Below are 68,926 nucleotides of genomic sequence, written 5' to 3' on the forward strand. Positions count from 1 at the left end.
ACGGTACAATCGATAGTCATTTTTCATGGAGTTCCTCACATACCAAGCATTGCCACCTAAGAGAATTACAGTCCCATTTATTTTTTAATCCTCACTGGATATTTTTTCATTTTTTGTTTAAAGTGGGAGGGAGAGAGAGAAAGAGAAACATCGGCGTGAAAGGGACACATCGAGTGGCTGCCACCCACACGACCAACCAGGGCCGGGGACAAACTGCAACCAAGGTACGCGCCCTTAGTGGGAATTGAACCTGGGTCTCTCTGGACCGCAGACTGGCACTAACCGCTGAGCAAAACTGGCCAGGGCTACACTCCCATTTAATAGAGGAGAAAATGGAGGTCCAGAAAGACACATCACTTGTTTCTGAAATTAGTGACCACCACCCCTGGCCAATTTCTTTATATTTTTTATTGATGAGAGATTGATTTGTTTCAGTTATTTATGCATTCATTGGTTGATTCTTTTTCTTTTAACTTTTATTTATTAGGAAAGAGGAAGGGAGAAAGAGAAACATCCAGTTGTTATTGCACTTATTTTACGCATCATTGGGTGATTCTTGTATGTTTGCTGACCAGGAATTTAACCGGAAATCTTGGCATATTGGGAGGATGCTCTAACCAACTGAGTTATCTGGCCATAGCCTCCCTGGCAGATTTCTGATGGCCCAAGCTCCTGCCCGCCCCAGCTCCAGGGACCCTAGAAGGAAGGGGAAACCTTCCCTCCCATGAGTGTCCTGGAGGCATCTTGTAGAGGCCCTTGGGCCCCTCTCCCCGTCCAGTCACCCCCAAATCATCCTTGTCCGCCCACAGCAAAACGTATCAGGATGCCCAGGTCAGGCTGGTCGCTTCAAACCTCAATGTCAACTGCGCAAACATTCCCGCAGGTGGTGGAAGCATGGGTGGGACAGCTCAAATGGAACCCCTGCCTATGAAGTCAGGCGGGGGGGGGGGGGGGGGAGGCGTGAGGTCCCAGCGCTGTGACCCCGGTGACCGCCGCGGAGCTGGGTGGGGATGCGGAGAGAGCGTGTCGATTGAGGAACATGCTGAATCACGGGGCTGTGCCTGCACAATGCCGGGTGGGGAGCACTTGCCCTGTTGTCCAGGAACCTATCCCTCAGGACGCAGCTCCGGGTGCAAGAGTCACGGCCCTGCCCGCGACCCTTAGGAGAACCCCACCCCACGTGGGTGTAGGAGCCGCATACACACCTGCAGGAAGTGGGTGTAGAGTGCCCAGCCGAGGGGGTGCAGTAGCCCGGGGCTGGCAGGTCAGACCACGCGGGAGTAGGAGGCACAGAAAGGTAAACTGACGCCTTGACAGGGCACGGGCTGCTGGGACCGCAAATGTCGGGGTCGACCCTACACCGTCCCCTCCCCCATTGACGAAAAAGATGAATGGGAAGAGGCGGTCCCGGAAACCCACAGGGATGGAAACGTGGTTTCCAGGGCAACAGGCCGCGGAAACGGGTCTGACGCCTCGGTGCAGCGGACGCCACGCCCGCCTCCTACCGCGCGTCGGCGGCCCAGGCCCCACCTACCACCGGGGATGCCTCATTGGTGACTGCCTCGTTGGCTCCTCTGCACACACCAATAGTGGCGCGTGGATGTCTTCCCCAGGCAGGACTGTGTTGTGGCTAGGCTGAGTGCGCACGCGTGGCGCGGAGGTGTTAGGGCCCCTCCCTTTGGACCCAGTTTTGAAGCCGGCGGATACCTCGGGACCGAAGAGGGGGCATGTCCGTGGGCGCTGCACGTGCCCCGCCCTCCCCCGCACCGGTGCGCTAGCATTCTCCCTTCCACGACAGGTATTGCCTGCTGCCCCCTCCCCCACGGCCCCGTGTGCCCGACCCCGGGCCGGAGGAGTACTGCAGCCCTCCAGCTAGAGAAGCGTCGGAGACCCAACTGGAGGAGAGCACTTTGGATGAGGCTTTGCCCATGGAATAGGAGTTTGCCAAATAGAGGAAGAGGGAATGGGTGCCCCAGGTAAGGGGCACGGCGTGTGCAAAAAGACGAGGAGACGCAAAAGCAGGTGCATTTGCGGGGCAGCGGGGAAATCAGGTTGTGGGAGAAATAAAAGGCCAAGAACTCGAAAGGGTGATTCTCCAAGTCTGTGGTTTGGGGAATGAGATGGCCACCAGGAAGGAGGAGCAGGTGGAGGGAGCAGAAGCCAAAGCATCCAGGACCGACTTGGCTGGACTCTGGGCCTGGGCTTAGAGGAGAGGCCTGAGGAGGGTCAGATGGGGCATTGTCTGAGGGGGCCTCTTGTTCACATCTAGGTAATTGGCAAGGGGGCTACAGGGAGCTAGGAGATTGGAAGAAGGTTCCCCTGTGAGCCCCTGGCACCTGGCCAGCCTCCAGGCAGATGGTTGAGGATCCAAGAGGGAGAGATTAGGGTAGCAGGAAGTCCATGTCGCTCTGCCTGGGTGTGGCTCAGATTGGGCTGTGACTGGGGAGTCGCTCAGAGTAGGCAGCGGTCAGAGTAAACAGGCTAGGTTTTGCCAGCTGGGGAGGATATGAGCCAAACCATTGAACCAGGCAGAGAGCTCAAGACTGAGATGAGGGTCAAGGATGGTGGTGTGGAGTAGCTGGTGTTGCCACCAAGGTGTGGAGCCTGAGTCCAGATGGTGACTCAGGTGGCTGGTGCTCCTGGAGTGATGAGGCCACTGTGGGTGGGCAAGGGAAGGTCACTGAGTTCACCACTTTCTGCTTGAGGCCAGAGTCCTCTGGGGGTGGCCAAATGGGTCACTGGGGCTTGCTGCACTGTATTGAAATGCCAAAGGCTGCAGTCAGTCAGGGGGTCTTTTTGGGGTGGACATTAGAGAGCCAGGCCCCTGGCCAAGAGCCATCTGATGAGATAGGCCTGGTGGAATCCTCCCTTCTCTCCAGGCTCATAGGGAATGGGAGTTACCAAACAAAGGGCACTGAGGCCCAACCCAGGAGTCTTGACTCCAGTTGTCCCACCCATAGCTGCCTAACACTGGTAGAACAGAGAACCAGTGGCCTCTGGTGTTACTCGAGCCAGTAAAGAGCCCATCTGTAGGTGGGGGCAGGGCCACTGTCACCTGGTGCCCTGCTTCCCAACTGTCCTACCCTGGTCCTGTGTCCTTGGCCAGCTGCCTTCATGTCTGTACCTGGTCTCCATCCTTTTCTGCCTTCCTCTCTTCCCTCTGTCCAGTTCTCTTCCTTTGTCTTTGTCCCCTCTTTGTTTTAAATTTTTTTTTTCTTTATTGATTTTTAGAGGGAAAGGGAGAGACAGAGAGAGAAACATCGATGAGAGAGAACATCATTTGGTCGCCTCCTGCATGCCCCCCACAGGGGATTGGGCCCACAACCTGGGCATATCCAGGATCGAATTGGTGACTTCTTGGTGCATGAGTCGACACTCAACCACTGAACCACACCAGCTAGGCTCTCTTTCTTTTTGCTTTGCTCAGTCTCTCAATCTGTCTCTGTTCCTGTTTAAGTCTCCCTCTATTTTCATCTGGTTTCTATCCCACCAGCCCCTCCACTACTTCCACTCCCTCTCTGGAGGCCTCCTCTCTCACGCTTGGCACATTCTGGTTTCCACTTCCACTTCACCGCCCCTCCCTAGAGCCAGCTACTGCTGCATTGGGTGCCCAGGACCAAGGGAGTGGACTTGAGCCAAAGTTACGGGTCAGGGAGCAAGCAGGAGTGGGAAGGGCACCCCCTAATCCTTCTGGAATGTGGGTGGGGCTGGCCCCACAGAGTGGCAGGGGAAGGTAGTCCCCCCCCCAAAGACTGGCCCTGACTGCATTTCCCCCCCCTACTCCCCAGATACTCCCCATAGGCCCCTGGAGAAGCAATACCATCCCAGACTCCCACACAGGGTCCCTCACAGCCCCAGACAGACTAATCCACCTTCTCCCTGGACACTCACAGGCAGCACCCTCCTCCACAATCCATCAGCTTCCTGCTCTGCAACCCAGAAACCCCAATACACAACACCCCCATATGCCCCTAAACCAGGTCCTCACACTTTGGTCCCACCACAACTTCAGTCAACTGTGTGACCCTCAAATCGAACTGCACTTCCACTCTCAGCCTGGGCCAAGAAGATCTCCCTTAAGAAACCCGAAAAATTGGGCACTCAGGTCTTGGAAGACTTGCTCACCCAAAGCAGTGTCTTCCCCAGACACGCCCAGCAATCAGCTACAGACTCTCCCACACAGGCCCACTGGAGCCCAGCCAGGTGATTCTGGTGGGGACAGGTGCAGGGGAGTGTGGGCACATGTGTGGGCTGCTTGCCCCACAGCTCTTCCCTGAATCCTTGCAGCTGCCAGGGGAGGGGGCACTCTCCATTTGTGTCACTCCTGTGTTGCCATGGAGATGCCACAAGCCCCTTGTGCCTGCAGGGAGCTTGTGTGTGGGTGACAATATCTTGTGTATAGGGCCAAGGTCAAGTGGACAGGGCACTTGTGGAAGTTAGCTCCTCCTGATACATGTCCTATGCCTAAATGCATGTTTTTGGTGTGTGCTTGCCTGTTGTTGCATTTACCACCCTGCCCGTGCCTCAGTTTCCCTCAGCAGAAGGGTACACCATCCAGGTCTCTGGAGCATCATGAAATAGGGAAAGAGTAAATATGTGTGTGATGGGAGAAGCAGGCTTATGATTTCCACAGGCCTTCTGCCCAGGTGCAGGTGGGGGCATATACACAAGGTCTGTGTCTTCTTGTGTCCCCTAAGGTCCTACTCTGCAGCCCATCATGTGTGCATATAGTTTGTGGGGACTGAGGTCACTGCCTGGCCTTTATACTCCTGGGATGGGGGCCTGGGCAGGTGCAAAAGATTCAGCCTCCACAATCCTGGGCTGTGAGTCACAGGCAGCTCTAACAGGTGTCCCCCTGCCCTTCGCATCCTCCTCCACATGGAGACCCTCTCCTAGAAACAGGAGAGACACTAACCTCAGGACTACTAAATCTCCTATGTTCACAGTCTGCAGCCACCTGGGGCCTCCTAGGACCAGAAGCCCCCATCTCCTGCAGGTGGGGACTGGGTGGAGGGCAGTCTAATTCTTCCTTTTTCTGGCTCTGGCCTCCTATGTCTCTCCTATTCCCCATGACGCCCTGGCCACTGCTGATGCATAGTCTGTGTGCCCACCACAGGGACATGAATCATGCCACCAGCCATGGACACACATGCTTTGTGAGTCCCAGCCCATCAGAGTCACGCACACCCAGCCCTGTCCCCATATCCACATCCCATATGCACAAGCTTTGGGGTCTGTGCACAACCCCCTGTATTCTTCCACATAGGGTGCCATGCAAGCATGTTTTCATGTGTGCTCACCCCCCACCTCCACTCCAGTTTGTACACACACACACACACATACACACACGAGTCCCATGCACACACAGCCAAATACATGTGCACACACACACAGTCCCATTTTTGTGTTCACACAAGCATGTATCCCCAGGAATCCTTGTTTCTCTACCCACGAGTCCACTGCCCACGGGCACATGTGCACCACACCTGGTAACTCGAACACATTCAGTTTCTGCCTCCCCCACCCTGGCTCAGGACCCTGCAGATTTGGGGCAGGACCATCCTGCTTCCGCGCGCCACCCCCCCCCCCCCCCAGTGGCCAGCAGGTGCACCGTCCAGTTCCTGCCTGAATGGCTAGGAGCGGGGGTGGGGGTGGGGGGTGGGGGTGGGGGGGTGGTAATTACGCGGCCGGCGCCCGGGTCTCCCTCACACAAGCGTCTTTCATCCCGATCACTCCTGGGCCCCGACCCTCATTACTGCCTCCCGCCTGTTCTTTTGCCTGGGTCGCGGGTAGGACCCACCATCCTGTGGGCGGGGCACTGCGGAGAGGACAGAGGGGGCGGTGTGAGAGTGAGTAGGCCACACCCCCATCTCCGTGGTGACGCCACCGAGTGGAGAGGCGGGGCATCCAGCCGGGGGACCATTGTAGGGGTTTCAGGAGGTGGGCACCCCCACCCCGGAGGCCCTCAAGGGTGGGGCCATTTGTGAATACGCCTACCGGGTCCTTCCGGCCTAATCCCCCATCCCCGCCCGGCAGGCGGCAAGCACCGCGTTCCCGGCCACAAATAGCAGCCTCGCCCCCGCCCGTGGCTATTTTGAGCCTCCTCCTCTCCGGCCACACAACCCTCCGGCGCTCGGGCTGAGGCGTGGGGGGAGACAGGGACCCCCTCCCACGCTGGACAAGAGGCCGGCAGCTGGACTGCCTGGCGGGACCCGGGTCAGGGTGATAGGCCGCAGCGCCCCCTAGTGTCTGCGGGGTGTATGTGACGCAGAGGCTGCGGCCGGGATGAAGGTGATCCCAGCCCCGTGAGAGCACCCCACCGGAGACACAATGTTCTGGTTACAGTTGAGTCAGAGGGACATGCAGACACAGGTTACCACAGAAACAGGTACGGAGACAGGTTACACATCTGTGATACAAGTACACAATCTCCACACAATGCCCGATGCAGGTGCACCTAGTGACAGGTATCCACAGGTATGGGTCCACACCATGGTGGGAAACCAGGACAGATGTGGGTACCCATGCAGTGCGTACTCAGCAACACTATCATAGTAAACACTTAATAACTGTGTGCTGGTGGAATGGGTGAATGAACAGAGCATTTCCCAAAATTAGAAACCAGGACAACTTGGAACACAGAAGGTGGGTCAGGGTGGGCTGGGGGAGGGGGACAGAGGGTGATCAGGGTTCGGTGACTGCAGGGAACCCTTGGCCTGGGCTGGGGCAAGTAGCCTAGCAGCCAACCTGATTTTTCTGGGGAAGCAGATCAGAAAGGGTGGGCGGGAATTGCTCCTGGGCTAGGGAGCCCGGGCCCCAGATCCCCTATGGGCAGCCAGGAGGCAAGGGAGCTTAGTGTTGATACATTTCTCTGCTCCTTTTAATAACCACCCTGTGTGAGTGACTGATACAGCAGAGGGATGCTGAGAATTGTATAGAGGGGCTGTGATGTGGGGGAACAAGATGCAGAGGGGACTGCGGTGAGTCTTAGGTTGGTGCCTGGGAGAGGGCTTCCCAACGACTTTGTCACAGGAGGCATCATCAGTGCCCAGGCATGTCCTTGCTGCATCAGCTAGATTCACCTGAGGGGTCTAGAGTGGGGCTGAAACTTCTCTGGGGTGGTCTTCTCTGAAGACTTTCTACTCAGGGATGAAGCTTGCATCTTTGGCCTGGTAGGAAAGGGTCTGCACTAACTCCTATACCCCGTGGAAGGGTACAGGGCCACAGGAGGCTGCATGAGCAGAGGCCTGGGCAGGAGGCAAGTGTTAGCTACAAGAGGGGCTCTCCAAGTCATGAGGATCCCTGCAAAGATAGTTCTCCTATTAGAGATCTCGGGATGCCTTTAAAAGACAGGAAAAGCGAAGCAAGAGAGGAGCAGAGTGGCGCTGGTTCCCCATGGGTAGTGAGTGGGTCCTGGGTGTACTGGGGCATGGATGCTGGAGCATCTGGTGGAGGGGAAGACAGGGCTGAGCTGCGTGTAGAGGTACAGAGGGTGACTAGAGGACTGGGCCCAGTTGTGGGCTTGGGAGGCCATGTCGGAGACAGCTTGCTAGAGCTGGGATGCACAAAAGTATTTGGCCTGGAAAGTGTTCGCGTGTGGGTGAGGGTTGGAGGGTTGGATGGGAATTAGATATGAGTATAGGTCGGGGTTTGTAGGCAAACTGGGTTGGGTGAAGTTGGGATGTTCCAAAGTTGGGACGTAGGAAGAATTGGGATCGTAGTGAATATTAGGGTGCACATAAATGAGCTTGTCTCAGTGTTGGGGTTTTGGTGGACTTTGCGGCAGATCGTGTGAAGTGATGATGTATTCGAAGCTTTGAGGTCTTGGTTATTTGGGCAAGTATATCAGGACTGTTGTCGGGGTTCAGATGAACTTGGGGTGTCAGAACTGGGCCTTGGTGTCTATGGGAACCTGGGTGAGGTCGATACGTTGGCGATTCACAGTAAAGGTCAGAGTTCCACCAGAGGCTAGAACCTCTGGCAACAGCGGCCACAGGCCCCTTTGTTCTTCGCCGGGGGAGGGCAGGCGGAAGTGGGTCAGCCCCGCCCCGCCGCGCGCCTGTCCGCCCCCTGCTCTCAGGCTGGCGACCGCGGATTTGAGCGTCCCCGCCAATCACCGCGCCCGTCGCCAGCGCGCGAAGGGGGCGTGGCATAGGCAAGCCCGGCCAACAGCTCATGAATATAAGGCGCGGCTACTGCCAGTGGGGCATGGGATTGGCCAGCGCAGCGCAGGGGGCGGCATCTGGGGGCGGAGCCTGGCGGCGGCGTACATAAGGCCAGGCACCCGGCGACCCCCTCACTCGCGCGTTAGGAGGCTCTGGTCGTTTTGCTCCGTCGTCTTCCCGCCTGCGTCAGGGACCTGCCCTACTCAGTGGTGAGGGTCCTGGCGGCACCGGCTCCAAGGGCCCCGGGCGGCGGGCGGCCTGCGGCCGGCCGGATAAGGCAGGGCGGCGGCAGCACGCCCCTGGGCAGGGGTGGTGCCGGGGCGGGCCCAGGGTGGAGTCCGCCCCGCCGGCGGCGTGGGGCAGCGGTAGACCGGGCCGAACTGCGGCCGGGGGGCGTCCCCTAGGTGGCCTAGGTTTGCCCAAAGCGGGGCGCCGCCGCAAAATGGCGGCCGCGAGCGCGAGGCTGCGCCTAGCGAAATGGCGGGAGCACCGAGGGCCCGGATCGAGTGGCGCAGGGCGCGCGCAGAGCGCATGCGCATGGCGGGGGCGGGCCTGGGGGCGGGGCCGATCCCGGCCCCAGCTTACCGGGTTTCCCGTTGGATTTGCCCGAGGGGAAAGCAGTCCCGTCCCCGTGTCCCACCTCCCAGCACCTCAAGTTGGGTTTTGAGTTGCCCAGTTCCGGGCTTGTTTCCGGAGCCAGGTAGAAGAGGTTCTCCCAGCCCAAAAAGGTCCAAGTCAGTTCGGGCCCCACATGCCCACTCCACGTTGGAATCTCCTGGGTCGGAACAACGCCCCAGTTCCCCACGGAAGTTCAGTCCCGGGCCACCCTCACAGGCGCCCTATAGTGGACCAAGCACTTTGCCACTCCGCACCCCAATGGTCCTGTTAGGAATTAGGTACCTGTTTGCAAAGGGGAGAACCAAGGTGCATTCGGCGGGTGATAAAAGAAGCAGATCTCAACTTGTGTTTAGTGTCCAGTCCTAAATGTCTCCTAAGGGCATCATTTGGGGCACATATCTAGGGCTGCACTGAGTAGTACACAGAACCGGGTTTACTCTCGGAGCCCTGGGTGAGGTCGGGCCCCAGATTGATGAAGGAATTAACACTTAAAAATTGAGTTCTGGATGTGGGCTTCCATGATAAATGGCAGAAAGACAACTTTTCATTGTGTCCCCAGTGAGCATATATTATTTTTATAAAGTGAAATAGGAGGGAGGGATGAGCGATAAAGCCCCTGGAGGATCTCAGTGAGAATTTCATCTATTTGCCACAGGCCACCATGGCATCAGATGAAGGCAAGCTTTTCGTTGGAGGGCTGAGTTTTGACACCAATGAGCAGTCGCTGGAGCAGGTCTTCTCAAAATATGGACAGATTTCTGAAGGTGAGACTAGTGCTGTACTGGCAGCAGCTGAGAACTGCTCTTGGGGCGGTTAGGTGCCAACTGCAGATCTCTCTCCCACAGTGGTGGTCGTGAAAGACAGGGAGACCCAGCGGTCACGAGGCTTTGGGTTTGTCACCTTTGAGAACATCGACGATGCCAAGGATGCCATGATGGCCATGAATGGGAAGGTGAGGGGCAGCTGCTCTGGGGATGCAAAGGGTTGCAGGGCAGGGAGGCTCAGAGGCTGACCTGAGCCAACCTCTTGGTCTCCGCAGTCTGTGCTGACCTGAGCCAACCTCTTGGTCTCCGCAGTCTGTGCTGACCTGAGCCAACCTCTTGGTCTCCACAGTCTGTGGATGGGCGACAGATCCGAGTTGACCAGGCTGGCAAGTCGTCTGATAACCGATCCCGTGGGTACCGAGGTGGCTCTGCTGGGGGCCGGGGATTCTTCCGTGGGGGCCGAGGCCGGGGCCGTGGGTTCTCCAGAGGTGAGTGCCACACTTACGGCCTGAGGTCCTTGAGACCATGGTGGGAGCACTGCTGGAAGGAGCTGGCACTCACTTGTTCTTCCTGTCTGTAGGAGGAGGGGACCGAGGCTATGGGGGGAGCCGGTTCGAGTCCAGGAGTGGGGGCTATGGGGGCTCCAGAGACTACTACAGCAGGTGAGGGCATGGTCCTGCCTGGGTGTGTGGCAGGCTTCTTTTGGAACGTTGACACAGGGTTGGGGTAAGTAGACTAAGGTGCCCTCCAGCACCCACACATATCCTTCCTACAGCCGGAGTCAGGGTGGTGGCTATGGTGACCGGAGCTCTGGAGGGTCATATAGAGACAGCTACGACAGTTATGGTAAGTCACGCTCTGAGGGCCTTTGGTGGGAGCTCAGCAAGCCTTGGCACCCTCTGTGAGCGACGCTCAGACCTTGTCATTGTGCTTGCCTATAAAGGATGAGATTGCCCTCTCAGGTCTCCATGCCAGCAGCCATTTCTACGACAAAACATAAAAGCTAGACCAGACTGACCAAGAAGGAAAGGGAGACGAGGGGCCTGCCAAGCAGGCAGCATAAGTGCATGTGCGGCCGCCCAGCCCCGCCGCCCTTGGCTGTGGGGGGGGTTGGTTGCTCCTGAGGCTGCAGGGCCGAGCCCTCCAGGTCTGGACCCGGGAGTGGAATGCTGCCTCTTGTTGCGTGCTTCAGTGCTTTTACACTGTACCTGCTTCTTGTTCTCAGCTACACACAACGAGTAAAAATCCTTCCTGCTCAAGATCGTCCTTCCAATGGCTGTATATTTAAAGATTTTGGGAGCTTCGCTGAATCGTTAATGTGTAGTGAACACACCTCCTTGTACCCACTTTTGTAGTCTTATCAGTTCTGATCTTGTCAAACACAGCCTGACTGCTTCTGACCCCCCAGATGGCTTCATTACTAGACTACTTTTTAAGGAAGCGCTGTCCGTTTTTAAGGGTTTTAAAAACGTTTTGAAAAGCACTTCAGATTTTACTTTTTTGTTTTTACCATGAGCCATGAGTTTTTTAGAAAATCATTGGGGGTTGTGTGGGTTTTTTTGGTTTTGGTTGTGTTGTCTTTTTTTACTTCCCTTTTTAGTGGGGTTGGCCTGGTGAAGTTGGGTCCCCCGATTTAAGTCTCTTTGGGTGGACTCAGTCCGCTCTTTATTGGAAGCTGAGCGAGCCATGGCTTTTTCCAACTTCATGTACTGTTTCTGAGTATAGCATGGTAGGACCTGCCTTGGGTGGCAGCAGAGGTGCCTGGCCACCTGGGCCCCACCTGTACAGCCCATCTGCTGTGTATGACTTACAGTAGACTTGGAGATGTCCCCAAGAGGTTCTTGAAAATGTTTATTTATATTGTCCTTTTTTACTGGAAGACATGCATATCCCATTGATGTTGTATTTGAAGTGGTTAAGGAATTCTTGTACACAGTTTTTTTGGCTTTACGAAGCCGATTAAAAGACCGTCTGAAATGAACCTTGCTCTGACAATTTCCCTTTCATTGCTCAACACACTCCTGCTTCGAGCTCTTGGCACTCAGACCTCAGCAGAGAGGGCAATTTGAGAAGCAGGTCTTCGAGTCCTGCCTGAGACCCATGGAGAGCTAGACCAGGAAGGCACAGTTAGCTGACGCTGGCGGGCCCCTATGACAGCCGACTGCCACCAGTCCTGGTTAGGTGAGCAGGTGGCTGACGGGAGTGGGTAGGTTGGACTTTGAGGCAGCCCTGGGAGGCTTCTGGCAGTGACAGCCGGAAGGCTCGATGGGGCGGGCACCTGACGACCCCACTACCATAGCTTAGAAGCAGGCCAGAGAGCAGACGGCAAGCAGTGTCCCTGGGCGACTGCAGACTGACTGCTCATTAGCTAGCTCTGCTGTTGCTTCACAAGTTCTGAGAGTTCTCCGCTAGCCTATGGAAGCTGCAGCCCCTCGGAGGACAGAAGTGTTGTGCGCCCAACAGAAACCTCTGAGACGCAAGCTGCTCCCTTGGCTAGCTCATATGTGGAAATAGCCCTGTAATTCGAGGTAACTCCTTTTGCTCGTGTCCACATCCCTCCTCTTGTCAAGAGCTCATTTGAAAGTAAAATTATGTGCCTGGGGAATGTTTCTTTGACTGTTTTTTGCTTTCTCGTTTTCTTTCTTTTTCTAATCAAGCTAGAACTAAAGTCAGACCCCGGCCATTGAGCCCTTCCCCGCCTGCAGCCAGGCGAACAGTCCAGGAAGTTGCACCTCACGAGTAGGTTTGATCCTTAGCAGGATTGGAGAGCACTGAACATCCTGCCTTCAGATTTTTTTGTTCGTCAGTTGACAGTCTTTTCCAGACCTCCTTAAGTCACACTCCTCTAACTGTAGCTCTGATGTCTGCCTGTTGCCTCCATGAATTTTTTTTTTTTTCCCAGAGCCCTCACCATTCTCTAAGCAACTCCAACCTGTGCGTAGTAGCTGGCTCTGCTTAGGGATGGAACGCTGCCTGGCCAAGGCTCAGGCTTGCCCTGGTCACACCAGCCCGTGACGGGGCCTCTGCCAGGATGGCCCGATGACTAGCTTGAAACCCTCCTAGGAGCTATAGATGGTTTAGGGGGAGGTGGGGTGGGACAGTTGTGAGCATGTCCAAAACCCTGGGGGTAACACTCCTTTGCTTTGGCAGGTTGAAGGGAAGCCAGTGCAACTCGGAAGGGTGGCCCAATAGCAGCAGTGACTTGGGGTCCTGTCCCAAGAGGGACTTCACCTGAGAACAGGAGTCAGAGGTGCAGCTCCCTGTTCTTGAAGCCTGTCACCTGTAAGTGTTTTTGTGGGGGATGACACATGGCAGTGCCTGGTCTTTCCTGTGGGTGTTCTCTGGTTTCCGGTCCCACTCACAGTGTGGGTGGGGGCAGCTTTCTGTGTGTGCCTCCTGCTGAAACCAGCTCTAGTTCTCCCTTCACCCTTTTTTCATTTTTCCAGCAGGTGCTTTATTGGCAAGGTTGGAGTGAGTGCAGGGCTTCAAGTCACTCCGGGAAGACAGGTGTTTGGCAACTTGCACGTGGCCAGTCCTCACCTGCAACAATTTGAGAGGATGTGGAAGTCAGATTTGAATAAAGGACTGGTGTGTCTACCCAGAAATCTGAGTCTGGTTTGGGGTGTGGCTGAGGAGGAGGGTGGGTGGGGAGGATGTGGGGGTCCTCTAGAGAAAGCCTCTTCTGGCTTAGATGCAGGGCACTAGCTGGATCCAAACCAGACAAACTGGCCAGTTACTTGTCTTCTTGGGGTTGGTCTGGCGGCACACAGCCTGAAAGAGGAGGTGGTGGTCCCTGGGCCCCCTGATCAGAGATGTGCACCTGTCTCAGGGCCCCGGTGAAGGTATTGGCACAGAATGACCTTGGGCACCTTCATCTGTGCTGCCCACAGGGTCAAGCTTGCTTCCTAAGCTGGAGACTTCCTGCTCTGGTTTGAGGTGCAGAAAGTTGGGATTGGACCCTGATTCAGAGGCCTTGGGCCTGTCTGCTCAACTAGCAGGGTGGGGAGGATGGTGGCAGCAGACCCAGGGTTGGGTCAGTGCAGTGTGCTCAGGATGGCTGAGGTGCTCACCACCACAGCCAAGGGTGATTTCCAGGCTAGAACAGGCGCAGAAGCATGAGAGCTGGGTGGGGACTGGAACAGCAAGAGTTTCTAGGGTCCCATGGGAGAGGCCCCAAGTGGACAGTGCTGAACTTGGCATGGTGTTTTACCCCTCTGTGTGATTGGGAACCTTTTTCTTGGGAGGGCGCCAGCTCCCCTGTGGCCCATAACCCTCTCTCTGGGCACCCAGCATTTTTTGGTCCCCTGGATGGCTGTAGCTATTGATTGCTCTCTGGGCCAGAAAGGACAGTCTGCTGTGGTGCGCGAGACCTAACTGCGTGAACAGCTGGTGGGGCGCAAAGCACTGTGGGAATCGCCCAGGACAGTGCGAGGGGAAGCCAGGTAGGCGGTCAGTGGGCGGGGCATTTCAAAGGATCAAGCCCCGCCCCCGTAGGTGATTGGTTGGCCCCGCCCCATGCCAGTGAGTGATGGGCTTGCGGGGGCGGGGCATGGCCACCGCTTCCGCAGGGCGATGGGGCTGTGTGTGCTGCTGTCGCTGCTCCTGTCGACGTTGCTGCTGTCACCGCTGCTCTGCGGAGGCCAGGAGGCTACTTCCTCGTTGCCGCACCCTGCGCAGGCTACGCTCTCGCCACGGCAAGTTGTGATGAACGGGAGCCAGTCAGGCGCGTCACACAACCACACACACCCGTTGATGCCGGGCTCCCCGGGCTCGCCGCTGTTGCGCTCTTTCTACGTGCTTACTGGCTTCATTAGCCTGGCAGCGCTCTACTTCCTCATCCGGGCCATTAGGTAAGTCAGACCCTGCCGCCTCCCTGGCACGCCAAATCAGCGTGCGCCTCGCGCCTCACGTGCTTTGGCAGGAGCGTCCCACACCTCCGGAGTGGGTGTGAACGGCGCCTATCGGCAGGGGTCCGGGTGGGTGGTAGTCAGTCATGTGGTGCCTTGGTGCCTTGGTGCCTGGTAACGCTGGGGCTCCGATGTGGGTTTCTCGGTCACAGCAACTCAGGCTGGACATTATGGATGGGGGAGGGCGTGCGCCCGCTATATGTCTCTGCAGTTCCTGTGCCAGGCAACGCCCACCAGCCCAACCTGGGCCTGCAGTCGCCATCTGCCGCACCCTCCCCTTTAAGTTCCCCAGCCTAGAGAGTGGAGAGGAAGGGTCTGCTGGGCAGGGCCCGCCAGAACCAAGTCTTCATTCTCCGGCTCAGCGCCGGGGCTGGCCATAATCAGTTTCTTGGTTCCACTGATATTCCCCCAAGAGAGTTGAACACTCTTTTACCTTCCCCCGTGGTCCAACTGCCCTGTGAAGTTCTGGTTCAGTCCCCTGGCTTCCCTGTTTCACTTCTTGCCCGGGTCTGACCTCCAGAAGGCCTTCGTCACATAGAGCTGACCACGTTGTTCATATGTTTTAAAGGCCCTTTTTATTTTATTTTAATTTTTATATTTTTTCAGATAGAGTGGGAGAGAGAGAGAGAGAGAGAGAGAGAGAGAGAGAGAAACATCGATGTGAAAGGGACACATCGAGTAGTTGCCACCCGCACGACCCAACCAGGGCCCGGGACAAACTGCAACCGAGGTAACCGCCCTTAGCGGGAACCGAACCCGGGCCTCTCTCTACCGCTGATCCAAACCTGCCAGGGCTAAAGGCCCTTTTTGTCCCCCACTGACACTCCTGTGGGTACACAGTGCTCTTGTTCCCTTTGAATACTTGGTCTTGCTGCTTCAGCTGCAGAAGCCCCCCACCCCCCTCCTTTCCCAGGTGGCCTGGTGGTGGGCAGGGGCAGGATTTTGGCCTGAGAAAGGTAGTCTTCAGTTCAGTGTCTCAGTTACACCCTCACCGCTGTCTGAAACTCCCTTTTCTCATCAGTAGAGTGGGATAACAGCATTCCCCTGGAAGGGCCCTGGCCATGTTGCCAGGGGAGGCAGCAACCAATCACAGTGACTTAGGAGGCAAAAGAAACACAATTAGACCAGTAAGCTTCACAGCAAAGCTTTGGGGGTTAGGCAGAGGAGGTGGAGAGCAGAGACAACAGAGAATCATGGGGGAAGGCAGGAAGCGGGATTGGGTGTCATCCGCTCCTGGAGGTGACCTAAGATAGCCACTGATCGTGACTGGGACTGCTTCCAGGTTGAAGAAACCCCAGTGGAGAAGCTACGGCCTCCTGGCCAACACTGAGGACCCCACTGAGATGGCCTCGCTGGACAGTGATGAGGAAACCGTCTTTGAGACCAGGAATCTGAGATGGTATCAAAGTCCTCTCCCACCTCTAGAAGCTCTGGGTGGGTGGGTAGAGCAGGGCTGGAGAGTTAGGAAGACCACTGATTCTTGAGGTCATCCACATGCTGCCAGGCTGTGTGGCCTTGGGCAAGACATGTGCCCCTCCCAGCCTCAGTTTCCCATTTATTTCAGATGAGAAGGGGGCCTGCAGTCTTGAGTCAGTGTTGTGGGCCAACCCTGAAGGCCAAGATCAATGTCAGAGATAGAGAATTAACTGCAGAGGGGATGGTTGGGTGGTCTTTCCATGGCCATAGCCCCAGGAAGAGCATAGCAGGCAAAGTGAATGGCAGGAAGGAAAGAAGGCAAGACTAAGGACCCAGGGGCTGCTGCGTGCAGAGCTGGGACTGGGCTTGAGCAGGAAGTGATGTCTATTCAGCCCAGCTTGTTGGGGGCACAGGTGGGGAGGCCAGGAGACCAGGGGGTGGTTCTGGCTTTCCAAGCCTCCCAGGGGAGGCATTGCTATGATGTGATAGTCCTTTTGGTCTCCTCCACCTCTTCTAGCTAGGGGACCCCTTCTCCCCACAAGGTGTGAAGTTGGGCAGGGCCTGGCAAGGCTGGGGGAGGTGGACCCCAGTGGACCTGGGGGCAGGGGCTAAACAGGTGAGAAGGCTCCTGGTCACTTGGAAGGTGAGCCTCAGGCACAGTTAGGGGGAGTGGATCAGGGTAGGCCCATTGCTCCACATCTCTCACCCCACCCCTCATCTTTCAGATATTCAGGTCAGGTCGGGGAGACAGTGTTCCCAACAGCCCTGGGGGAAGGACAAGAGACAGGGCCCACTCCCAGTGCCTACACACCCGCCAATTCTCCTGCTGGCCTGAGGGCTCAAGTGGGACCTGCCCAGCCTGCCTGAAGTCACCTCAGCCCTCCACCACCACAGGACTACACGGGATGCCAGGTGCAAACCAGAGGGGCCCCCGGCAGCCCCATCCAGGATTCTGAGACCCTCTGGTTGGACTGTGATTTGTGCTGCTGACCTTCCCTGTGGGGACACTGCTGAGGTCTGGCAGGCAGGTGGGCTGAGGGTCCTGTCTGGGATTGCCTTCCCCACTGGCCTGGGGACAATAAAGGCAGCAGTGGTTCTATAGTTGGCACCCAACTCTACACTGGGCCAGACCTGGCATCCTGGCTCACAGACAGGGTGGATGGCAAACAGGGCTTGTTCCGGGCCTCGTTTTTCTTATCTGTGATCACGCTGGGCTTCTTTGGCTTTGTCCCCAGCTGTCCAGAGGGCCCAGGAAGTTCCTTGGGGTAGATGGTGATGGGAGGACCTGCCAGTCATTGCCTCTGGGCCTAGAGAAATCTATTCATCCATCAAAGGCACTATATAGGGGCTCCCTGTTTTGTGCTGCCTTCAGCCTGGGACCTCACAAGGGCCATGTATTCTGGGATCCTTGCTTCACTCTATTCACACCACCAGCACCTTTGGGACTGTAATGTAGAGGGACTGGATCTTCCTGCAGCCTCAGGACCCCTTTGCCCACCATGCCCCTCCCCTGTCAGACTCCCATGGAATTATCGATAAACCTACCCCAGTACCTGACCTCATTCCCTGTGAAGGGCTTGATGGGTTCCTCTTTGGGCTTTGTTTTTCCTTCAAGGTGCTGTGTCTGGGCAGGGTCCAGCTCTGTCACCCCTGTCTTTTGCAGTTCCCAACCATCTCAGGTCTCCCCCCAGGCCATTGGACAGAGCCACCATGACCATGTTGTTATGATGAGCAGCCACTAGGTGGTAGCCTTGTGCTGTCCAGCGTCTGTCCTGCTGGCTTGCCAGGCCCAGGTGTGGCCTGAGCCCAGCCAGTTGTACAGATGGGGAAATAGGTCTAGGTGGAGGCCCTTTTTTTCACGCCTCTTGCTGAGCCTCACCTTGTCCCATGTCCACTGTGGGATGGGCCAACCTGTCTCCTGAGCCTGCCCATCTCAGCCCCACTGACCCTCCTTGCTGGGGCTGAGCCTGGGTCCCTGCCTGTTGCAAGGTGCGGAGGAGCCATCTCTGCCACAGTCAGCTAGCTCATCACTCCTATCTCCATCTCTGGTCTTCTGAGCTGGTCCCTAGGCTGCTTACCTGGGCGTCTGTCTGTGCCCCAACTCTGCTCAATGCTCACACTTGCACTTCCCTCTCCAGTGCCCAGCTGCTACCTCCAAAAAGTCCTTCCTCCTGACTGCTCCCTGCCTGGATTCCCTACCATTCTTTGAGAGGGTCTTGCACTGAGGGACCAGCAAATCCTCCAGGGAAGTTTGAGGAAGTGAGGCCAGAGTCCCCTGGAGGCCCCAGATACTACACCCTCTGCCTCAGGCTCTAGCTGTTCCCTCCCTATGTGCTCCCTCCCTTCTCCACATATCTCTGCATTTCTGTTTTCTCTATTTCTGAACCCCTGCCTGCTTCCCTGTTTGTGTCTTTCCATCTTTCACTTAGTCTCCCTCCGTTTCTGTCTGTCTCCCTCTGCTCTCCATCTCTCTCTCCCTGTCTAACCCACTGGGACATGCTTTTAACAGGTGCAGAGACACCGTGTGGGTTCCCCCACCCTGTGATCTGGGCCCCTCTCCCACAGCTCTGAGTAATTTCTTGAGCTTCAAAAGGCGTGTTAATTACTCTGATGAGGTCAGGAGAGACTCTATATCTGCTATCCTGAGCTGGGAACACACTGCATACCCTCTACCCTGGCTGCCTTCTGCCCACCCCCATGGGGTGGGGAGGGGTGCCCCTTACTTCCAGGTCACTGTACCTGTCAGCCTCACTACATTCCCTGCATTAGTGACAAGTAATTGGCAGCCCCCTCCAAGGTTAATGCAATATAAGCAGAAAGTTTTCAGTGGTTAAAAGCCGGGAGAGGAGCCTGTCAGCATGAGATGAAAGGCCCAGGTCCTGGAGGCTTCAGGGCCCGTGTGTACGTGCATGCATATAAGCACAGGAGGGGCTTCCGGCACCATCCTCCATGACTCACACACACAGGCACAGGACACATACAGCACGTGACACATAAGGGATAGACAGCATGCTCTCCCTCCCTGGAGCATGCCCACATCTTTCTCTTCTTCCCCACAGTCATGAACCTCCTAAACTCTAGGACCCCACAAGACTTGCAACCAGGAGGACAATGGGCAATGGCAGCTCATTCTGGGCTAATCCTCTGTCCCCAGGGCCCCCTTTTCTCTGACTTCTCAGTGAGCCAAAGCAGCTCAGCCTAAGTTTATTTTTTTCTATAACATTTCTGGAGAGCCAAAGTAACCCTGTCTAATCTCTCTCCTGTTGCTTTTTCTGCATAGGCCCTTTCTTGTTTCACTGTCCCCAGCTTTATAAACATTCTTAAAAAATTTTTTTTAAGGGATAGACAGAGGACACACGTGCACGTATACTGCCTGCAACAAATCCAGAGTCTGGGCCAGATCAGGGTGCACAACCCATAGCCCAGCACCCTTTAGGCCTTCCCACCACCTCTATCCCCCCTCTATATGCCCACGGGACATGCAGCAAACCTGTCCCGTCAGCCGTGGGCAGCTGTGGTCTCTTGGTTGACCACTGTGTGGCTTCTCCATCTTGGGAATGGGGTGGGGGGAGCTGGACGCCTCTGGCTCATTAAAGGGGCAGCTTTTGGCTGGCTGCTTCAGGCCAGCAGTGGGTCGTAGTCAAGTTGTCCTCCAGGAGGTGGGGGCTCTTATTTTTTTTTAAATGTGTTTTTATTGAATTTTAGAGAGAGAAGGGGAGAGAAAGAGAGAGAAACATCTGTGTGAGAGAGAAACATTGATCAATTGCTTCTCATATGCATCCTGACTGGGGACTGAACCCACAACCTGGGCATGTACACTGGCTGGGAATTGAACTGGCAACGTTTCAGTGCATGGGACGACAGCCAACTGAGCCACACTGGCCAGAGCAGGAGATAGGGTTTCTTCTGCTGGCTCTGATGTGGGCTCCCTCGAACATGGCCCCAGCACCCAGCAGGTCTGCAATTCTCTCACCTAGGATCAGCAGGTGAGGCAGCTGTGCCGTCCTGGTGTTCCCAGGACCCCAGTCCTCTCTGATCCCCCATCCTCTCTGGTGGTTCAGCACCCCTCATTCTCCTTGGAGGAGCCTGAGTCCTCCCTGCCCCCACCTCTATGATGTCCTGGTCCTGAGCAAGTGTGGCTGTACAGATGCACCCAGAGCTGTGCTATGTAGTACAGTAGCCACATTGACTGTTTACATTTACACTCAAAGTAAGAAATTAAAATTCCTGCTCATCATACTGGCCACATTCCATGTGCCATGTAGCAATGGGGAGCTGGTGGCACTTGCATGGGACAATGAAGATCTGGACCATTTCTGTCCTCAAAAGAAGTCTAGCCCCAGACTTGCAGATGGTCGCCATGGAAGATGGGTCTCTGTCCAGGCCTGGGGCTGGGAGGATGGGAAGGAAGGAGGGAGGAGGAAACTAGTAGGGGTATGGGGCCTGTTCAGTCACAGGCCTTGCAGTTGCAGAAATCTTAGGTCCAGGCTAAGATTTCAAGGGCCTGGCTGGACACAGGTATGGGAACTTAATTTATCAGCAAGAGAAAGGGATATTTTTATTTTATTTTTAAAAAAATATTTTTATTAGCCCTGGCTGGTTTACTCAGTGGTTAGAGTGTCGGCCTGTGGTCCGGAGAGACCAGGGTTTGGTTCCTGCTAAGGGCACGTACCTCGGTTGCAGTTTGTCCCCGGCCCTGGTTGGTTGTGCGGGTGGCAGCCACTCGATGTGTCACTTCACGTCGATGTTTCTCTCTCTCTCCCTTCCTCTCTCTCCCTCCCGCTCTATCTGTACAAAAAATGGAAAAATATCCTCGGGTGAGGATAAAAAATAAAAAAAAAAAAAAAAAAAAAAAAAAATATTTTTATTAGCCCTGGCTGGTTTACTCAGTGGTTAGAGTGTCGGCCTGTGGTCCGGAGAGACCAGGGTTTGGTTCCTGCTAAGGGCATGTACCTTGGTTGCAGTTTGTCCCTGGCCCTGGTTGGGTCGTGCGGGTGGTAGCCACTCGATGTGTCCCTTTCATGTCGATGTTTCTCTCTCTCTTCCCCTTTCTCCCTCCCGCTCTGTCTGAATAGAAAATGGAAAAATGCCCTCGAGTGAGGATTAAAATATATATATAAATATATATACATATATTTTATTGATTTCAAAGGAAGGGAGAGAGAGAGAAACATTGATGAGGATGAGAGAAACACTGATAGGCTGCCTCATCCATGCTTCTACTGGCAATTGAGCCTGGAAAGCCAGGCATGTGCCCTGACGGGGAATCCAACCGGTGACCTGGTACATGGGACGACGCTCAGCCAACCGAGCCACACCAACTGGGTGATACATTTTTATTTTCAGTGACACAAGCCAGCACCCCCACAGCCTGGGGGAATTCTTGACCCCTTCACCCCAGGTGTGGGCTGGGCTGGTACAGATGCCCTGGCCCTGTTCTGACCAGGGTAAGTGGATTGCCAGGCTTGCTGAGGCCCCCACCCTTCTCTGTCAGAAATCTGCCTGCCTGAGCTGAGGCATCTGAAAACCACTGGAGCCAGAGCAGGCTGTGGATTTGGTCTAATTTATTCTGTAATGAGATATTTATTCCCGCATATTTTTAGCCTTCTTTATGGTGTGGCTTTTGAAGGCTGAGGGATGCAGGACATTGATCCCCGCCCTGGGGACTTGTCCTATGGATGGGATGGCAGGTGATGGGTACTGGGTACTGGGTTGTGGGTAAAGGGTCAGTGGGTGCTGGACTGGGTAAGTGGGTGGTGAATGATGGGTCAAGGGGCAAGTGGGTGCTGAACTCAGGCTAGGGGCCAGATCCGAGTCTGGCTGGGACAAGATCCTCTGAGTCTGGGGCACACCTGTGAGCCCAAGAATATAGACCCAGGTGGATGGGGATAGATCTTCGTCAAAGACTCTTTTCTGGGGCTGACAGAGGACCCTGGATGACCCTGACTCTGACTGAGCATTAAACCCAAAACTTAAACCCTGCTCCCATAGTAGGCCTGAAGTCTCACTTGACTTTAGAGGAAGCATATACTAGAATAATCCCTGATCCCAGCTGATCCCCTTGACTGTTGAGGCTTGAGTCTGGGGTAGCACCCAGCCCTGGGAGGGAACAGGGCCTTGTTCACATCCATAGCTGGCCCCAGCTGGGCAGCTGTTCCTGCGTTTCCATTCCTGCCTTGCCCGGAGCCAGGCTTCAGAGCTGCCCAGACCTCCCCTCCCTGGGCCCCTCCAGGTGCAGAAATATTGAATGGGGGACACATGCCTTTGTTCTTGTCCTTGCTTCAGTTTTGACCTTGAGAGAGGCAAGTACAGAAGAAAAGAGCTTCAGCTCAAATCCTGTCTGAGGAGGAAGAGGTTGCTCTCACCTCGGTGGCTCCTGCATGCAAATGAGCTGAGCCAGCTCTGGCCTTTTCTGAGTAGGTCCCCTCTCCTTGGGGTACCCTGCCCATTCCTCTGTGCAGGTCCAATCTTTCTGGGTCTGAAACAGAAATCATTCATCCCATCTGTGAGGTTCCAAAAAGTAGGAGGGTTCTCCAATAGCAGTGGAGACTTCTGGAAGGGACCCTTTTGCCAGACGATGCTGGGCTGAACCAGGCATACTGGTACTCTGGGCACATGGCAGCACTTTTCTGTGCTTGGGTCCGGCCACCAGGCCTCTGCTTAGGAAGTGGCTGCCACTCTACTTTCCAAAGAGCCAGCCAGCCAGCTGGGCTGAGCTTTTGCTCCAGGGGTGTCCAGAGAGTTTGTCTGAAGGCCCAGGGTACCACTCTTAAGCAGGTTCTTTCCTCCTTAGTCATTGGGCCAGTTCTGGGACAGGCATCTGCAATCGAGTCAGAGGACAGGATCCACAAGCCAGGACAGACTGGGCTGAGTTCCTTAGAGGACAGAGGCCTAAGAACCTTTTCTTGTTGGGGCACAGGGTGGGACAGACTTTGAAAGAGGAACAGAATTTTTTTTTTTTTAATCCTCACCCGAGGACATTTCTTTCCATTTTTTTGTTCAGATAGAGTGGGAGGGAGAGAGAGAGAGAGTGTGAGAGAGAGAGAAACATCAACGTGAAAGGGACACATCAAGTGGCTGCCACCCACATGACCAACCAGGGCCAGGGACGAACTGCAACCAAGCTATGCACCCTTAGCGGGAACTGAACCCAGGTCTCTCTGGACCACAGGCTGACACTCTAACCGCTGAGCCATACCGGCCAGGGTGAGGAACAGATTTTTAATGAGAAGTGAAGGGGAGGTACTCTAGATACAGCCAAGTGAAGACCAGGAAGTGTGGCTGGCAGAGAAGTGGGGGCAAGAAGCTCAGGGGACACGTGGCATATGCCCACAACATAGTGGAGATGTGTGTTTGGGATGGGTCTTGATTGAAGGTTAGTTTGCCCATCTCTTCTCTTGGTCCCTGGGAGGAGCTTCGACTATCTACACGGGGACTTTCCAGTTCAAGAGCTCTTGGTTCTGGACCCTGCAGCAGGCCTGAGTGAGGGAAACAAACCCAGAGAAGTGGAACCTAGTTGGGCACCACTGGTATTTAACATTCAGAACTTGATGACAGCTCAGTCTGGTGAGGGAGATTGTGGTATGAATAAAGACAGATAAGCATAACCAATGGACATAGACAAAAATGCTGGGGGGAGGAAGGCAGGAACAGGAGGAAGTGTCAATGTGAGAAAAAGGAGAAACATCTGTAACAAAAATTAAACAGCAAAAAATAATAATAAAGACAGAACTAGAGGTCAGGCCACCAGAAGTGATCACTCTTGAGTTCATTAGGCTTTTGCTTAAGATAGAGCCTCTGGCCCTGGCCGGTTTGGCTCAGTGGTTAGAGCATCAGCCTGCAGACTAGAGAGTCCTGGGTTCGGTTCTGCTAAGGGCAATGTACCTCGGTTATGGTTTGTCCCTGCCCTGGTTGGGGTTGTGTGACTGGCAACCACTGGATGTGTCGAGACACATCACTGTTTTTCTCTTTCTCTTCCCTGTTCTATCTGAAGATACATGCAAAAAAGTCCTTGGGTGAGGATAAAAATAATAAAATACTTTATTAAAATAAACAAAAAAAGATATACCCTCTGTCCAAACACCCTTCCCATTCTTCTTTCCTTGGTAGACTTCTGCATGGACTTACCTGCTGAAGGTGCCAAGGTAGGACTCCTGTTCCATTTCCCAGATGAAAAAACGGGTCCAAAGAGAAGTGACTGGGGGCAGTATTGGACTTCAGTCAGCCTGACTGCGGAAGTCTCCACCAGGTGGGACTGGAAAGGTGTTGATTTGACCTGGTTTGGGATTTGGGGTCTGGGCAGGGAGCTGACTCAGCCTGGTTTAGGATTTGGTTTTGAACTATGGAGGTGAAATGGGGGTTCGTCATCTCTTCCTCCTGCTCCTTGAACTGCCAGGCTCTGCAGATGGGCATGGTGGCCTGAATGGAGGTGACAGAGAGGAACTCATAGAACCTCAATCAGGGCTTTGTGATGATGGGATCTCTGGGGCAGCACCCTGGGGTCCAAGCAGCCGGACTGAGGACACCTACAGGGAACGTGTCTGGGGCAATTTGTCTGGGGCGGGTTGGGGGGGGGGGGCGTGAAGCAGGAGCCCCCGCCCACCCCCGCGTGGCCGGGGCACGGCAGGAGGGGGCGCCCGCGGCCCTCCCGGCACTTGGGAGGGACAAAGGCTGGAGCCCCGGCCCCTCTCCGGCGGCTGCGGCGGCCGGTACTTAAAGAGTACGCGCGGCCGGGCCGGCGCCCCGGGTGACCCCGGCGCCCCGCCCGCCGCCGCCTGGTTTCTGGGCGCCTGAGGTCGTGCGCGCCCAGGTTGGGTGGCCGGGGATCTCCAAGCACCCGCGCCCTCCTCCCTCCCGCCCTGCTCCCGCCTGCTAGGTAGCAGCGGCAGAGGAGGCGGAGACGGGTGGCAGGCGGCAGCCAGGCGAGCGCAGCGGCCGGACCCGGGCCATGGCGCCCGCGCAGCGCCCGCTGCTGCCTGTGCTACTGCTGCTGCTCCTGCCGCCGCCACCGCCGCCGCCGCCCTTAGCGCTCGCTGAGGACGCCTCCCGAGCCAACTCGGACCGCTACGCCGTCTACTGGAACCGCAGCAACCCCAGGTGAGCAAGGGCGGGGATGGGGTGCCGGGGGACCCCGGGTGCCCCCCCTGCCCGGCCTCCCCATCCTGAGTTCTGGGTGTCCCGTTCCCCAAGCGCGCTGCTTCCAGAATGGGGCGCCGGATCCCCACGGGAGACCACAGGGGTCCCATCACCCCCGGAGTTTGGGGGACTCACACTGCTCGTACATTCTTTCTGGGGTGCCCCATTGCCATGCAGTCTTGGGGCACTTGCGCCTGCATGGCCCAGTGCACTGACATCCCCAGGAATTTGGGGATCCCCTCTGGTACCCTCAGAAACTGCAGCCCCTTAAGTTCCCTTCCAGACTTGGGGGACCCCATCCTTGGGTCTATCCAGGGAAGGGAATCCCCGTTCAGAGTTGGTGGGGATCCCTAGGGACCTTGACACTGAGCTATGCCTGGTGATGGGGGACCATGGCCCCCCGTGTCCACAGGCACATCCTGCCAGCAAGTCCCCAGAATAACTTGAGGAAGTTGGAATGTCCCTCTTTACTGACCCAGAGTGCACCTTCACTCGGGGTGGGGGTGGGGGGGGTTCTGGTTCAGGCTTTGTAGGATAGGGAGACTGAGATACCTAGGTAGCTGGGGGTCAGTCCCAGGAATCTTGACCAGTAGTACCCTGGTCCATCCTCCTAGTGCTGATGGGGAAACTGAGGGGCAGAGGGGATGAGCAACTGGCTCAAGGTCATGGCAAGGGAGTAGAGCAGGGGCCGGGGCCCAGGTGGCCTCTTGCCCAGTCTTCCCAGGTGCCAACGCCTACCTGCCTGTACAACCTCCTCAGTGCTGGGCGCTGAGTACAATTTGGGGGGCAGCAAAAGCCTCCATTAGACAAAGTGAGAAAAGTTTGTTGGTGTCTGATCACATCCTGGACATCACCAGATCTTCCTCTGGACTGTCCCTGGGTCTCAAAGGCCAGAGTGGGCTGGGTGTCCCATGGGAGATAGGGCTCCAACATCCCATGGCTTTGTTGTCAGCTCCAGCCCTCAGGGTCACAGTTTTCCTGTTGTAGCAGGGCTGCACATGGGGGGCTTAGGCACCGGCCTCCCAACTCCCTACCCCTCTGCCACTGGTCACTTTCTCTCCATTTCCAAGCCCCGCTTAGTGCCCTTCTAAGCCTGCTGTCCCTCCACTGTTCCCTGCCATCCTCAAGTCTTTGGGCCTAAAGTTGCATAAACAGCAGTCTGTGAGGCAGACTCTGGGACAAGGGTGGCTAGTGTCCACAGTGGGGGTAGGGAGCGTGCCCAGACACTCCCCTCAGTTGCCCAGCTGCAGGGTTGGACCCTGGAGCCCAGGATAGAGACCCTGTGCCAAGGAGGGCCCACCAGGCCACCTTAGAACCCGTCCCCTCACCACTAGCCCCACTGGTCACATGTGGGTTTGATTAATACTCTTCCCTGTAGCTGGCTGAGCAGGGACCCCAGCGGGCAGTGCTTCCCGGCCCAAGTTTTTGGTTTCAGATCCAAAATTCCTGTCCCTGTCATAGCTTGTCCTTTGTTCTAGCAAATGCCAAACACACGAGGAGCCACAAACGAACCCGGGAGAACCAGGACAGAAGGAGGTCGTTGGGGCAGCCCTCTGCCCTACCTGCCACAGGTCTGTGCTGCTGGCAGGATCCTGGCAGGGAAAGGAGACACCCAGTGCTGGCTCTGCTGTCGCTCGGCCACCTCCTGTTGCTGACCTGACAGCCTTGTCTGAGGAGCCGCCTAAGGGGATGGCCTTGCTTGTCTGGTTGCAGGTCCTGGCTGGCATATCTTTCTCATATCCCTCTCCTCCTCCTGCTTAGGGTGTTCCAGGTGGGGGGTAACGCCCTGACAGCTTGTGATGGGGGTGGAGGTTGGGTGGGTTCAGATTGTTGCTCCATTCATTGCTGAGGTTGGGGTGCTCTACCAAAGAAGGACTTGGTGCCTGGGGACCCCTTGGGAGGTTGAGTGTCCAGAGGTGGCTGGACTGGAATCTGTGCTCAGTGATGAAGTGTCTCAGACATAGAAGAAGGGGTGGTGTTGGACCTCAGAGTCTGAGGGCACCCAGGAATGGAGCTTTCTCAAGGGCACCCAGTCTAGGGACCACAGCCTGGGGAGAGGCGGAGGGTCAGGGAGTAGGCCTGAAGTGTGAGGCAGTCCCAGGAACAGAGATGAGAGACAGGCCTGGTTGGGAAAGACAAGGAAGAGTCTTTTAAATTAGAGATCCGTGGCAATGGCAGGCTGGGGAAACAGAAACAAGAAAGAGGGTGTTGCTTAGCCTGAGGGGCACACACAAAAGGCACTGTGAGAAAGGGGACAAACCTAGGGCTGGGCAGCTTGAGCCAGGGGCAGACAGGCAGAAGAGAAGAGATAGCCTGAAGGGTGGCTGTGCTCAGATGGGTATGGACATGTATTGGTGGCATTGCAGTGAGGCCAGCCACCTTCACCTGGCTGGACCTGATATCTGCATTGAGATAGTAAGTGGGTGTTTCCTAAATTATGTCCTCCTGCTGTCTAGATAATTTTCTTCGGCCTCTGGACTTGGTCACAGAGGGAGCCCCACACCCACTTCTACTACTGTCATAGGGTGGGGCCTGGTCACCAGTCTAGCCACTCTCTCCTGGCACCCCCCACCAGCTGCTTTCCATCCCTGGGCTGGCCACTGGGCATCTCTGGGCCTGTCCCCAGCTGGGCGAGGCCGGGCTGGCTGCCCTCACCTAGCCTCACCACTGGCCGAATGTAGGGCAGCATGTGCATTTGTGTGCATGGGGGTTGCAGAGGATACAGAGTGTGTATGTGTTGATGCATGTTCTTGTCCCCGACATGCGGGGATCCTAGGGACCCCAGGAGGTGCATATCTGTGTGTATGGTGCATATGCTGGTCTGTGTGGCAGGGTGACACATGTGCCTACGTGTGCATGGCGACCCTGGCATGTTTGCACATGTGTCCGTGTAATTATGCCTGGAGTGCACATGTGTGGAGGGTATAACACATTTGCAGGAACATGCCTGTGTGTGGAATGTGTGTGGTGTCTAGGGGAACATGTGCCTATCTGCATTTGCATATTTGTGCACGGGGAGAATGTGTGTGTGTAGGTGTGGGTGCACATGTGTTTCTTTAGTGTGTCTGTGGAGAGAACATGTGTGTCTGTGTGTGCAGCTTAGCTCTGGCTGTCCCAAGGCCTCACTGATGGTGGCACAGTCTTGCCTTCCCTACCCACCGTTTGCCTCCTCCTTAGGCCAGGTGGGTCCCTGCTAGGGGACCTGTCCAGATCCCTTGGGCCCCATGCTACCTGTGGTGCAGAGGGGCCATTGAGGTTGACTGCGGATACCGTGCCAGGTGCCTTCCAACCCTCATACTCCCCACCTGACTGGAACACTACATCCAGACTGGACCCAGCCATGCCAACCTGGGTGGGGTGCCTACCTCCACCAGGTATCTTGGGCTTCGGCCACCCTCCCCTGGCCCTCCACTGGCTGGATTGCCCACGGCATGGGCAGTGGCCACATTTCCTCTCAAATGACCCAGTGGGAAATGGGGATTTGGGGACGATGTTTCTGTCGTGTAGGTGTGGGACCTTTGTCCCCATCCCCGACCCTGCCGGCCTTGCCTGGCCCTCTGGGGGGCTGGCTCTGAAGGGGCAATGCCATGTTATGCCGCATGAGGCTTTTTTGTTTTATTTGAAAGAAGCTCACCCTCAGGCTTGCGGGGCTTGGAGAGTGACACCAGAGGTCTGGGGACTTGGGGCCAGAAGGTGGGGTCCAGGAGGCCGTGGGAGGGCCTGGACTTGTACTTGCATTTGTAGGTACTGGAACCCTGGGTGTGATCTCAGGTGGGCAGCTTGGCTGCTCTGAACCTGTGTCTCCTCCATGAAGTAGGGACTGGCAGGCTATGCCCTTCAGCAAATGGCAGTAGGACTCTAAAGGGCACAGAAAGCCTCCTCCACAGAGAGGGGAAACTGAGGCAGCTCCTGTGGGCAAGAGGAGGGGCCTCTAGGGTCCCATATTCACAGTGACAGTGACATTCCAGGGTGGGGACAGCAATGCCAGGGGGCTGAATAGGGCAGTTTTGAGATGTTCCCACCTGCTGGGGATCTGGGCTCCCTCTATCTGGGTCTGAGCTAGGGTGCACAGGCCTCTTGTGGTCTGATGGCTGGTTGAGTCCTCCTGTCCTGTGGTCTGATAGGTGGTTGGGTCCTCTTGTTCCCAGCCTTGGTCTCTCCCCACCATGGACAGCCCTGGGTGGTCTCAGCAGAGGAAGAAATCGAGAGTCAGGGATGGAGGTTTAGGGCCAATAGTAGACATGAATGGATTTGGCCTCTACCTGCCTGGAAGCTGGGCTGGGAAGGGGGCTGGTGTCTCCTGCCCCCTCCCCCCCAGCAGATGTCCCCTCAAAGTTCACAGGTCCCTCAGGTCATGGGTGGAGGTGGCAGTTGTCCTGGGGGTGTTAGGTCTATTAATGGGGGTCTGGGAGGCAGTGATTTCTTTCTAAAAGCCCTTCTGCAGCCCCTGGGCCAGGCTGGGTGAAAGTCCCACCCCCTCAGTTAGGTTTTCTCCATGATACCCCATGATACCCCATCCCTCTACTTCAGGAATAGGTGACATGGCCAGCCATGCCTCACAGTGTCTCCCATCCACCGAGCGAGCCATGTGTGTGGGGGGAGAGCAGAGAAGGGCTGAGGTCCCACTATGCTGCCACCATCCTAGATTGTTGTGTGAGCACAAAAGTCATTGGGGTTTGTTTTCACTTTAATCAGACTTTGAACTTGGTGGCCAGCCAGACCCTGCTGCAGGTGGATCCCATGCCTGGCCCTGCACCCACCTGGCTATTGTGGGCACTTGGCCCATGCCTTGGTCTCCCTGTCAACCCCAGGATCTTGGCTTCAAGGGGCTCCATTCACCACACAGGCCAAGTTGCCCCCCAGCCATGTAGCCCCCTAACCCACCCACCCTATGCCTCCATTACCTGGAGTAAGTGAGTCATCCAAGGCCATGGAGAAGCTGGGCCCAACTGAGTGTCACCCCTCTCCAAGAGGCAGCAGGTCTGTGGCTGGCCAAGGAGTGTCAGGTAAATTGCATGAATTCTGGGGGAAGAGGAGGTGTGTTCAAGACACGCCTATGGAGTGTGCATCTGGGCCATGTCTTACTGAGACTGAAGCCCAGGGCTGGAGCTGATTGTGTCCACTCCTCACCTATTGTCCCATCCTGCCCCATATTTTTCCTCTTGCTTTGGCTCTGGAGCCCCTGCACTCAGTGTATCCCCTGTACCCACAAGGCCACACATGTTTCCGACCCTGTACTACTTTGGGGCCCTAATTTTCCCTGAGGTCCCACCCAGCTATTCCCTTCCTGGTGGCCAGGCCTCAAATGGGGAAATGTCTTCTTGGCCCCTCAAAACCCTGGGGGTGGGCACTGAGGCCTCAGGGGCCTCACTGGGGGCGGCAGGCAGGTAGGTATAAGTGAGTGGACTCTGCCCCACTAGGGTGACAGATGGGCATCCAGGGCCCTAGCATGCTGCCCACCTCAGTTTCCAGTCTGGGAAGTCACCCCCCCCCCCCATTTTGGATGAGATCCCTAATTAGCCGCTTTCCTATTAGCTTCTAATGACTTGACAATTGCCCAATTGGAGCTAATTAGCAGCTTGCCAGGTGGTTGCGAGGAAGGGGCAGCTGGCAAGGTTGGGGTGATTGTGAAGGGCAGGTCAGGGAGCCCTGATGGCTGAGGGATCACCCAGGGCTAGGAGGGCTACCTGGCGGAGCAGACTTTGGCAGGATGATCTAGGTGGAGGCAAAGATGTGGTTGGCGGGAGTGGGGGAGGGAACAGGAGGTCTGAAAGCCTGGGGAACCCTCTGCCTAGGAAAGATCCCGTCAGTCACTAACCCCTTAGTGAGAATTTCCATCTCCATCTGCTGCAGCCACGGAGTATTTTAGTATCAAGCTAAGGCCCCAATGAAGGAAATGTATTGCATGCACCAGGACACCAGGCACCAGGCTCAGTTTGGGGGTTTGGCCTCTTCCCCCACACAGGCAGGAGTGAGGCTCCTGCCCTTGACTTGCTAGCCAACTTGGAAACAGGAATGCCAACACAGCAAGGCTGTCACTATTTTAGAGCCAGGAAGGGGGAAAAATGGCCCACTTAATCGGCCAGAGTTCAGGTGGCAGTGGGGCTTCTGTGACACGCCTACCTGGGGTCTTCTCTTCCCTATGTGAGGGCCAATGTTTGCTCCCCCACACTCTAACACCTTGAATCCTTGGCCTTTGTTTGATCAAATATGTATTAAGCACCACTTTATAGGGTCTGTGTTTGGTCACCAGGAAGGGGCAGAAAAGGAGGCTGACCCACACGGTCCAAGAGGGGCAGGCAGTGGACTATGTAGAGGTAAAACTATGATGTTATTATAATGAGATACGTGATAAGGTGGGGAAAAGCATTCTAGGCAGAGGGAAGAGCATGTGCAAAGGCCCTAGGGTGGGAACAGAAACAGCCAGAGGCTGGTGTGGCTGGAAGGCTGGCAGAGGTTGATGGTGCCTGTGTCAGGGCCACACGGGGCCTTGTGGGCCTGGGAGGACTGAGGTTTATTCTGAATGATGGGGAGAGATTTGAGCCACTGGATCACAGAATCTGATTGACATTCAGAAAAGTGAACCCTGGATTTTGGGAGGCCAGGAGACTGGTGGGCCTGGTGGGGCACAGATGTTTAACGATGAAGAGAGAATGATGGTGGTGTCTGGCACCAGGGGTGGGGGCAGGTGTAATGGGGACACAGGCAGAGTTGGAGGGGGAAGAAGAGTCATGCTGTGGCCCCACCTTCCTGAGTTCATTCTGTTCTCAAGAAAGCCCTGCAGAGAGCCACGCTTTCTTTCAGCCTACATGTATATCCCCAGGCATCGTGCTGGGGATGGGAAGGGAAACTGAGGCCCAGAGGTGTTGGGGACCAGGACAGCAGCCCATCCAGCCTGGCACTCCCTCTCTAGTTTCCCCATCATGGTCTCCCCTACAGGGCCTGGCATGGGTACCAGCCAGTCCATAAGTGGATGCTCAGCTGCCGCTGCCACTGCCATTGATTGACTGATCAGTGGGGCTTGCAATGGGGCTGGAAGGAACGAAAATGACTTTTCAAAAAGCCTGGAGCAACTTCTGCATCAGTCAAGCCCAAGGGGCTGGAGAACATGGATCCTCAATGAGACACCCATGCCTGGCCAGCCTTGGGGCAGCCTGAGGGATGGGCAGAGTCCAAGGCTGACCCCCACTTCCTGAGTCTAGCTGCCAGGCACATTTATTCTACAAAATCCCTTCCCACTTCTATGGGGGTGGGATGAGTTCCCCATCCCTGGACAAACCCAATAGAATGGGGAAGGGGCTGGGGGAGAATTTGTTCCTTCTAGCTCCCAGAACTGAAATACTGTGGGCCTCTATCTTAGCTATAACTGAAAATCACTGCTGTAGTGATGGATGGGAAACTGGGGCACCAGTGAGCAGGGTCTTCTGCCTGCCTCATCTCCACCTCTGGGGGTCCCAGGAGCCTTCGCCTCGCCTGGTACAACATCTCAGGGGCAGTTGGGGGGCCAGCCTCTACCATCTAATAATCCGGTTGCCTCCTCAGGTCCCAGCTATGCTAATTAGTGCTACTGGCAGGGGGGCCACGCTGTGCTCCCTCCCACGGTCTGGGGCTGATGGGAGGGTGGGTACAGAGGCAGTGGCAGGGCTGGGATCCCAGCAGCCTGTGCCCTTCCTGCTGTCCACCCTGGCCAAGCCTCAGTTTCCCTACCTACACTCCAAACCTCAGTGCTTAGGCTTTTTTTGTGCTAATAAGCCCCTAAGACCCCCTTTGGTCCAGGCCATCCAGGCTTCATTATATGACGGGGACCCGGGAACCATATCTGGAAGATATATGAGCTCTTGGCGCTGTAACCCAAGGTGGTGATGGAAGGGAAACTGCCAGTCTCTGGCTCAGCTGACCTCCATCCTCACAAGACAAGGCTGGGTCTGGAGGGCTCCCCCAGGAAAGGGCTTGGACTTCATGACAGTCTAAAGCAGGGGTTCTCAACCTGTGGGTCGTGACCCCTTTGCTGGTCAAATGACCCTTTCACAGGGGTTGCCTAAGACCATCAGAAAACACATATTTCCAATGGTCTTAGGAACTGAGACACCGCTCCTCTATCCCTCTCCAGGCGGGTTTGCCCACATGCAGATATGCCCACATACAACATGAGGAACTGTATTAAAGGATCGCGTGGCATTAGGAAGGTTGAGAACCACTGGAACTTTCTGCCAAAGGCTGGGAGTCAGGACTTGGGGGCAGAGATGTCATGGGTGGATGAACCTGATGGAATGACCAGGAACTTAGGGAGCAGCTGCCAGATTCCTGAGGTCCCAGAGCAAGGATGCAGGACTCGCTGGGGTCACACAGGATGGAAGGGGTGGGGCTGGGACTCGAACTCAGGGCACCTCTGAGCTAGGCGGAGAGAGTGCCTGAGAGTTCTAAACTATAAGCCCTGCCACCTGTGGGAAAACTGAGGCAGAGCTTGCCCAGAGAAGGCCGGAACTCCCGGCTTGTGTCCCTGGCCACCTGGGGCCTTCCTGGCAGGCGGCTCTGCAGAAGAAAAGCTAAGGAGGTTGCATATGATGGGCAGGATGGGGTTTATCTGGAGAAGGAGGTGTCCAAGTTAAGCCTTAACGTTTCTGGAGAAGGCTTTCCTGGTGGGAGAACTGCTTTTGCAAAGCCTGTTTGCCAAGAGGGGCCCAGATGTTGGGCCTGGGGGGTTGTGGAGGGCGGGGGGGTGTGTGTGCGCGCGCCTGCGCTTGCTACCGAATCACGTGGTACATGCTCGTTTGCATGTTACCCAGAATGCCTGGTGGTAATCTCTCCTTCCCAGCTCCATCCACGTTGTGGGCAGCGGGCTCAGGCTCCTGCCAGCTGACCGATCTGCTAAGCCAGGGGCCTCGGGGGTGGGGCCAGACAGGGGACCCTGGGCTTGCACCCTGGAACCTCTCAGCTTCTACCCAGCGGTTTCCTAAGACCACCCCCCCCCCCACCGCGTGCTGTCCACGCCCCCGCGTAGACCACCCCCCTCCCGTTTCCTATCCCTTGGCCTCGTTCTTGCTCTGGCACCTCCCGTTAGGCTTCATATTGCCGACCCGGCTCGGTTGCTGGCATCTGGGCCCGCCCCCGAGCTGGCTCCGCCCCGCGCTGACCCAGGCTCGGCTTCCAGGTTCCACGCGGGCGCGGCGGACGACCGCGGGGGCTACACTGTGGAGGTGAGCATCAACGACTACTTGGACATCTACTGCCCGCACTATGGGGCGCCGCTGCCACCGGCCGAGCGCATGGAACACTACGTGCTGTACATGGTCAACGGAGAGGGCCACGCCTCCTGCGACCACCGGCAGCGCGGCTTCAAGCGCTGGGAGTGCAACCGGCCGGCGGCGCCCGGGGGCCCGCTCAAGTTCTCCGAGAAGTTCCAGCTCTTCACGCCCTTCTCGCTGGGCTTCGAGTTCCGCCCGGGCCACGAGTATTACTACATCTGTGAGTGGGCGGGCGGGGCTCCAGGAGAAGGCGGGGAAAGGGGCGGGGTCGGAAACCAGGAGTGGGGTGAGGGCCGGGGATGGGATGCCAGAGCGTGGTCCCGCTCTGGCCTCTGTCCCGGGGGTCAGCCTTTTGGGTGGTCTCATTATCCTCCCAGCAAGTCCCGGAGGCCCCACTGTCAGAGTCCTCATTTTAACAGGTTGGGAAACAGGCTCAGAGCCGGGTTGAGACCACACGTGACCTCAGCCACTGGACCTCTGGGCTGGGGGAGCCGATGACCCCACCGTCAGTTAGTCTGTCTCACACTCAGACCAGGGCTACCCAGCCTTCAAAGCACTGAGAGGGGAAAGGCGTCTGGTGGGAGAGTGGAGCTTGGTCAAAGCCAAGGGAGAGGGTAGAGCCCTTGTTCTGCCCAGCACATCTTGGCTTGGACAGGGGTCTCCTGGGCCCTATCACTACCACACCACATCACCGCCTGTTTTGGGGAAAGGACCCAGCTCCTCCACATTCTGACTCCTGCTGTGTGAAATTAAACTCCACAAGGCCCCATTTCCTCCTTTTCTGCTCTATTTGGACTTTTTCCTTTAAAAAAAAATCCTTTTCATTGATTTCTAGAGAGTGGAAGGGAGGGAGGGAGGGGGAGAAAGAGAAAGACACACATTGATCTGTTGCCTCCCGCTTGTGCCCCGACCAACGAGGGGGATTGAACCCACAACCCAGATGGGTGCCCTTGACTGGCAATCAAACCCAAGACCCTTTGGTCCGCAGGCCAATGCTCTAACCACTGAGACAGATCGGTCAAGGCTGGACTTTTGCTTTTAATTCAGGGACAAAAGGGGTGGATGTGGGAGAAGAAGGTGTTTAAATTAAGTCCTATAACATAAGAAAAATTACATTTTCTTTCTGAGATGGGAGTTTCATAATTATTATAATTATTTTCTATCTCTCTGACAAATGTTATTTTTATTACCTGCTTTTTATTTTCATCTCCCAGAGTGAGGGGCTTCTGGGGTGTGTGGCAGAGGTGTCTGCCAAAGATGGGACAGTCTGAGAGGACAGGTGGGGACAAGCTATAGCTCTGTGGGTACCCACACCTATTAACATGTGTGCTCCTTGCTGGCCCCCTCCCTTCTGATTCATGGCTGAGCTGTGTCACTATCCCTGTCCCTATCCAGGGCCCTCGTCATTTTGGCCAGGAAGCAGGGAGAAATAATGGTGGCATTTTAGGCATGAGGACCCAGTGTGCTTCCACTTCCACATGACCTCTGCAGTGTGGGTTTCTCCAGAAGTGGAACCAGCTTCCCTCCCAGGGTAACTGGCTTCTGTTGTCTTCCAGATGGAAATAATCATTTCCAAAATACCTACTGTGTGTCAGCTGAGGCCCAGATAGGGGGTGATCATTTGGTTACACTGAGTTTTGTCTGATCAATTGCAAACAAATGTATTTTTATCTATCACCTTTGAACCTTGCTCTGTGCTGCTCTGGGGTAAGATGGAGCTAGACACAGACACCTCTAGTTTCTGGGGTTAGAGTTCAACAAAGGGAGCATCAGGAGACATGTGCAGGAGGACTTCCCGGGGCTTTGATATATAATTAGTATTATGAGTGGATCCTCACTTTGGAGTCAAGGTTGAGGCACCAGCCTGGGGAAGTGGATTACAGTGATAGGAGGTCTTGGCCACTGAGAACTCCCTGCCCCACTAACCTACTGTCCCTTTCTTCCAGCTGCCACACCACCCAATGCTGTTGACCGGCCCTGCCTGAGGCTGAAGGTTTATGTGCGGCCAACTAGTAAGTACTCAGGGAGTCGGGCAGGATCCAGGTCCCCACGCCTCATTGAGAACCCATTGATTAGTAGAGTCAGGGGTTGATTACAGCATGCTTGAGGAGTGCCACAACCTCAGCAATGGCAGGCTCACCCTTGAGCCTCACTTTCCCCATCTGCAAACCAGTATAACATTTCAGACCTTCAAGAGTAAAGGTTGAAGCCCTTTGCCAGGCCCCCTCACTGAGGCCATATCCCCTGGGTGCGGGCATCAGGAAGTTTCCTGAGATGGACCAAAGGGCCAGTGTTCTGAGCTCTTGAAACACCAGAGCCACACCCAGAGACAAGGAGGCTCCTGTAGCCTTGAGACTTCACCCAAGTGCCAGGCACACGTTAGTTGCATGCCACCTATTTACCTGGATGTGTACTGGAGGTACAGCCCCAACTAAGGGTGGACAGAAATCTCAGTTCCCCGAGGGGCAGCCAGTTTTGAGATATTTAATGATCAGGTTGGGATAAGCTCTAGGAAGCAGTAGGAAGCAGATGGGGGCAGTGGCCACTTAGGGTAGGATGTGAGCTGTCACTGACTATTCTGTCTCTGTGTCCCCCAGACGAGACCCTGTATGAGGCCCCTGAGCCCATCTTCACCAGCAATAATTCATGCAGTAGCCTGGGCAGCTGCCAGATCTTCCTCAGCACTGTCCCGGTACTCTGGACCCTGTTGGGCTCCTAGTCCCGGCCAACAAGTTTCTGGCCCCACCTGGACGACCAAATCCAAGACCAAATAGACACGCCTGGCTCCCACGACTGGTGCTGCCCCCCACTACAGGGGCCTGTCTACCTGCTCCAGAACCAGCCCCAAGGATGGGGCAGCCAACAGCCCCTCATGCCCAAGGGGCAGGGTGTCAGCACAGCCCCTGGCCAGACTATCTCATCAGGGGCACTGGAGAACCTGAGAAACTATCAGTGATATTGTTTTTTTGTTTATTTTTCATGGTTGGATCAGAAAAGCTTGAGTTTTTAATTTAATTTATTCCTTGCTGTCTCCAGTGACTTTGGGAAGGAAACAATGTATGGGGGGGGGGTCCTTGGCCCTTGAGGGATGGGGAAGGAGAACCCCTAGTCTGGTTGCTCCATTTGTTGGGTCATGGCTAAAGGCCACTGCAGACCCCCAGGTGCCCCAAGACAGGCCAGTATGAGGCAGAAAGGGCAAGGTGAGACCCCCCCAATTCTGGCCCAGGAATCTGAGCCCACCTCAGACTTCTGTTTCCCCAGCCCCAACCTCCTCATGCCTTGTGATTGTCTCCCTGCGGGGAAACCCATGCTGTTTCATCAGAGGCCACTGTGGAGTCCCAGCCCACTCAATCATAGTTCCCCACCTTATTCCACAGCCTCTCACGATCGCCTCTGTGCCCAAGAAGATGTTTCTTTTCTGTAAATAGAGCCAGGAAGTATATACTGTGGTTTACTGTATTCCTGAGGACGAACTGGACAGTTTTTTATGTTTTTTTCTCACACCTTCATGGGGGTCTTTTATTTTGGTGGGAGGGTGGGGTGGACTTTTTAGAGTAGAAGCCGCACTTTGCAATAAGCTTGTTTGTCTGTCAGAGCCCCCTTCCTCTACTCTATGACTAATAATGTTTATAAGAAAAGAAAACAGGACACAACAAAATGGGGGGATGGGCCTGCCACCAAAAAAAGAAAACCCCTCCCAAAGACACTTGAATGAAGCAAGCAGCGCATTTATACAGATTTCATATTTCTACCAGCCTTTCCTGATCTGTGTTTTATATATATTATATATAAATATATATGGTTCACAGCTGCTGGGAGACCACCAGGCGTGCCAGCTTGGGGGCATTTTGTAGGGGTTGGCATGGGTGGGTGGTGGTGTTGCCACGCCTGGAGCTGGCAATAGGGCCTCCCCCATCCCTTCACAATCAACTTTGGATTCTGTATTTTTTAATAATAAAATGAGCATAAACCTCTAGGATGTGCATCTGTGTTAAGGGCCGGTGACCCTCATTGGAGGAGTGCTTTGAGCTATTAATTTGGGAGTCAGCTTCCTGCTACAGAGGGGTATCCTAGAGGACTGGGGATGATCATGATTGGGTCTGTAGTTCTGTGCATCTTTTGGGGGCCGAGCATTTTATGGGGTGTTATATCCTTCCTTGCCACCAATGGGCCTTGGTTTTTCCTCTTCTGAGAAATGGGAAGGAGCCCATCCCCCTGAGGCCCCTGGGAGGATGGAGGAAAGATGCTAACTCTGAGTACACAGCAGGGGCTTATTAGGTGTCCCTTTGAGCATGTGATGGGTCTCTTAGGAACCACATTCTGTGACATCTCCATTGCCAAGCTCTGTTGCTATATGAATTAGTTTCCCTAACTGCCTCAAGCCAGGGCAGAGGGTCTGTCTGTCATCTCCTAATCCCTTTCTGGTTTTGCAAAAAGCATGTGTCAGTGGGTGTGGGGTCCCAGGGGCCTTCACCCCAATCTAGCCCCAGATGAAGGCACAAAGAGGCAGGGGGCTACCCAGCAGATCTGAGGGTCTCTGGTCTTCAAGGCTGCTCATGTCTTGGTGCCGCCCCCCGGGGACTGCAGCATCTTGGGCACAGTTTGCCAAGAGAGAAGGTTCTCAGCTAATGAATGTGGCCGCGCTGGGCTTGGCGACAGGGGCTGCCTCTTAATGAGGCCAACCAACAGCACAAAGACCCCTGTGTGTGCCCTGCCTACCCCTGCCCAGTGGCAGGGGGTAGAATGTGCGTGCCCGCTGAGTACCATCAGGGAGCTCTTAGGGTCCCCCACCACAAGGTAAGGACCCCAGGGCTCCACTGTAGCCACAGGATCAGAGAAAGCTACAGGGAGAGAATTAAATGCAGGGATCATGGGACTGAATTTAGCAGTTGACTCTGATTTTGTTATTTAAAAAAAATTGAGATATAATTCACATACTACACCATCCATCCATTTAAAGTAAAATTTCACAAATTTTAGTACATTTACAGGGTTGTGGAACCACCCTGATTCTAACTCCAGAATCTTCCATCACAACCAAAGAAACCTGTCTACATCAACAGTGACCCCAGCCCCTGACAACTATGAACCCAGTTTCTATCTTTGAATTTGCCTGTCCTGAACATTTCACATGAATGGAATCACATACTGTATAGCCTTTTGTGTCTGGCTTCTTATACTGAGCATCATGTGTTCAAGCTCCATGTCAGTGCTTTACTCCTTTTCATGGTTGAGTAATATTCCAGTGTGTGGATGGACCACGTGTTTATCTGTTCATCTACTGAAGTACTTTTGGGTTGCTTCTACCTTTTAGCTATTACAAGAATTTAAAAATTATTTAAACTATTATTTTGTTTTAAATTGAGATAATATATAACACTGTGTAGGTTTAAGATGTGCATGTTGATACACATTTTTTGTTGTTTTTTCTTTTTTCTTTATTGATTAAAATAAAGTTTTTTTCTTTATTGAGTTTAGAGAGAGAGGAAGTGAGAGGGAGAGACAGATAGAAACATCAATGAGAGAACATCAATTGGCCGCCTCCTGCATGCCCCCCACTGGGGATTTGGCCCACAACCTGGGCGTGTGCCCTGACCAGGAATTGAACCAGCAACCTTTTGGTGCATGGGTCGACGTTCACCCACTGAGCCACACCTACTGGGCTCTTTATTGATTTTAGAGGGAGGGAGAGGGAGAGAGAGATAGAAACGTTGATGAGAGAGAACATCTACTGGCCACCTCCCGCATGCCCCCCACTGGGGGTTGGGCCCACAACCTGAGCATGTGCCCTGACCAGGAATTGAATCAGTGACCTCTTGGTGCATGGATCGACGCTCAACTACTGAGCTACACTGGCCCGGCTTTTTTGTTTATTCTTACATTTTTTTTGTTAATCCTCACCCGGGGATATTTTTTCCATTGATTTTTAGAGAGAATGGGAGAGAGGGAGGGAGGGGGAGAGAGAGAAAGAGAGAGGGATCAATGTGAGGGAGACATATTAATTGGTTGACTCCCACAAGCACCTGGACCAGGGCTGGGAATCAAACCTGCAACCCACATACATACCCTTGACTGGGAATCAAACCCTTGACCTTTTGGTGTGCAGGCCGACACTAACCACTGAGCACCAGCCAGGGCAATATTATACATCTACATACTGCAATATGATAACCACTTCATATTTTTGAGACTGTTTTAGCACAAATAGTGACCTTGGATGGGTATATACAGAATAGCTCTGTTCCTGCCTCGGGACCTTGGCACTTGCTGTGCTCCCTGTCTGGTACATCACTGCCTGGCTCTCAGCTCCTTCAGATCAGGTCAAATGTCACCTCTTAACCTCCCTGGCCAAGTAGCCACTCACCCCATGTCAAATCTCTGATTCTTTAAAAAAAATTTTCTTTATTGATTTTAGAGAGAGAGGAAGTGAGAGGGAGAGAGAGATAAAATATTGATGAGAGAGAACAATTGGTTGCCTCCTGCATGCCCCCCACTGAGGTTTGGGCCCACAACCTGGGCATGTGCCCTGACAGGGAATCGAACTGGCGACCTCTTGGTGCATGGGTTGATGCTCAACAACTGAGCCACACCGGCCGGACTAATCTCTGATTCTTTACTTGTCCATCTCCCCCACAAGCTGGGATCTCCCAGAGTGTAGATACCCAGTCTGCTGGGGCATCACTGGAACCCAGTGCCTGGCCACAGTCTTCCCTCAGACTTGTCATTTGCCACATGTGCAGACATGCATACATATACGTGTTGCACAACTGCAGGCACCATGTACTATTAGACACATTTGGGGCCCAGGTCTCTCTGAAATCACCCTGTCCCTCAATGGCAACTCATCACTGCCTCAGGGGCCACCATCAACGTGCAGAGTGGCCATCCCCAGGCTGCATTGTGCAGAGCTGGGGACCCCAGCCGCAGCTGATACCCAGAGGCCACTTAAAAGCCTCCTGGTGGGTGCTCATACAACTCAACAAAAGGAAGACAAAGAACCCAATTAAAAAATGGGCAGAGGAGCTGAACAGACACCTCTCCAAACAGGACATACAAATGGCCAAGAGACATATGAAGAAATGCTCAACATCACTAATCATCAGAGAGATGCAAATTAAAACAACAATGAGGTATCACCTCACACTTGTCAGAATGGCCGCCATCAACAAATCATCAAACAAGTACTGGCGAGGGTGTGGAGAAAAGGGGACTCTAGTACACTGCTGGTGGGAATGCAGACTGGTACAGCCACTATGGAAAACAATATGATGTTACCTCAAAAAATTAAAAATTGAACTTCCATTTGACCCAGTGATCCTGCTTCTAGGAATATACCCTAAGAAGCCTGAAACACCAATCGGAAAGAATATATGTACCCCCATGTTCATAGCAGCACTATTTACAATAGCTAAGACCTGGAAACAACCAAGTGTCCATCAGTAGACAAATGGATAAAAAAGCAGTGATACATATACACGATGGAGTACTATGCAGCTGTAAGAAAGAAAGATCTCTTATCCTTTGAGACGACGTGGAGGGACCTGGAAAGTATTATCCTAAGTGAAACAAGCCAAACAGAGAAAGACAAATACCACATGATCTCACTTATATACGGAATATAATGAACATAACAGTCTGAGGAATAGGGTAGACCCAGAAACACGGAAGTAGGGTACAGACTGACATCCCTCAGAAGAGGAGGTGATGGGGGTGGGAAGAGATAAACCACAGAACTTATATGCATGTACGCATAACCAATGGATATGGACAACAAAACCGGGGTCGGGGCGGGGGGGATGGGGATGAGGGTGCCAATGGGGTAAAAAAGGAGAAACATCTGTAACAAAAAAAAAAAAGCCTCCTCGTGGCCATCTGTATGGGGCTATGGGTATGTTGGCCTCCAAGCAGAGCCTTTTCCATCCCAGAGGTTCCAGAGGAACATTATTTCCCTCTGTCAGGCCCCACCTCAGGCAGGGAGTCCAGGAGGCATGGAGGGGAGTCTAAGGCTCCTCCTGCCCTTCTGGCTGTTCCCGTGGAGCCACACCTCTCCCCTCAGGCCCCCTCAGTTTTGTAGTCATCTTAGTGTGTGGGAGGGACACGCCCTTCAGCTGTAGGACAAATGCCTCACAGCCCCTTCTCCAGTTCCTTCTCTGGACCCCGGTGTCCTATCTACATTCCTGGGCCCTGCCCTTGGCTCTCCCACTGTGACCATGAAGGAAGGGGCTCACCTCTCATCCCCAGGACTGGCTTTTAGGGGTAGGATCAAGCCCCTTGACCACAGCCACAGAGCTGGAAGCCCCCATGCCAGAGGAAAGGGCAGTCTCAGCAACCCCAGGGTTCAGCCCTTCTCCAGTCCTCTCACCTGTTCCTCCCCCCTCAACACCCTCCTACTCACTGGTGGGCTCCCACCTCCCACCTCCCAGGTCTTTGCTCTGGCGGTGCCACCTGCCTGGTACACCCCCACCTCCTTTCAGCTTTCCTCAAATGGCCCTCCTCAGACCCTCCTGAGGCCCTCCCTTGCTTCCTCCCTGGTTTTCTTCTCTGGCATTTATTCATCAGCCCTCAGGCACTCCCTATATTTTCTTCTTTTTTTAAAATTTATTTATATCCTCACCCAAGGACATTCCCCCCCCCCCCCATATTTTGTTCAGATAGAGTGGGAGAGAGAGAAACATCAACGCGAAAGGGACACATCAAGTGGTTGCCACCCACAAGATGCAACCAGGGCAGGGGACAAACTGCAACCGAGGTACTTGCCCTTAGCGGGAACCGAACCCGGGTCTCTCCAGACTGCAGGCCAACACTCTAACCGCTGAGCCAAACCGGCCAGGGATCTTCTTTCTTTCTTTCTTTCTTTCTTTTTTTTTTTGTTCAGATAAAGTGGAAGGGAAAGAGAGGAAGAGAGAGAGAAACATCAATGTGAAAGGGACACATCGAGTGGCTGCCACCCGCACGACCCAACCAGGGCCAGGGACAAACTGCAACCGGGGTACATGCCCTTAGCGGGAACCGAACCTGGGTCTCTCGGGACCACAGGCTGATGCTCTAACCACTGAGAAAACCGGCCAGGGCAGGGCTCTTCTTTTTTAAAAATCCTCACCTGAGGATATTTTTCCATTGATTTTAGATAGAGTGGGAGGGAAAGAGGGATAAAAGGAGAGAGGAGAGAGGAAGCAAGGGAGGGAGGGAGGGAGGGATAGAGAGAGAGAGAGAGAGAGAGAAACATCAGTGTGAGAGACACATCAACCAGCCGCCTCCCACACAACCCTGACCAGGTCTGTGGGCTGATGCTGATATTTTCTTTATCTCATTTTCTTGTCTGTCTCCTCCTCTTTGTCTGTCTTTGTCACTACTATGTCCCCAGTTCCTAGAGCATGTTGATACACAGTAGGTGCTCACTAAATGCTTTCATGAATGTTGTATATATTTATGTGGAAGCGGCATGATCAGAAAAGAGAGTATAACATAAGAATTACATTTTCTGTGTTAATGTCAGTGCCCCCAGCAAGCATCTAGTGTGTGCCTACTGTGTGCAGTCAGTGCTGGGCTCTCCCTTGGTCTGTGGCATTAGGGTGAGGATGGGGAGGCCTGCTCCAGTGGCCTCTGAATACTATATTTGGGGTACTTATGGGCCATGGGAAGAGGCCATGGTGTTGGGGATCCTGGTCCAGGTTGCAGGTGGTTGGGTGGCCATTAATGGACAAATAAAAAGTGAGTTTGCACCCGGCTGGTGTGGCTCAGTGGTTGACCCATGCACCAAGAGGTCGCTGGTTCGATTCCCGGTCAGGACACATGCTCAGGTTGTGGGCTCGATCCCCAGTGGGTGAGCATGCAGGAGGTGGCCAATTGATGTTCTCTCTCATCAGTGTTTCTATCTGTCTCTCCCTCTCCCTTCCTTTCTCTCTAAACTCAATAAAGAAAAAAAAAATTAAGGAAAAAAAAATGAGCTTGCAGCCTGGAGCTTGAGGAGCCAAAAATCACCATAAGCTGACTCACAAGCCAGAAATTAAGTGGCCGAAGCTGGGGTGATGTGGCCGAAGGGCAGAGACCATTGTGGGGTGTGTGCAAGAGCCCCTCTGTCTCTGCTCACAGCTGCTGGACTGGCCATGTCACTATTAGAACCATACAGGTGATGATCATTAGGTCCGGGTGTGGACCACAGGTGGGGAGGGGCTCGAATGCTGAGCCTGAGGCAGGTGGCAGGATCAGCAAAGGTACAGAGAACAGACCAAAGAGCAGTTCATCTTTTTGGAGGTAGGGAGGCCTTGAAAGTCGAGCAAAGGAGGTGGGCAGAGGGGCACAAGAGGCTTTAGGGCAGCACTGGAGGCCAAGGAGGAGTGGATTGCAGGGGCGGGGGGGCGGGGGGGCAGGGGGGGGGACTTCTGAGCCTGAGGACCGGTGCTGCCCTGACTAGGAGTCATCCAGGAGGACACTGGACCCTCTATGCCCTTGCACTGTCGTGAGACAATGGGGCAGAATCCTGTTTGCATTGCCTTTCCCCCCTGCTCTATGGTTGAGGCCAGAGAGAGGGAGGGACTCCTAGGGGCTGTCCACCCTACAGCCCCTGACATCCCCACCCATTGATCTGGAAATGGAGGCTGAGAGGTCCAGAGATGATCAATGGGTCCTAATGGTCCATGGTGGGCGGCACTGAGTGGCGCAGGAGACCTCTTCTCCTGTGCAGGTGGGGAAGCTTAAGCCCTGCCAGGCATACAGGTCCAGGGGATGAATCCAGGGTGAATCTAAGCCTTAGTGGGATCAAGAGTTTAATCTAGCCCTGGCCGGTTCGGTTCAGCGGTTAGAGCGTCGGCATGTGGTCCGGAGAGACCTGGGTTTGGTTCCCACTAAGGGTGCTTACCTCAGTTGCAGTTTGTCCCCGGCCCTGGTTGGGTCATGCGGGTGGCGGCCACTCAATGTGTCCCTTTCACATCGATGTTTCTCTCTCTCTCTCTCCCCCTCTCTCTCTCTCTCTCTCTCTCTCCCCCTTCCTCTCCCTCCCACTCTATCTGAACAACAACAGAAAAATGTCCTTCAGTGAGGATACAAAAAAAAAAGAGTTTAATCTAAGCGGGGCCTCAGGCAGCCCCAGGGGCATGAGACCAGGCCCCCGCAGAGCAGTCGGGGCCTGGTTGGAGGGAGCCAGTCTCTATGCCTCCTCCAGGAAATATTCATTTATTCAGCCTCAGGCTGTGTTCGGGACCCCAGGGCTGCCCTCTCCCAGAAGCTCGGACTCAACTCACGCATCGATCGGTTTGGGGTAGAGGAGCTGCTACAAGTTCGAGTCCAGGACTTCCATCGCTGGCTCCCTGGCTACCTCCCTGGGTCTGGGGGCCACAGTGCCTGACTGCTGGAGGGGGTGAAGCTTACAGGAAAGTCGTTTCCACAGGCTTTCCTGCCAGGCCCCTCAGGCTCCAGCTTCCAATGGCACACTGATGGGGCACAGAGAGGTGGAGGAAGGTAAGGGGGTGTTATTACTTTTATAAGCAATTATTTTTTATTATTTTATTTTTTAAATCCACACACGAGCATATTTTTCCATATTTTCAGATAGGGCGGGAAGGAGGAAGGAAGGGAGAGAGAAAGAGAGAGAGAGACACATAGATGTGAGAGAGACACATCGACCGGTTGCCTCCCTCATGACCCGGACCAGGGCTGGGGATGAACTGCAACCAAAGTACGTGCCCTTGGCTGGAATTGAACCTGCAACTCTTTGGTCCACGGGCTGATGCTCTAACCGCTGAGCCAAACTGGCCAGAGCAGGGGGTGTTATTATTGATGGCACTTAGGTGAGCACCCCCTCAACCTCCAAAACTCCAACACAATGCCTGCCTCCATGCTTCTTTTCTTTTCTTTTTTTTTTTTTTTTAATCCTCATCCGAGGACATTTTTCCATTTTTTATACAGATAGAGTGGGAGGGAGAGAGAGGGAAACATCGACGTGAAAGGGACACATCGAGTGGCTGCCACCCGCACAACCAACCAGGGCCGGGGACAAACTGCAACCGAGGTACATGCCCTTAGCAGGAACCGAACCCGGGTCTCTCCGGACCGCAGGCGGACGCTCTAACCGCTGAGCCAAACCGGCCAGGGCTCTTTTCTTTTTTATTGTTCAGATAAAGTGGGGGGGGAGGCAGAGGAAGAGAGAGAGAGAGAAACATCGACGTGAAAGGGACACATTGAGTGGCTGCCACCCGCACGACCCAACCAGGGCCGGGGACAAACTGCAACAGAGGCACATGCCCTTAGTGGGAACCGAACCCCGGTCTCTCTGGACCACAGGCTGATGTTCTCACCGCTGAGCCAAACCGGCCAGGGCTCCATGTTTATTTTCATGATCAATTTCTGACACCACCAAGGAGCTGCCTGTTTGACAAGAGGGAGACTGGGGCAGGTATCAGGCACATGGTCCCAGCCCGAAAGGGGATCCTGGAGGAGGAGAAGGAGGCAAGGGGCAGTTGTTCTGACCTGAATGGGGCAGACTGGAGAAGTGGTTGTTCACCTCCCACCCATTTGTGGGCTCCCAAGTGCTTAAAAGACTCTTGCTGCCCTGGCCAATTTGGCTCAGCGGTTAGAGCGTCGGCCTGCGGTCCAGAGAGACCCGGGTTCAGTTCCCGCTAAGGGCATGCACTTCAGTTGCAGTTTGTTCCCAGCCCTGGTTGGTCGTGCGGGTGGCAGCCACTTGATGTGTCCCTTTCACATCGATGTTTCTCTCTCTCTCTCTTCCTCTCTCTCCCTCCCACTCTATCTGTACAAAAAATAGAAAAATGTCCTTGGGTGAGGATGAAAAAAAAAAAAAAGACTCTTGCAGCCGCTAGGACTGGCAGATGGAGGCAGGGCAGCCTGGGCTGAGGCTAGGGGTGCCTCCACAAAGAACTTGAGATGGGTGGGGAACCCTGAGGATGTTTGTGCCCACCACCCTTTCCCCCAGCTTGAAGTCCTTCTGTGACTCCCCTGAACCCTAAAGACAAGGCCCCACTTCTGCTGTGGGGTCCTGCCCCTCCCCATCCCTCATTAGATTCCTCCCTCAGTGGTCTCCAGGCTGGGCCTATCCCATTGGAGCGTCTTCCCTCCTCTACACCTTTCCCCAGGCTGGTGCTCCCACCGGAGACTCCGTTCCTGCACACTTTTCCTCTGAAAGAGCTCCTCATCCTCAGGTGCCAGCTCTGTGCCCTGGGGCTCAGTTTCCCCATTTACAAACCGAGGGCATGAGCTCTAGTCTCAGGAGGCAGCAGAGGGGAGGCCTGGTTTCCTTCTTCGACTGTTTTGGCAAGCTTTGGCCAAGCTACCTTCCCTTACCAGGACTCAGTTTCTCCTGTGCAATGTGGTGCAAAGCTTGGGTTCTGTTAGAAATTCAGCCTCTTTCTTCAGTGGGGTCCCCCAGGGCAGGGCAAGCATTTTTCTTTCTGGGCCTCAGTTTATCCTTCTGCAATGCAGGGGAGACCCACTTGAAACCCACTGTACAGATGAGAAAGCTGAGACTAGAGGATGGGCAGGCCAGCCCCAGGCCCCACAGCTAGGACCCTGAGGTGGGTGCCCGAGCTGCACCCATGGGCATGGGGCGAGAGGGGGACAGCCGGGCTTCCCTCCCCAGCAGCCACAGCAGCTCAGGTGAGTCCAGAATATTTGTTCTTGGCAACAACAGTCTGAAGTGGGCTGGGAGGAGCTGGAAGGCCTGGTGTGGACACCTGAGCATGCAGGTGGGGCTGCTGGACCGTCCTTGTGGGTCCTTTTTTTTTTATCCTCACTCGAGGACATTTTTCCATTTTTTGTTCAGACAGAGTGGGAAGGAGAGAGAGAGAGAGAAACATCGATGTGAAAGGGACACATCGAGTGGCTGCCACCCACATGACCCAACCAGGGCCGGGGACAAACTGCAACCAAAGTACATGCCCTTAGCGAGAACCGAACCGGGTCTCTCTGGACCGCAGGCCGATGCTCTAACCGCTGAGCCAAACTGGCCAGGGCAGTGGGTCCTTCTTAAGGGGTGAAAATTAGAGCCTGTTATTATCCTGCCATTGGGGGGCACCCCTGAATTGGCCCTCCACAGACTCTGTCAGCAATGTCAAGCCAGCTACTTGCAGGGGACAGTTTACAACCTCCTCTGCCCTTTTGCCCCCCTCCCTGCCAGGTGCTCTGGGGTTATGGTTTACAGTATCCCAGCCGAATGTTAATAACCGTAGCACCACTGCGTCCCTGCACACCCTGGGCCATTATTAGCATCATTCATCATGCACAGTCCAGACTTCAGTTTTAGACACCCTGTGGCCAGGGCGGGAAACTGAGGCACAGAGAGGTTCCTTAAGCTCCTGGCTGAGGGCGCAGCTGCAGGCATCTGAGTTCCAGCATCAACCTTCAGTGAGTGTTTGTTGAATGACTGGATAAGCTTTGGTCATGGACTCCATATCAAGTGTTCTTTGTCACCAACTAGGTGAGGCACTGGCCTCATTCTCCAGCGTTCCCTCCTCAAGCAAGGCTGGGTTGTGGCGGTTGGTGGGATATTGCAGGAATCAGTCGTACTGGCTGGCAGATCTTTAAATTAGAATACATATATATACCGACCTGGCTGGTTTGGCCTGTGGTCCAGAGAGACCTGGGTTCGGTTCCCGTTAAGGGCACGTACCTCGGTTGCGGTTTGTCCCCGGCCCTGGTTGGGTCATGCGGGTGGCAGCCACTCAATGTGTCCCTTTCACGTCGATGTTTCTCTCTCTCTCTCTCCCTCCCACTCTATCTGAACAAAATATCGAAAAGTGTCCTCAGGTGAGGATAAAAAACAAAACAAAACATAGATATACCAGATAAATGAATGTGACCTACATCCTGATGGCAGGCAGAATTAAGTCTCCTGGATGGGGGCCTGGCAGTGAGGGGACTAGGCTGGGGATGTATCACTGGCTCTCGGTTCCCCACAGCCCCCCATTCTATCTGTGACTGTTCTGCACCCCTACAGTCTGCTGCAGATTTAGGGAGTCATATAGGAGGTCAGGGAGTGAGGTTTGGGGTCCAAGCCTGAATTGTAAGCCCCAGGGTCCAACAGGCCTGAGTTCAAGAGCAAGTCTAGCTTTTCAGCTGGGTGCCCCTGAGTGAGTCACGTGCCCCTATTTGAATTGAGAAGACCATGCTCCTCCCCCAGGGCTGTGGTAGCATTGGGCACCGGGCATGGCACAGGTTAGGTTGGAGTCCTGGCTCACCCCAGCTCCTCACTGGCTGGGGATGGCAGTGGATCTTTCTTGTGAGGTCCTGGCAGCCCCTGTCCTGTTGGATGATAGGGAGACCCCAATCCAGCACATGGGAAGGCCCCCGTGAGGCCTGCACAGCTGTGGGGTTCACCCTGGCCCCTTTCCTCCACAGGAGCCCTAGTGGAGAGGGTAAAAGGGCATGCAGGGAACTTTCAATTAAGGAACAGCTAATCGTCTGGCAGGGGCCATTCTGGGGCCCAGTAAATCTATTATGAAAAACCTCTAAATGTATGTAAAACCAGCCTCAGGCAATCTGGGAATTAGGCCTTGGGGAGGGGAGGCTGAGATGCAGGCTGGTGGGTTTGTAGAATTGGCCCCTGGAGGGTTGGCGGAAGTGCCCCACAGGGGTTGGGGCAGAGAAAGATATTCCTCTGCAGAGGCCAGCACCATTTTATTTTATTTATTTTATTTATTTTATTTTATTTTATTTTATTTTATTTTATTTTATTTTATTTTATTATTTTTAGTCCTCACCCGAGGATATGTTTTTATTTATCTTCAGATAGAGTGGGAGGGAGAGAGAGAGAGAGAGGGAGAGAGAGAAACATTGACGTGAGAGGGACACATCGACTGGTTGCCTCCCGCACGACCCTGACCAGGGCCAGGGACGAATCGCAACCGAGGTACGTGCCCTTGATTGGAATCGAACCCTTGACTCTTTGATCCGTGGGCCGATGCTCTATCCGCTGAGCCAAATTGGCCAGGGCAAGGCCAGCACCCATTTTATAGTTGAGGAAACTGAGGCCCAGATAGGCCCAGACCCAGAATAAAGGGGCCCTTCCCCGAGTACTCTCAGACCCCCATCCAAAGGTGGGCACAGGTGCTGTTCACTGCTGTTTCTTTCTTCACACATCATGGTGGATTTACCACAGGTGACAGGTGGCCTCAGTGGGTCTGAAAGATTGGGGCCAAAGGTGGGGGTCTTTGCCCTGACAAAGGTGCTAGTGAGCCCAGGCCCTAGCCGGTGAGGAGGAGCCCGTCAGGGGAGGCATAGGATCCCAGGGCTATGATTTCAGGGTCCCCAGCTGAAGTCACCATGGACTTCAAGGCTTGGTGGCCAGAGGGAGAAGGCTGAGGTTGGGGTGGGTGGAAAGGCCAGCAGAAAGGATTTTATTTTCTTCTGAGAGCAACAGGGAGCTCTGGGTGGGTTTTTAACCCAAGTGGCCCTGGCTTCCCTCCCAGGATCCACTGAGGGAACATTGACCCTAAGGTCACCTCCCTCTGGAGTTTAGTTCCCCCAGCTTGGCCCCCACCCTGCCACCAGGTCCTTGCTTCAGCTGTTCCTTCCTCCTGGGATGCCATTCCCCTACCCCCAAACCCGTGGAAATCCTGCCATTGGTCCTGGTGTGGCGTGTGGGGCGGAGGGAGGTGCACTCTGCACTCTCCCATCTAGCAGAGCTCAGGGCCGCCCTACAGAGCAGCCTGACAGCAGAGAGACTGAGGCACATAGCGGACAGCCATTTATACAGACCTCAGGCATAGCTGGTGGGGCCCAGGAAGGGTCCCCTGGTATGATCCCGGTCCAGCCACCTGTGTGTACCTGCCACCCAGATGCTGGGAAATAATTAGGAGGTGAGTAATTCCCAGGCATCAGCCGGGCCCAGCTTCCAAATTCCTTTAGGTCACAAGTGAGGTTGTGTGGCCGACAGGGATCTGGGCCTCGCTAGGCTGCCAGGCCTCGCTGTATTACCTTCACGTGACTTAATTTCCTCATTATCAGTCTCAGCAATGGCTCGGTGCTGTTCCCAGCATGGAGGGGGAATGTTGGGAGCTCCAAGTGAACCTTCTGCCTGGCCACCCGTCAGGCCTGCCAGGCCCCTTTAAGTCATCACAGCCCAGCAGCTATAGCAGGGGGTATCATTCTGGCCTGTTCAGGATGTCAAGTGGACCTGATGCTGACCAGTGGAACACGTTCCCACGGGTTTAACCTGCTCACCTTTGCCCACCACTGGGGCCCCACCCACTTGCCATCACAGACGCCACCTCCAGCGCTGTATTGCACAGCCTCCATCCTGGCCACTCACCATGGACCCAGCCTGGCTGAGGCCAGCACAAAAAGCCATTGGACCCTCAGCAGAGAGGCCCCTGTGCCCTGCCTCAGTTTCCACATCTGTAGCATGGGCATGCCTGCAGTGTCTGCTGATGGTCCTTTGAGGACTGAATAGGAGCTGTGTGAACAGAAGTTGTTGGGTGGGTGCAGAGACCCTCCCAGGACTTCCCAGAGGTGCTTGGCCAGCCTTCCACCCGGTTCCTCTGCTGAGCCTTTGTCCAGGAAATTCGAGGTGGCGGAGAGAACAAATCTGCTTATGGCCTGAAAGGAGCAGAGGTAAATGCTGTTAACCTCTGACCCCAGCCCCTTAATCTTGGTTGAGGCCTTCACTGGGAAAGGGCCCTGAGAGATGGCCGGGTTGTAGTCCCTGCCTCGGGCATTGAGCAGCTTTCTGACCTGACTGCCCTCCCCTGCTATAGACTCCTCCATACCTTCCACTGTCTTTGAGACAGTTTTTCTGGCCTGGACAAGGGCCACAGAGATGGTGGCAAAAGCCCTGACCATGGAGCTTTGTGGCCTGGGTTTGAATCTCAGCTCCCCCTCCCTTGGGGGAGCCCTCTTTTCTCTGGGCCTTCCCCAGTGGACAAGGAGGACGCTAACATCAGAGCTGTTTCAAAGATAATATGAGGGACCCCATTACTCAGGCTGAGCCCAGGGCCAGGCACACAGTAAGTGCTCAATACATGCAACTCAGGATGGTGCTGGACTTCAGCCCTGGCTCTGGCCCTAACATGGACCACTGTGAACAAGGCCTGCTGCCATGGACCCAGGAGGGCTAGCTGAGGAGTAGCTAAGACAATTAAATCAGGGTTGGCACATTGTGATAGCGATCAATAAATGGTCCAGGAAGAAAGGGGTGAATAAATAGAATTAGTTAATTAACTAATGAAGGGAGGTGTCCTCACTCTGTCAGCTGTGGTGACTTAACCTCTTGCCTACTAGCCCTCTGGAAGCTGCTGCTAGGATCTTCCACTGAAGATTAAAGTGTTCTCCCTCCATGGCTGGGCTGTGTTCTCATGCTCAGGCATCCCTGTGTTCCCTGGAGGCCACATGTCTGTTCCACCCTGCTGAGCTGTTCCCCATGATCAATTTCAATTTGGCTTGCTCTCTGCCTCTGCAGTCTGACCCTCCTTGGAGGCTGGGTTCGAGATGGGAGGCAGTGGCTTCTGCAGCTTACCCTACCATTTCCCGGGATCTGCATTTGGTGACAAGAGGGCTCTACTGTTGCTGCCTCTTTCTGGGCCTGTTTCCTCAGGGATGGAATGAGTGAGTGAGGAAGGGCAGTCTGGGTCCAACCTTGATTTCATCCAACCTCAAGCTTTTTAAAATGTATTTATTCCTTACCTGAGGATATTTTTCCATTTATCATCAGATAGAGTGGGAGGGAGGGAGAGAGAAAGAAAGAGAGAGAGAGAAACATCAATGTGAGAGAGACACATCGACTGGTTGCCTCCCTCACGACCCTGACCAGGGCTGGGGATGAACCGCAACTGAGGTATGTGCCCCTGGCCTGAATCGAACCTGCAACTCATTGTTCTGTAGGCCAATGCTCTAACCGCTGACCCAAACTGTCCAGGGCCAACCTCAAGCTTTTCTTGAGTGCCTGTTGGGTGTCTAATCCTGTGCCGGATGCCAGAGACACAGTGGGAACCAAAGTAGATAAACCTGAATTAACCAGGGAAAGGGAAGAGTAGGGCATTCTTGACAGAGGGAACAGTAAGTACAAAGGCCCTGAGACAGCAGGGAGCATCATGCTGTGGGGAGACACAAGGAGCCCTCTGTGGTGGGAACAGAAAAGGAGAAGGGACCAGAGTGGAAGGTGGGTGAGTCTTAGTAACAATATTACTCAATGTTAATCAACCATCAACATTTATTAGTGCTTACTATGTACCAAAAATGGACCTATGGGTTTTACCTGCCTCATCTTCCTGGAATTGGCACAACTACCCTATAATTACACTAATCTTACAGACAAGGAAACAGGCCATGGAGGGGAGCTTGCCAGCCAAGGTTACTGACCAGGTGGGTGGCAGAGTTGGGGTTTGATCTCAGCTCAGATTGGTCCTAGAGTCCCAGCATGATGGTGGTGTGAACGCTCCCTTCCTTAGCAGTAGACCCTCAACCACTGCCCCTACCCCCCATGCCCCAAACCTCTGTCATCCCCTATTCTTCACTCTGTGACTCAGGCCTCACTCCATTTTCATGGGATGAGGAGGGAGGACATAAATGGGTTCAGATCCCTGGAATTTGGTTTGAACCCACTGCCCTTCTCTGTGACCTTGGGGGCAGGCCTGTTTGTTCTGTGCCTTAGTTTCCTAGCCTGTAACAAGAGACTGTAGGAGATACTTCTCTCTCAAACTAAGGTGTGTTGTGGGAAGGGATGAGGCCTCACCTATTATGGTTGGGAGCACCCTGTGCCTCACCCTCCCTGGGCCTAACCCTGCTGTATACCCCCACAGTCCTATTCAGGCCCCAACTCTCGCTGTGCATGGGCCGGGTTGAATTCTGAAGTGTACCCCATGGCCCTGCACCTCCTCCTTGGGCCTGACCCTGCTGTACATTCCTGTGCCCTTTCTGGGTCCCAATCCTAGCTGTGCATCTCCTGAGCCCTCTCTTAGCCCTTCTGTGAACTCTGTGCCTCACACTTTCTCTGGGCCCCATCCCTACTGTGTGCCCCTACATCCCAAGCCCTCTCTGGGCCTCAATCCCTCTGTGCACCCAGTGGGTCCCATGCCCTCTCTGAGCCCTGCCACACAGCTCCAGGCTCCAGCCACCACTAGGTGGAGCGAGGAGGCCAGTGGAGACCCAACACGAGCAGAGACCTGGTCTGAATCTGCAGAGGCTGGGAACTGACGGGGCTTGGCACTGCTGGGTGGATGCCTTGGATTCCTCCAAGCTTGAGCCTCCTGCTGCACAGACAGCAGCCCTTGGAGGGAAGCACCAACTGTGACCCGAGAGCCTTCAAGAAGTGTGGACCAGGAGCCCAAGAGGTGGTATACAAAGCCCCTGAGCTGCATGCAACTGTGACCTTGATCCCCAAACCCTGACCCTGCTGCTGCGTCGAGATGCCCACATGGAGTTCAGAATCTCTGTCTCCCAGAGCCTGCCCACAGCCTGACAGCTGGGCATATCAGCAGCTGGGAAAACTGAAGCTGGATGCTTGGCCAGCATGGAGCTGGGAACTATGAGCACCCTTTGAGTTAGGACGCTGTTGAAGCTAGGTGAGACTTCTCCGAGTCTGAGGATACCCTCCCTACCAACAGGCAAGGACTCAATAACACTTGAAAGACAGGTGGACTTCTCTGAAGAGGTGATGGTTCAGCTGAAATCTGAAATATGAGAAATATCGGGCAGGGGAGAGCACAGAATGGACAATTTGCTGTGGCCCCAAGGTGGGGTCCAGCATGTCTTGGGGACTAGAGATCAGGTAAAGGTGGGGCAGGGCCAGGCCCCACCCCCAGGCCTTTGTAGGCCAATTAGGGGAACTTGAGTTTTATGTAGAAGGTACTGAGGAACCATGGTGGGTGAGAGCATGAGAGTGATATAACCTAAATTACTTTGTTTCACACCTCCCTGAGGCTGCCTGGGGACAGGCTGTGGGGCAGTCATGGAGGCTGGGGAGGAGCAGAGAGGCGACTGCGTGGGGATCCAGAGGAGGCCTGAGCAGGAAGTGGCTGGGGACCTGGTTCAAGGGAAGAGCAAGAAGGCTCAGAGATGTGGATGACCTGAGTGGGCTCAGGTGTCAGGCAAGCCCTCAGGCTATACCCATCAGTCCCAGGCTGTTCCCCACACCCCCAGAGCCTCTGGGTTGCATCTGTGCCTCCTCCTGTGTCTGCCAGCTTCTCATCTGCTGCCTGGCGAATGGCTTCTGGCTTAACCCTTTTGGGTTACTCCTTTTCAAGAAAAGAAAACCGAAGCACAGTTTTGGTCAGTCACAGCTCATCTGGAGCCCCTTCTGTGTAATTAGCACATCTGTGTTCTCCTATGTAATTAGCACATCTGGGGGGCTACTTTTATGTAATTAGCATATCTACCTCCATTTCTGTTTAATTAGTGATGTGCCCCAGGCCACGGAAAGACCACATCCCTTGGAACCCATTCTCTCTCTTTTTTTTTAAATTAAATTTATGATTGACAGTATTATAAATGTTCCCCATCCCCCCTCCCTTTTTCCTCCTTCACCCAGCCCCCACCCCACACTAGGCCTTCCCTACACTACTGTCTGTGTCCATGGGCTATGCATATATGCATATAAATTCTTTGGTTAATCTCTTCCTGTCTCCCCAACCCCCATCCACTCTGAGATCTGTCAGTCTGTTTCATGCATCCATGCTTCTGGACCTATTTTGTTCATTAGATTCCACATATAAGTGAGATCATGTGATATTTGTGTTTCTTTGACTGGCTTATTTTACTTAACATAATAATCACCAGGTCTATCCATGCTGTCACAAAAGGTATGAGATCCTTCTTATTTATTTATTCATTTATGTATTTATTTTTAATCTTCACTGGAGGATATTTTTTTTCCATTTATCTTCAGATAGAGTGGGAGGGGGAAGGATGGAGGGAGGGAGGGAGGGAGGGAGGGAGGGAGGGAGGGAGGGAGGGAGAGAGAGAGAGAAACATTGATGTGAGAGAGTCACATTGACTGGCTGCCTTCTGTACAACCCAGACCAGGGCCAGGGACCAAGCTTCAACCGAGGTACCTGCCTTGACTGGAATCAAACCCAAGACTCTTTGGTCCACAGGCCAATGCTCTAACCACTGAGCCAAACTGGCCAATGTGAGATCCTTCTATTTTACAGCTACATAGTATTCCATTGTGTAAATGTACCACAGCTTTTTTATCCACTCATCTACAGATGGGCACTTGGGCTGTTTCCAGATCTTAGCTATTGCAAATAACGCTGCTATGAACCAGGGGTGCATACATTCTTTCTGATTGGTGTTTTGGGATTATTAGTATATATTCCCAGAAGTGGGATGGCTGGATCAAATGGCAGTTCCATTTTTAATTATTTGAGGAAACTCCATGCTGTTTTCCACAGTGACAGCACTCATCTGCATTCCCACCAGCAGTGTACTAGAGTTCCCTTTCCTCCATATCCTTACCAGCACTTGTTTCTTTTTTTAAAAAATGTTTTCATTGATTTTTTTATAGAGAGAGAGGAAGGGAGAGTGAGAAATGTCTATGTGAGAGAGACACATTGATCAGCTGCTTCCTTCACGCCCCTCCACTGAGGACTGAGCCTGAAACCTAGGCATGTGCCCTGACTGGAAATTGAACCAGGACCTCTCAGTCCATGGGTTGACACTCAATCCACTGAGCCATACTGGCTGGGCTGCTTTAATTGATTTTTAGAGAGAGAGGAATGAAGAGGGAGAGAAAGATCTATTAGTTGCCTCCCATACACACCCCACCAGAGATTGAACTCATAATCTGGGCGTGTGCCCTGACTGGGAATTGAACTGGTAACCTTTTGGTGCACAGGATATTGGTCAGCCAACTGAGCCATACGGGCTAGGGCTGTTGTTTGTTGATTTATTGATGGTAAGGCGTAAGCCATTCTGGCAGGTGTGAGATGATGCCTTATTGTAGTTTTGATTTGCATCTCTCTGATGATTAGTGACCTTGAGCATTTTTTCATGTGTCTATTGGCCATCTGTATGTGCTCTTTGGAGAAGTTGGAGACTAGTCTATTCAAGTACTTTGCCACCCCCACTCCCCCTTTTTCTTGTTAATCCTCACCTGAGGACATTTTTCCATTGATTTTTAGATAGAGTGGAAGGGAGGGAGAAAGAGAGAAACATTGATATGAAAGAGACACATTGATTGGTTGCCTCCCACATGACCCAGACCAGGCCCAGTGATCAAACCTGAACCCCAGGTACATGCCCTTGACTGGGAATCAAACCTGTGACCCTTGGGTCCTCGGGCCAATGCTCTAACTGCTGAGCTAAACTGGGGCTGCCCATTTTTCTTTCTGTTTTACAAAAAAATTTTTTTTCTTTATTGATTTTAGAGAGAGAGGAAAGGACAGGGAGAAAGAGATAGAAACATCGATGAAAGAGAACATCAATTGGCCGCCTTCTGCATGCCCCCCACTGGGGATTTGGCCCACAACCTGGGCATGTGCCCTGACCAGGAATCGAACCAGTGACCTCTTGGTGAATGGATTGATGCTCAACCACTGACCATACGGGCTGGGCAGGGCTGCCCATTTTTTTTATAGGATTGTTTGTCTTCCTGGTGTTGAGTTGTATGGGTTCTTTATATATTTTGGAAATTAACCCCTTATCAGATGTGTCATTGGCAAATATGTTCTCCCATACAGTGGGTTCCCTTTTCATTCTTGTTTTTATTGTGGAAAATTGCCCCCTAAACTCCCCAGTCCATGCCCTGGCTGGTGTGGCTCAGTGATTAGTCAGCCCATGCACCAAAGGGTCACTTTTTTGATCCCCAGTCAAGGGCACCTACCTGGGTTGCAAGTTTGATCCCTGGCCCTGGTTGGGGCTCTTTCCGGAGGCAACCAATTGATGTGTATCTCTCACATCGATGTTTCTCTCTCTCTCTCACTCTCTCTCTTTCCCCCTCTCCCCCTTCTCCCTCCCTCCCTTCTACTCTCTCTAAAATTCATTAATAATAAAAATAAACTCCCAGTCCAGTTTTCCTCAGCATGTATGTCCACATGCCTTGACTTCACTGTGGGAACCAAGCCAGCTTTGGGTGGGTGCCAGTTGGGGCTCAGATACAACACTGAGGCTTTGGAAGGCAGGAGACAGCCTAGGGCTGGGGGGTTCAGCATCTTGAAGCCATCCTACTGTGTCCCTGAACCATGTCTCTGGCCACTTTCACTTTTTCCATATGGGTTCAAGGCACCAAGAGTGAATAATCTGACCTTTCACACACACCCCCTGCTCCCTACAACCCAGCAATGTTGTTCTTTGAAACAAACCAATCTTGTTCTTTCCTCAGGCCTGTGCATAGGCCATTCCCTTCTTCCTTGACCAGCCAGGCAAAAAGCAGCGCCTCCCACCAGCCATCCACCTGTGATCATGCACACCGTCTTTACCTGCTGATACACATTTTTATTTTCAGTTCAACAATGTTTATTACAAATGGGTCAGGTATTGAGCCTCTTAAGTGAATGAGGCACAGTACCTTCCCTCCGGAAAGTCACAATTGAGCACAGGAGACAAACATGTTTTAAAAATATGAAGCCTGGCCCTGGCTAGTTTGGCTCAGCAGTTAGAGCCTCTTCCCGAGGACCAAAGAGTTGTGGGCACATACCTCACTTGCAGGTTCAATCCTGGCCCTGGTTGGGGTCATGCAGAAAACAGCCAACTGATGTGAATCTCTCACATCAATGTTTCTCTCTCTCTTTCTCTCCCTCCCTTCCACTCTCTAAAAAAAGCAATGGAGCCCTGGCCGGTTTGGCTCCACAGTTAGAGCGTCGGCCTGCGGTCCAGAGAGACCCAGGTTCAGTTCCCGCTAAGGGCGTGTACCTCGGTTGCAGTTTGTCCCCGGCCCTGGTTGGGTCGTGTGGGTGGCAGCCACTCAATGTGTACCTTTCATGTCAATGTTTCTCTTTCTTTCTCTCTTTCTCTTCCACTCTATCTGAACAAAAAATGAAAAAATGTCCTCGGGTGAGGATAAAAATAAATAAATAAATAAATAAATAAAAATAAAAAAATCAATGGAGCCCTGGCCGGTTTTGCTCAGCGGTTAGAGCGTCCGCCTGCGGTCGCGAGAGACCCAGGTTCGGTTCCCGCTAAGGGCACGTACCTTGGTTGCAGTTTGTCCCCGGCCCTGGTTGGTCGTGCGGGTGGCAGCCACTCGATGTGTCCCTTTCACGTCGATGTTTCCCTCTCTCTCTCTTCCTCTCTCTCCCTCCCACTCTGTCTGTACAAAAAAGGGAAAAATGTCCTCGGATGAGGATAAAAAAATCAATGGAAAAAATATCCTCGGGACAGGATTAACAATAAATAAATAAGTAAATAAATACATAAATAAAAAGATGAAGACTACACTAATAGAATAAGTGGTTCTTATTCTTACCCAGAAGAGCAGCGGTTCTTGTTTTTTATTGAGATAGAATTCAAGTTCCATGAAGTTCACCCTTTTAAAGTGCACAGTTTAGTGGGTTTTAGTACATTCATAGAGTCATGCAACTACTACCGCTATCTAATTCTAGAACATCCCATTACCCCAAAAGAAGCTCCATCCCCATCAGCAGCCACTCCTCATCCTCCTCCCTAATCCTGTGGCAACCACAAATCTACTGTCTGTGGATTTGCCTGTTCAGGACATTTCACATAAATGGAATCACACACTGTGTGGCCCTTTGTGTCTGGCTTCTCTTACTGAGCATCATGTGTTCAAGGTCCATTCATGTTGCAACAAGTGTCAGAGCTTCACTACTTTTCATGGCTGAGTAGCATTCTACAATGTGGCTATTTCCACTGTTTTTTTTCCTGTTCTTTTCTCCATATTGGTCAGGGCCAACATCAGGGTCCTGAGGAGAGGTGTGTGAACATTGTCCATAGGCAGCTGAGTTTGCCTCTTCCTCCCTCTGGGTCAGCATCCCCTGACTGGATCCACCTTCTCCCTGACTCCGCATCTGTCCCCATCCTACACAACACACGCGGTGTCTACCCACTGCCCTCACCCCAGTCTCTGCTCTTGGCCAGGTCTTGTTAACCACCCCCTGCTCCCTCCTTCCTGGAGCAATCAGGGGAAATTTTCAAAACCAAAAATCAGACAAGGAAGCCCCCCTTGCCTAAACCCCCCGTAAGGCTCCCCATCACCCTCAGGGTTAGTATGAAATCTCGGTGGGCTACATGGTGAGACTGGAAGATTCTCAGGAGATCTAGGAAGTGGGGGTGCTCCTTCTCCCAGGGTAGGGGCCACGACAGCTGGGGAAGTGGGCAGTGGTATTGTTCTCATTTTCCAGGTAAGGAAACTTAGGCTCCAGGGAGGAGATTTAAGTCAGAGCTAGAGTCAGTCTTGTTCCCAGCCATGTGAAGTGCTGTCAGCCGGACCCCTGATGACCAGACCCCATTACCTGCCTCGCATTCCTGCCCAGAAGGCCCTTTCCGGCGGTTTGCAGGCTCTACCATTGCTTCTGGGCTGGCGCTGAGTTGAGGAGGGTCATTGTCAGAGATCCTGAGACCTGTGGGAACAATACCAGGCTAATGAGGGTCTCCAGAGCCCCCGCCCAGCCTGGGTTGGAAATAAAGGCCCTTCTTCCATTCTGCTGTTTCTCCATCCCCGCTGTAATAGGATTGGGACTTTTGAAGTTAATAGGAAGTGAGGAGGCTCCCACATAGAGAATACAGTGCAAAGGCCTTAGAGGGACCATTGTGTGCCCAGCTGGTGATGATAAAAGCACTGTGAAATCAACAGTGTCACCAATGCCCCAAGACCATGATAAGCCTCTTTACTTGAAGAAAAGAAGGGGGAAAAACTCTAACATTATATAGGTGCATGTGAACATATGTGTGTGTATGGCTGAGGCAGAGGCCCCGAGGGTCACTGAGGCTCCAGCCCCAAGGTGCCATCTCAGGCAGGAGAGTCTAAGATGCCGGATGTTGTGTTAGCAAAAAAGTTTCTGGCCCTGCCCTGGCTGGTTTGGCTCAGCGGTTAGAGTGTCGGCCTACGGACCAGAGAGTCCCTGGTTCAGTTCCCGCTAGGGACACATACCAAAAAAAAAAAGTTTCTGGCCCTGATTGTATAGTTCAGTTAGAGTGTTGTCCCAATATGCCAAGCAGGTTTGATTCTCTGACACATACAAGAACCAACCAATGCATAAATAAGTAGAACAACAAATTGATGTTTCAATTTTTAAAAATGTTTCTGGATTTTCAGCACTGGGTCTGAGAGTCACAGCCATTTCTGTACACTTTAAAAGGGCGAACCCAGGGCAGAGAGCCCCACCCATGACTCAAAGCTCTTTGCTTGCATACCTCTGGAGACAGGAAGCTCACTATCTTGCAAGACTTCCAAACAAGGCTTCCTTTTGTGTGGGCCCAGGTGAAGGTGAAATTACAGTTTATCTGGGCATGGATTTACAAAGTCAGGAAGGAAAGCTGACATAGGCAGAAAGGAGTGTGATGTTTTTATTTTTTTTATTTTTAAAATATGTTTTTATTGCTTTTTTAGAGAGAGAGGAAGGGAGAGATAGAAACATCGATCGGCCCGGCCATTGTGGCTCAGTGGTTGAGCGCTGACGCATGGACCAAGAGGTCACCGGTTCAATTCCTGGTCAGGGCATATGCCCAGGTTGTGTGCTTGATCACCAGTGAAGGGCATGCAGGAGACAGCCAGTCGATGTTCTCGCTCATTGATGTTTCTATCTCTCTCTCCCTCTGCCTTCCTCTCTCTCTAAAATCAATAAAGAAAAAAAAAATTAAAAAGAAACATCAATCAACTGCCTCCTGCATGCCCCCTACTGGGGATTAAGCTCACAACTTGGGCATGTGCCCTGACCAGGAATCAAACTGGGACCCCTCAGTCCATGGGACGAAGCTCAATCCACTGAGCCACACCAGCTGGGAAGAAATGTCATTTTTTTTTTTTTTTTTTATCCTCACCCGAGGACATTTTTCCATTTTTTGTTCAGGTAGAGTGGGAGGGAGAGAGAGGAACAGAGAGAGAGAGAGAAACATCGATGTGAAAGGAACACATAGAGTGGCTGCCACCCGCACAACCGACCAGGGCCGGGGACAAACTGCAACCGAGGTATGCGCCCTTAGCGGGAACCGAACCCGGGTCTCTCAGGACCGCAGGCCGACGCTCTAACCGCTGAACCAAACCGGCCAGGGTGAAATGTCATGTTTTAAACAGCTTTATTGAGCTGTTCACATACCTTACAGTTTATTCATTAAAGTGTAGAATTCATTTGTTTTAATATATTCACAAAGTTATGTGTCCATCAACACAATCGATTCTAGAATATTTTCAGTCTACTAAAAAAAACTCTGTCCCTGACAACTGTCTTACCTCCCCTTTCCCAGCCCCAGCAACCACTAATCTACTTTCTGTCTCTGTGGATTTGCCTGTTCTGGGCATTTCACAGAAATGGAATCACACAGTATGTGGCCTTTTGTGTCTGGCTTCTCTCACTGAGCATCAAATGTTCAAGTTCCATCTGCATTGTAGCAAGTGTCAGAGCTTCACTCCTTTTCCTGGCTGAGTAATATTCTACTGTGTGGATGGACACATTGTGTTTGTTCATTCTTCCATGGATGGGCAGTTGGGTTTTTCCCTCTCTTTTGGTGTTTATGAAGGGAATTATTCTAGAAAACCCTTTAATTATCCCTTCTCTTGGGCATTAAACCCTCACACAAGTTCAACACCCACCAAAGCCCAAAGCAAAGGGCAGGTCCCCATCCAGTACATCTGGGATACCGAGGAGAAGACTAGTGTGGGTTAGAGTCATGGACCAGAGTCTCTTTGGCTATGTGCTGGGCAGGCTGCTCCCTTCTCTGACCCCCAGTTTCTACATTGGACAAAAGGGCTATAATGCTATCTACCACAATTGCCTTTTCAACTGCCAGACAGCACCTGCATGGGTGGTGCCTGCTTGCACATGGCATGCTCCTATGGGTGGGTGTCTCATCACCACTGGAATTGGAGGGCAGGCCAGGCCTATGGGAGGCTGTCCTGTGTCCACGCCTCAGTTGTCCACCCAGACCTGCAGTAAGGTGAATTTCCTTCTGTGGTCCTGCCGCTGGATGGTCCAAACAGAGCAACTTCCTGCCCTGCAGGTAAACGTGGGAAAGGACAGGGTGGAGGGCAGGGTAGGTAGAAGTCCCAGAATCTGGCCTTGGTCTTGGGCAGTGCTACAGCCTCCTTAGCCACTGGGTGGGAGCAGATGGCAGGTATAGAGTTGCTCCTTGGAAGCTACTCTGCTCTGCCTGGGGGTGCCTGCGGGAGGCCAGACCTTCCTTGGGCCCCAGTGACCGAGTGACCCAGTGACCCCGATCCTCAGTGAGTAGGGGGATGTGTATGTCCCACCCCTGAAATGGTTTTATCTCCTTCTTTTCCTGAAGAAGTTCTATGAGAGGGAGCAGAGACAGCATTGGATGGAGGCCAGAGAGGACATGGGAAGGCCAAAGGTTACACAGCAGGTGGGAGACAGAGAGGGAGAGGATACCATTTGAGCTGAGACCTGAAGGAAGAGAAGGAGCTATACTCTTGGTGAAGGTGAGCATCTAGGCAGAAGGAATGGCAAGTGCAAAGGCCCTGGAATGGAATGCAGCCTGGTGGGTTTGCGGGTCCTCTAGGCAGTTGGCATGGCTGGAGTAGGGAGAGGTAGGGGGAGAAATGGGGCTCCCTTCCAAGGGTACTGGGGAGCCACAGCAGAGTTTACAGCAGGGGAAGGATGTGATGGAGGCATGTGCCTATCAGGAGGGCTAGGCAGGGAGGACTGCCTAGAGGTGGGGAAAGAGCTCAGGGCCAAAACCTTGCCAAAGGGAACTCAAAGGAGAATTCCTTCTCCTGTTCTCTTTTCCTTTGTTTCTGTCACTGGTTGAGAAATTAGAGGAAGGGCTTGGAGAGTGGATTCCTGTGCTCAGATGTCCAGGGTCCTGGTATCCACAGCCCGCTTCTCAGTGGTAATGTGACCCCAAGGGACCACCCAAGCCCAGTGATGATCTTGGGCCTGGACAGATGTCCAGCCATGGGGGTATGTCCTTGTAGGGCCCCTCGACTATTCCTTCTGGTCTCTGGGTGGGAGAGTATAATGTGGTCTCCACTGTGGGACAAGCAGGTTCCATGCTGTTGTATGTTGATGACTCTGGGCTAGGAAACTGCCTGTCATGGGCCCCAGCCTGGCCAGCTGGCCACCCCCACCTGCCAGGTCTATGCAGCATCCCACATTCCAAATGGGGAAACTGAGGCTGGAGCACTGATCTTAGCCAACTGAGTCACTTTTGCTGATTCCCAGCCACCTCCCCCCCATATGCTTGTCTGACACACTCCCCCGACACTGTTATCTCCTCAAGTTTAGGAGAGATTGAGAAACAGGATTAAAATTCTTGGGCCAGCAGAGAAATCCATAATAGATTGTTTAGAAGATGTCTTTAAATTGTGCGCCACAGGGGAGTGGTGGGGAAGGGGCTGCATGGGGAAGGTCATCCTTTTTTTTTTTTTTGCACAAAGGTCAGCTGCAGACCATTGACAAGGCAACAGTCGGTCGGCTTGAAGAAGGAGACTTAAAGATAACAGAGGATTTTTCTTCCCAGATGCTTTGTGTGAGAGGTTAACGGCAGGGGTAAGGGGGCACTGAAGCAGAGTCAGGTAGCAGCGAGTAGGGGACCTAAGAGGAACGTGTGGCCCTGGCAGTATATCTCACACCCATTTCAGCCCCTGTGTTCTTGGCTATGAAACTGGAACAGTGTCCATTCCCCTGGCCCAGCTGATGGAATCACCTGCAGAGTCCTGGGTCCTCCCAGGGGCTCAGACTCAGCAGGGAGGCACAGGGGGCTTGGTCAGTGTCCCAGCATTCTGTTAACCACAACATCCTTGGGCAGAGCCTAGGAGGAAGAGTGGCAGCCTGGAGGAGGCCAGGGTTTCATGCCCCTTCCCTGAGCCCCAGGCAGGGACCCAGCAGCCCCTCTGGATCTGAACCAGACCTGAGGCTGAGATTTGCAAACTGGAGAGCCTTGACCCCAAAGGAGAAGGCCCCGGAGGGACCCACTGGCCACTTTCTATTCTGTGGCATCTGAGGACTTCACACAAGCCAGGGGCTGTCATTGCTTCTCAGTAGTTATATAAAAATGGTGTTGTCCCCACAGACCTTGCTCACTGAAGGAGACTTTGAACACGAGTGCATTCTTCATTGCAGACTACAATATTTTATTATTCTTTTAGTTAACAGTGACCATGCCTGACTTTTGCAATGTAAAGAAGAAAATTAGGAAGGTAACCTTGTCATGAGATGAAATTTACACTGCATAAAATTAGTCATTTTAAAGTGAATGATTCAGTAGCTGCTTAGTACATTTGCAATGTGTGCAGTCATCACCTCAATCCAATTCCAGAATATTCTCATCACCCTCAAAGAAACTCTGATCCCCATAAGCAGTCACCCCTATCCCCCTCTTCAGCCCCTGGCAACTACGAATCCACTTCCTGTGTCTGTAGATTTTCCTGTTCTGAACATTTCACATAAATGGAATCACTGTGGCCTTTTGTGTCTGGCTTCTCTCACTGAGCATGCTGTTTTCAAGTTTCATCCACATTGTAGCGAGTGTCAGTGCTTCACTCCTTTTCATGGCTGAGTAATATTCCACTGTGTGGATGGACCACATTGTGTTCATTAGCTGATGGACACTTAGGTTGTTTCCATCTTTTGGCTATTGTAAATAGAGCTGCTGTGAACATGGAGTGTAAATATCTCCTCATGTCCCTGCTTTCAGTTCTATTGGGTATAAACCCAGCAGTGGAATTGCTGGATCACATGGTAATTTTATGCTTAATTTTTGAGAACCTGCCATCTGGTTTTGCACAATGGCTGTCCCATTTCCTCTTCTCACCATCTGTGCACGAGATTCCAGTTTCTCCCATGAGCACCAGCACTGAGCCAGCCTTGTTGTCACGCATTGTTGAATACACCCTATGTTTGGTCTGAGCTTTTATTTACTATTTGGGGGGGGGGGAGGTGGGTGAAATACTTCTTTTATTCGAAAGTAACTTATTTGAAAGTCACAACATATCTGAGCTGGGAAGAAATTAGTTTTTTAATTTTTTTAATAACAGCTTAATTAAGATATAATTTACTCATTACACAACTTACCAGTTAAAGTGTACAAGTCACTGGTTTTTAGTATATTCACAGAATTGTGACTATAGCCATACCACAATCAATTTTAGAAATTTTCATCATCCCAGAAAGAAACCCCATCCATACCCATTAGCTAATATATTAACCTACATTGTCCTTATAAATTTAGCTAATCTGTACATTTCACATAAATGAAATTATGTAATACATGATCTTTTGTGTCAGGCTTCTTTCACTTAGCATTTTATTTACCATTTTTATAATAAATGAAGAAGCGGGCACGGCCTGCAAGGGATGTCCCCTGCAAGAGGGCTCCCCGATGGGGGATGCCTTCCATATGATGCAGCCATCGTCGTTCCCTGGGTGGCTGTAGTAAATGACCACAAACTAAGGGCTTTAAACAACAGAAATTTATTGGCTCCCAGTTCTGGAGTCCAGAAGTCTGAGAGCAAGGTTTCGCAGGGTTGTGTACCCTCTGAAGGCTATAGAGGAGGGTCCTTCCTGCCTTTCCCAGCTTCTGATGTTTTACTGGAAATCCTTGGTGTCCCTTGGCTTGTGGTCTCATCACCCTGGCTATCACATGGCCTCTTTCTTTGTCTCTGTGTCCAAATTCCCCTCTTCTTATAAGGACATCATTATATTGAATTAGGGACAGTGCAACTGTGTCTTACCTCGATCACATCCACAAAGACCCTTCTTTCAAATAAGGTCACATTCACAGGTTCCAGGGGTTGAGATGTGGACATGTATTTTGGGGGACTGGCTGCCTCTCACACGACCCCGACTGGGGCCAGGGACGAACCACAATCGAGGTACCCACGACTCATTGATCCACAGGCTGATGCTCTACCGCTGAGCTAAACCAGCCAGGGCCACCCTAGGATATTTTTCCATCAATTTTTAGACACAGTGGAAGAGAGGGAGGGGGAGAGAGAGAGAGAGAGAGACATTGATGTGAGGGAGACCCATCAATTGGTTGCCTCCAGCATGACCCTACATGACCTCCACCAGGGCCAGGGATCAAACCTGCAACCCAGTTATGTGCCCTTGACCAGGAATCAAATCCGAGACACTTCAGTCCTCAGGCCAACGCTCTAACTGCTGAGTCAAATTGGCCAGGGCTAGAAACATATTTTTTAAAGATTATTTTTCAAAAATTTTTTTCTTTATTAATATTAAGGGGGGGTAGAGGGAGAGAAAGATAGAAACATCGAGGAGAGAGTACATCGATTGGCCGCCTCCTTCATGCCCACCAATGGGGATCAGGCCCACAATATGGGCATGTGCCCCGACCAGGAATCACACAGGCAACCTCTTGGTGCATGGGTCCACACTCAACCACTGAGCCATACTAGCTGGGCTGGAAACATATAAATATATATATATATTTTGTAATCTTCGCCCAAGGACATTTTTCCACCTTTTGTTCAGATAGAGTGGGAAGGGAAGAGAGAGAGAGAAACATCTATGTGTCCCTCTCATGTCGATGTTTCTCTCTCTTTTCCTTTCTCTTTCTCTCTCCCTCCCACTTTATTTGACAATAAATAGAAAAATATCCGTGGGTGAGGATTAAATATATATATATATATCTTAGGGTGAGGATTAACAACAACAACAAAAAAAACCCACAAACAAAAAAATATGTTTTGGGCCCTGACTGGGTGGCTCCGTTGGTTGGAGTGTTGTCCCGTATACCAAAAGATTGCGGGTTTGATTCCTAGTCAGGGCGCATACCTAGGTTTTGGGTTCAATCCCTGCCAGTTGGGGTTCATATGAAAGGTAACCAATTGATGTTTTGATCGATCTTTCTCTCTCACATTAATGTTTCTCTCTCTCAGCTCTCTCTTTCTCCCTCCCTCCCACTCTCTCTGAAGATAAATGGAAAAATATCCTCAGGTGAGGATTAAAATATAAATAAATAAATAAATAAATAAATAAATAAATAAATAAATAAAATTAAAAATTTTAGATATGACACAATTGCCATATTTATCCCTGGCACTTATACCAAAGAAATGAAAATTCTCATCTGCCCAAACCCTGTGCACATGCACACATGCCAATTTTCTTTGTGAGAATCCCAAATGGGAAACAGCCCAGATGCTCCTCAATAGGTGACTGGCTAACACAGTGGGACACTGCACCACAAATATTGTTCAGCAAGATGGAGGAGCAATCTATGGGGACAGATGACAGGTTGGATGCCCCCCCCACCCCCCCAAGGGATTGTGCTGAGTGGGAGAAGCTGATCTCCAGAGGCTACCTGCTGAATGGTGGCATCTATAGAACATTGTCACAACAACAGAATTGTAGAGATGGAGACCAGATTCTGGTGCCTGAGATTGAGGATGGCAGTGGGGTGGGGGACAGTCGATGAATGGAGATCTTTGTGGGGCTAGAAATGCCCCATATCTAGATTGGGGTGGTAGCTACATGAATTTACACCTGAAACATAGTGTCTCAGAAGTCTGTACACATATGTCAATGTTGAGTTCCTGGTTTTGCTCTTACCTTTTAGTTGTGTAAGATGTAACCATGGAGGGCCTCCCTGTATTGTCTCTGCCAGTTCCTGTGAATCTGTCATTATTTCAAAATAAA

The 68,926-nt window shown here is 53.1% G+C and overlaps 3 protein-coding genes across 14 annotated transcripts; all 3 read left to right on the forward strand.

Moving 5' to 3' along the window:
• Nucleotides 1–8,291: 8,291 nt before the first annotated feature.
• On the forward strand, nt 8,292–13,162 carry LOC118615249 (cold inducible RNA binding protein). Of its 2 annotated transcripts, XM_036240014.1 has the most exons (8): nt 8,292–8,374; nt 9,439–9,547; nt 9,629–9,735; nt 9,897–10,035; nt 10,128–10,209; nt 10,323–10,393; nt 12,698–12,829; nt 12,994–13,162. In XM_036240014.1, exons 2-7 carry the CDS (start codon nt 9,445–9,447, stop codon nt 12,700–12,702), a joined length of 507 nt encoding a protein of 168 aa, XP_036095907.1. In that variant the 5' UTR covers nt 8,292–8,374; nt 9,439–9,444; the 3' UTR covers nt 12,703–12,829; nt 12,994–13,162. The 2 variants fall into 2 exon arrangements, with proteins under 2 accessions (XP_036095907.1, XP_036095906.1); XM_036240013.1 differs by lacking the exons at nt 12,698–12,829; nt 12,994–13,162 and adding an exon at nt 10,773–11,528.
• A 19-nt stretch (nt 13,163–13,181) lies between these two features.
• FAM174C (family with sequence similarity 174 member C) lies at nt 13,182–24,423 on the forward strand. Of its 7 annotated transcripts, none has more exons than XR_004956411.1 (5): nt 13,182–14,397; nt 15,737–15,853; nt 16,596–16,603; nt 16,765–16,898; nt 23,980–24,423. XR_004956411.1 is itself a non-coding variant. In XM_036240016.1 (3 exons), coding segments are annotated over exons 1-3 (453 nt in total). In that variant the 5' UTR covers nt 13,182–14,062; the 3' UTR covers nt 23,981–24,423. The 7 variants fall into 7 exon arrangements, 2 of the variants coding, with proteins under 2 accessions (XP_036095909.1, XP_036095908.1); XR_004956409.1 differs by adding an exon at nt 22,156–22,286 and having other exon boundaries at nt 13,191–14,397; nt 16,596–16,782; XR_004956410.1 differs by having other exon boundaries at nt 13,191–14,397; nt 16,596–16,782; nt 23,980–24,014; nt 24,266–24,423.
• Nucleotides 24,424–24,817: 394 nt separating this feature from the next.
• Nucleotides 24,818–38,208, forward strand: EFNA2 (ephrin A2). Of its 5 annotated transcripts, none has more exons than XR_004956531.1 (5): nt 24,818–24,966; nt 26,484–26,718; nt 34,157–34,470; nt 35,646–35,781; nt 36,197–36,252. XR_004956531.1 is itself a non-coding variant. In XM_036241494.1 (5 exons), exons 1-5 carry the CDS (start codon nt 24,818–24,820, stop codon nt 36,967–36,969), a joined length of 618 nt encoding a protein of 205 aa, XP_036097387.1. In that variant the 3' UTR covers nt 36,970–38,208. The 5 variants fall into 5 exon arrangements, 4 of the variants coding, with proteins under 4 accessions (XP_036097387.1, XP_036097385.1, XP_036097386.1 ...); XM_036241494.1 differs by lacking the exon at nt 35,646–35,781 and adding an exon at nt 36,848–38,208 and having other exon boundaries at nt 34,157–34,202; nt 36,197–36,262; XM_036241492.1 differs by lacking the exon at nt 35,646–35,781 and adding an exon at nt 36,848–38,208 and having other exon boundaries at nt 26,484–26,576; nt 36,197–36,262.
• The last annotated feature ends 30,718 nt before the right edge of the window (nt 38,209–68,926 follow it).

Source organism: Molossus molossus, unplaced genomic scaffold (genome assembly GCF_014108415.1).
Source record: "Molossus molossus isolate mMolMol1 unplaced genomic scaffold, mMolMol1.p scaffold_m16_p_4, whole genome shotgun sequence".
Lineage (NCBI taxonomy): Eukaryota > Metazoa > Chordata > Mammalia > Chiroptera > Molossidae > Molossus > Molossus molossus.

Bases quoted from the DNA above. Each gene is read 5' to 3' on its own strand.
- LOC118615249 (XM_036240013.1), top strand. From the start codon at position 9,445: ATGGCATCAGATGAAGGCAAGCTTTTCGTTGGAGGGCTGAGTTTTGAC. The intron at 9,736-9,896 runs GTGAGGGGCAGC...TGGTCTCCACAG, and splicing joins TGATGGCCATGAATGGGAAG to TCTGTGGATGGGCGACAGAT. The intron at 10,210-10,322 runs GTGAGGGCATGG...TCCTTCCTACAG, and splicing joins TCCAGAGACTACTACAGCAG to CCGGAGTCAGGGTGGTGGCT.
- FAM174C (XM_036240016.1), top strand. From the start codon at position 14,063: ATGCCAGTGAGTGATGGGCTTGCGGGGGCGGGGCATGGCCACCGCTTC. The intron at 14,398-15,736 runs GTAAGTCAGACC...GACTGCTTCCAG, and splicing joins TTCCTCATCCGGGCCATTAG to GTTGAAGAAACCCCAGTGGA.
- EFNA2 (XM_036241491.1), top strand. From the start codon at position 24,818: ATGGCGCCCGCGCAGCGCCCGCTGCTGCCTGTGCTACTGCTGCTGCTC. The intron at 26,719-34,156 runs GTCCTGGCTGGC...CTCGGCTTCCAG, and splicing joins CCTTGCTTGTCTGGTTGCAG to GTTCCACGCGGGCGCGGCGG. The intron at 34,471-35,645 runs GTGAGTGGGCGG...GTCCCTATCCAG, and splicing joins CCACGAGTATTACTACATCT to GGCCCTCGTCATTTTGGCCA.